This window comes from Crocuta crocuta, unplaced genomic scaffold (assembly GCF_008692635.1).
Source record: "Crocuta crocuta isolate KB4526 unplaced genomic scaffold, BGI_CrCroc_1.0 scaffold184, whole genome shotgun sequence".
Lineage (NCBI taxonomy): Eukaryota > Metazoa > Chordata > Mammalia > Carnivora > Hyaenidae > Crocuta > Crocuta crocuta.
In genome coordinates, this window is record NW_027530006.1 from 1,493,298 (window position 1) to 1,565,386 (window position 72,089).

Sequence of the window (72,089 nt, forward strand, 5' to 3'; positions counted from 1 at the left end):
AAGTTAGGCTGGTAATGAATATGGTTGGTGCTGACCAGGTCAAAGGAAACACATCATTTTCTTTTTCTTTAAAACATTTTTTAAGGCATTTATTTATTTTTGAGAGAAAGAGACAAGAATGTGAATGTGGGAGGGGTGCAGAGAGAGAGGGACAGAGTATCTGAAGCAGGCTCCAGGTTCTGAATTGTCAGCACAGAGCTGGATGCAGGGCTCAAACTTGTGAACCACAAGATCATTACCTGAGCCTAAGTTGGTCACTTAATAGACTGAGCCACCCAGGTGCCCCAAAAATGTCATTTTCCATTCAATTCTCTTATAATGAAAAGTACTGCCAGTCAATAATAAATGGCAACAGACAATTAATTGACCTCAGGATTTGGGGACAATAGGGAATGGTAGAGTTTGTGGCCAATAAAAATTGGATGCCAAATCTGGAAGAGGTATTTACAATGACGCTTCAACAAATTGTTCCAAGAAGAGAAGCCTGATGTTAGATCTTCATGTGCTTCAATAGCTAGAAATCTAGATTTGGGGGTGAGGTTTTCTCATTTTAATTACTGTTGAGTAATTACCGCTATTTACAATGTTTTTATTTATAAGTATCATGACTCCTCTGAATACTCTGGTGCCATGAAATCTTGCTCTTTCCCCATGTCATTCATACCTAATGAAATGTTGTGCACAGAACCTCTACTAGTGCACTCTAAACTTAAGTTCTGGTAAAAGGATAACTAGCAAGTAAAGTACATGTTTCCTTGAGCAAAGACAGTGTGGACCACTGTTCATGAGTGACTCCAGCCCAGTTCACTCTATGTACCCCTCACTATCATTCCCTAGCACTCCAAAAGTCTATAAGTCATTGAGATCACTGTCTTAGTAGGCACTTCATTCTGCCAACTTGAGGCTGGCTTTCCTGAAATGTGGTGACCACTTGATGTTGAACCATAGCTTGAATGCCTACTAGACCCCCTCCAGTTCCTTAGGAATCTTCAACACCAGTGTTCTGAACAAGGGCCCTGGTGTGGTGCTGTTTTATTAAAAAAAAAAAAAAATTTTTTTTTTAATGTTTTATTTATTTCTAGGAGATAGCGAGAGAGACAGCGTGAGCAGGGGAGGGTCAGAGAGAGAGGGAGTCACAGACTGAAACAGGCTCCAGGCTCTGAGCTGGCAGTCAGCACAGAGCCCGACGCGGGGCTCGAACCCACGAACCGCGAGATCATGACCTAAGCGAAAGTCGGACGCTTAACTGACTAAGCCACCCAGGCGCCCCAATATCTCTAATTTACTATTGTCTCTTCTTCCATCTTGTTTGTCCTTGTAGATTCGTATCTTTTTTGAGAATCCGTTTTTTCTCATTTTAGAGAAATTTCAGGGAATTGCAGAGATTTACACATGTGTTTATTCTTCCTCTATTCTTGTTTCAGTTAGTGGAAATTTTAGATAAATCTGTTGCTTGACATGATGAGACACAAGCTCTGGCTCTGTTTCCATCCATTCTTACCAGATGTTTTGGCAGCATGGTGGAATGGACTGTGAACCAAGAGCCCTTGGGCTTAGGCAGGCTCCAGCCTCACTCCACCATTGCCAAGCCTCTTACCAGAAAACACGTGTTGGCCACAGTTTCCACAGCCCACAAAATAATTTATTCCCAGTGCTCTGCTGCGATGCTATATCTATTCCATGCAGAACAGAACTTTTGAGATATAAACCACTCATTTCAAAGGACAGGAGGTCAGACAATAAGCCCCTATGCCAAGTGAAACAGTGGGAATGGCAGGAGCCGTTTATTTTGCTTCATTATTTTTAAACTTTTAAAAAAAGTGTTTATTTATTAATTTTGAAAGAGAGAGAGTGAGAGAGCAGGGGAAAGGCAGAGAGATAGAGAGAGGATCCCAAGCAGGATTTGTTCTGTCATTGCAGGGCTTGAACCCAGAAACTGTGAGATCATGACCTGAACCAAAACCTAGAGTCAGATGGTTAACCAACTAAGCCACCCAGATGCCCTTATCTTGCCTTATTCTTTATGTGCAATTTTCAAAATCTTTCCGGACTTCATTTTCTTTCTTTAATTCATTCAGCTGTGTGCCAGGGACATTTTTGTGCACAGTAGTGACCCAAACTTACAACAGTCACCACTCTCATTGACCTTGTTTTGGAAGAGTTGTGGGAGACAGAATAAAAGGGTAAAATTAGTGATATTTTAGAAAGTGATCAGTGCCATGGTGAAAGGAACAGGCAATGAGAGTGACCAGGTAGAAGGGCCCGGATGCAGGGTTGTTGCCATTTTTAAAAAGTGTGGTCTGGGAAATTCTTACCCAGTAGGGGATCTCAAAGGAAAGGCCTGAAGGGAGTGAGCCAGACCATTATCTTGGGGTTGGGGGTGGAGGGAGTGTTCCAGGCAGAGGGAACAGCAAATACAACTGCATGGAGGCAGGAGTGTGCTGGAAGTTTCAAGAAAAGCTACGGGACTGCTGTGGCTGAATGGAGTAAGCAAGTGGAGAGTGACAGGAGATGAGGGAGACACCATCTCAATCAGATGAGCTTTGTCATCATTGTAATGTCTTCCAGGCTTCTACTTGATGTGGCATGAGAAGCCTTATTCCCTTAGCCCTACATTCCTTGCCTCCCAAATGAAGAGCCCTGAGCAGATAAAGGATATGATCTATCCTATATTTTCTCAGGATCTTATTGAGGCCAATGCACTTTCTCTCACTTTCTAAAATTCTTCCTCATTTCTAGTTTCCTATGTAAAACCCAGGCTGAAGTCATACCTCCTTTTGTCTGAGATCTTTCCTTTCAAGCCTAATTCACTTCTTTCTTATCCATAACTCCAATTTTGGGATCTAAATGTGTATCCCTCAATTACCTCAAGGATTAAGACTGATAAAAAGTTCATATAGTGTTCTCATAGTTTAATATTTAGCTCAGGGATTTAATCTAAATTACTCTTTATCTCATTTGTGGTGACTGAGATTCACCAGCTTTCTCTTGAACTAAAAGGGAAGGTAAAATACTTCTTTGGGGAGGAGTGAGACATTTTATTCATTCCTGGCTACAGATTATTAACAGCAAATGTAATGTAGTCATCCAACAAGTTTCAAGTATAACCCTTCCACTCAGAGATGTTTATCAATACATGCAGCCTATGTCCACTACCAGCATTATTGCTATAATGAGAAAATATCTTCAGGTTCTCTCAAGATTGAAAGAAAACTCAAAGAATTCCTCTTGATCACATTTATTCAAGGCTAGAGTCATAAAACAAAACACTAATACAAAACAAAATGCCTAGCTATCATTTGTTCTTAAGAAGTGTCAAAGGGTCTAATTTAATTATTTAGTGTTATTAAGTAGAAATCAGGTTTCCATGGAGGCACTGGCTTTAGATTTGGCAGGGTTCTGATCCTCATTCGCTAGCCTTTATCCTCTATAGAAACAGACTGATAATAATAATACTACCTTCCTCATTTCCAAAGATGCAGAGCCCTGGAGTTTTCATTCCTAATAGGCAAATTGAGTGATGATCTCTCAGGTCCAGGTGTCTTCCGATTATGGAGACACAAGAGAGAATGAAATGAATGCACTGTTCAGATTTATTATTGGTATTTCATGAGCCTGGAATTAGGATTCAGAAGCTTTGAGGGTTTTGATTGCCTCACCTGTTCCATGACAGTGGACACATTCTTTCCCTTCCTTAGTCTGAGCTGTTTTTTCAACTTTTATTATTATTATTATTTTAATGTTTTATTTATTTCTAAGAGAGAGAGAGACAGCGTGAGCAGAGGAGGCTCAGAGAGAGAGGGAGACACAGAATCCGAAACAGGCTCCAGGCTCTGAGCTAGCTGTCAGCACAGAGCCTGACGGGGACCCACGAACCCATGAAATCATGACCTGAGCCGAAGTCAGAAGCTTAACAGACTGAACCACCCAGGCGCCCCGTTTTTTTCATCTTTTGAGTTGGGATATCTCTCCCACAAGGAGTAAATGAGAAGATTTATTCATTTTTCCAGCAGAAGCAGCAAGCACAGGAGGCATTCAATAAATACCAGTGCCCTTCTGTTCTGTTTCTATATTTAAAAAAAAATACCTGCCTAGACTTCCTTGTATGCAAGATCAAGTGAGCTATGTATCGAAATGTGTTTCCAACATCATTGACTGCTTTATATTTGCTAACCTACCTAATACATAGACATGACCCATTATATGCTAGGTGGGAAGAAGAATGGGAGTTTTATTTCCCCATTTAGTCTCTACCTACTTTTCCAAAACCAGAGTTAATTGACACTGGTAACATACCAGAACACCTTATATGCTAATCCTAGCATCCCAGATCTGAGCCTCAAGCTGTTTCCTCTCCATAACTGCAATGATTTCTAGAGGATTCTGCTGTTGCTACAGAGAAGATGATCATTTTCACTCTGGTGCCCACTTCATCCTGGGGCAGAAGGAGGGATGCTGCCAAGCTAAGGATAGGGTGCACTAGAGCTGTGACCAACCAAGCGTTGTCTCACATCTGCCTCCACAAATTCTGCTTCAGGGGCTGGAATGTAGTGAATGAACTTAATCATGGGGTAGTAGGACTATCCAGTTCAGACAACAGATTAGGTGAGCCCTCTGAGATAGAAAAGCAGGGAAGCTAGTGCTTCAAGTAGGAGTAAGAACATATAAATTATTATATATTTTCCTTTACAATATTGTATAGATTCAATTTTTATTTATTCTTTGTAACTTCCAATTGTTTCCTTCCTTCCTTCCTTCCTTCCTTCCTTCCTTCCTTCCTTCCTTCCTTCCTTCCTTCCGTTTCTTCCTTCCTTTCCTTTATTCCATTTATTTTTTTAAAAATTAATATTTATTCATTTTAAGAGAGACAGACAGACATACAGACAGCGTGTGAGTGGGGGAGGGACAGAGATAGAGGGAGACACAGAATCTCCAACAGGCTCCAGGCTCTGAGTTGTCAGCACAAAGCCTGATGTAGAGCTCAAACCCACAAACCGCTAGACCATGACCTGAGCCAAAGTCGGATGCTCAACTGACTGAGCCACCAAGGTGCCCCTATTCCATTTCTTAAACAAACAATGAGAACCCACAGTGCACCAACATTGTACTGGGTACTGGAGAATGGCATAAATATTGCAGAAAACTTCTTTACCTGAAATACTTTCTAATAGTTGAGTATTTCTGAAAATGCAGTAGCTTTTTCAGAAGGGAGGAAGTCAGGTTCTGTACTAAGTGCCCAAAGTCCATCCTCAGTGGACATAGGGATATAGTTATGGAATCTCAGGGCTAGAAGGAGTCTTGCCCATCTCCTCATTCAATCCTTTTCTGTTATGTCAAATGCCAGTCTTCACTTGCATGCTTCTGTGGATGACATGCTCTTATAATAGCTGCTGCACTTTTAGAAATTTTCATTTCCAGAAAGTATCCCTTTGCTTGAATTGTATCCAAGTCCATCTTATTGTACTATTCATTTCTTCCTTCTGGGACAATATGGGAAAAATTTGCTATAATTTATGATTTTCATCTGCCTTTCTATTTGAAGCCAGGTTTCTCTTCCTTAGTGAATCTTCCCTTTTGATGTTGAACTTCTTTCTCATTGGTTCTTTAATCCCTAGTCCTTTGACTTGACTGAAATTCTCCCAACTTTCTGGTCATTCTCTGAGGTCAGCCTTTTTCTTTGCTGACTATTAGGTAGAGAAAGCTGTTAGAATTTAAATCAACCATTCATCCTCCTTGTTAATGTTTTTGGAGAGTTCTAGAGAACATTGCTACACTATGGCAAGGAAGAATATTTGGGGGATTTCATGAGAATGCATTTATTTGTACCTTCCCAAATATCATGGGATTTTGGAGCTGTAGGGAACCTCTGAGGTAATATGCCCCTAACACATTCGTTTTACAAGATGGAAACATGCCTCGAGAGAGGAAGTGCCTTGCCTGGAAAAGACAACAGAGATAATGGTAGCAAAATTGAGACTCAAATCCCAAACCCATGTCCCCTGATTGCCAGCTTTTTATTCCTTCCAAGGAGACACGCTGCTCCACTTAGAACCAGGTTCTAGCAGGGACTGCACCTTCCCTGGCAAATTTGACCAAATAGTTGTTCTCTCATGGGATTTTATCTCCATAAGTACACAACTTCTGGAAGGTTGCACTTAGAGCATTAGGAAGAGGGTGGCTTCTTAGATCAGCCTTACCAGCCCCAGGGTTCTACAGAGAGATGTGGCAGCTGAATTCCTTCTGCATCCCTCACTTCCATAGAATGTAACTTGGCAAACTATAGCCCTCAGGGAAAAACAACATATAACCTGTTTTTATAAATAAAGTTTTATTGGAACATAGCCATACTTACTCATTGACATAATATCTAGAGCTTCTTTTGCTTTATAATAGGCAAGTTGGGTGGTTGCCATGGAGACCATACAGCCTGCAAAGCAGAAAGTTTCTACTATGTGGTCCTTAACAGGAATAGTTTCTTGATCACTGCTGCAGAGAGTTTAGAATTCCAACAGTGGCTCTAACCAGAGTCCTCTCATTTTTGTTAATCCACCTGTGCAGTCTCTTTGTTTGACTCTGTCAAGACAGACCGGGGTAAGCCTGATTTAATTGCATTATTTTAATCAATATATGGGATAAAACAGACCACAGAGTCCAGTTCAGGTAAAAAGGATATATTCACTATCATTAGTGTATCATGTATACACTATATATCATTAATTTTCAAATTAATTTTTAATATCACATATAGAACACAAAGGGAATACCATTAGTAAAGTCAGTCCCTTGACCAGGTCTTGACACACACCCATACTGGAGCTTGACTAAAATTAACTCTTTCTGTACTGCAACTAGGAGAATTAAATAAAAGCCCAGAAAAAGAATACCATGAATAAAGACAATTATTCCATTGATGAATAATTATGATTAGCCCTAGATCTTCAACTGGTAGCAGGATCTGGGAGCAAAGGTTTGATTCATGGATAGGAGCAAGAGAGGCAGCTGTCAGATGGCCCATACCTGCAGAGACCCCCTCCAAGCTGAGAAGCGTGCTTGGCTTAAGCATCAGGCCTGGAGCTCCGCTCAGCCAGGTGAGTGAAGGGTGCTCAAAGATAGTTTTTTTAGGGGCGCCTGGGTGGCTTAGTTGGTTAAGCGTCCGACTTTCGCTTAGGTCATGATCTCCTGGTTCGTGGGTTCGAGCCCCGCATCGGGCTCTGTGCTGACTGCCAGCTCAGAGCCTGGCGCCTGTTTCGGTCTTTGACTCCCTCTCTCTCTGACCCTCCCCTGCTCACGCTGTCTCTCTCTCTCTCTCTCTCCTAGAAATAAATAAAATATTAAAAAAAATAAAAAAAAACAAAGATAGTTTTTTTAAGCAGTTATAAAAATCAAGTTTTTATTCTTGTCTAATTATTTTTAGTACTTTTAAATAAATTAATTGATGGGGCACCTGGGTGGCTCAGTCGGTTAAGCATCCAACTTCAGCTCAGGTCCTGATCTCACGGTTCATGAGTTCAAGGCCCTCATTGGGCTCTGTGCTGACGACTTGGAGCCTGGAGCCTGCTTCCAATTCTGTGTCTCTCTCTCCATCTGCCCCTCCCCTGCTTGCACTCTATCTCTCTCAAATATAAATAAACATCAAAAATATTTTTAAATAAAGATTTAAAAAATAAAATAAAATAAATTCGTGAGAATATAATCCCAGACATACACATCAAAAACTGAAAGATTTGTGCTCTATACATGAATATTAGGATCTGCAGCCAATGTATGTAATATTTTTTTTCTGAAATGCTCAGAGATTCTTTCTGTGACTATTACTCTGAGGCCACTGGCCACTCCTTTGACTCCAGTGCTAGCTTTAGGGATCAGTACCGCCTGAGATATAAAAAAAAATGATCTCTTCTTTCTTCTCTCAATGATGGGTGCCTGAATAAACTGGGTCAGTTTTGCCGGGTCTGTGGTATTGGCCCAGGAGCTGGCATCATCTGCCAAGGCCAGAGAAAGAGCACTTCTGGAGCCACTGGACTGTGGTAGAAGCACTTCATAGTCTTCCTCCCACAGGTACTTTAGACTAACTTCCTGGGCCAACATCACTGGGCACATCTTGTTTCCATAGACGTCTTTCAGCATTTGGACCAGTTTTTCATGGTGGTATTTTTGCATCCCATTTTTTATTCTTTTAATGTACATAATAAGAACCAAAAATTAACAGTATATGTATGTTTAACAAAAGAACAAAAACTTGCACAGGAATGATAATTGCCAACTTTAGGGCAGCAGTTACCTATCAGTGTGTATGTGCAGATAGAGAAGGACAGAGTTAGCTTTGTTTATAATTTTTAATTATTTTTTTCATATTCTCAATTTCAAGCATTTATTTATTTATTTTTCTTAAATAGTTTATTGTCAAGTTGGTTTCCATATAACACGCAGTGCTCAACCCCACAAGTGCCCTCCCACATGCCCATCACCCCCTTTCCCCTCTCCCCCAACCCCATCAGCCCTCAGTTTGTTCTCAGCGTTCAAGAGTCTCTCATGGTTTGCCTCCCNGGTATTTCCCTCATAATTAGTCTCATACTATTTTCTATACTTTGTTTTTATATATTTTTACAATTTAAATTAAAACAAAAGGCAGGCAGGCAGGCAATCACTTTGCTAAGTCATTTAGGTTCTTTGAGTTTTAGGGAAAACCTTTAGTGCAGAAGTTTTCCAAAGTCTTTGGTAAAGTCTTTATTCCTCTCTTTAAGCCATGTGGGGAAATAGGCATTATACCATACAGGAAGAAATTTTAAGAAACATTCTTTGTGTGTGTGTGTGTGTGTGTGTGTGTGTAATCCTCATGTTTCAAATACACACTCAAATACAGACTTTCGTGATTCAACACAGAATGGAATTTCACTACTATTCCTCGATCTTAATAGTAAAATAATCAGTAAATACTGAAGACTGCTTGGTGTATATGCTTGTGTATCCTTTTATACATTTAGAAACCAATGAACATTTCTTTCTTTTTATTCCTAATAACAGTCTCATACTGCATGAACTGTTTTAAGAACTGTGGGTTTTTTTTTGAGATGTTTCTAATTCGGAACAAAGAAGTCTGCTGTTTCCATATGATGATTCAATAGAATTTTACAATATGCTTACATTATATTTCATTTAATCACTTCCCTGTCTGAATTATTCTATTATATTATTTTCATCCTTCTGTGTGTACCAACATTTTGCCTTTTAGTCAAATAGTAGTCAGATAGAGTTACCCAGTTTGGGAACCTATCTATAAAGAGTGCAGAAATTTTTTAAATCAAACTTAATGAAAACTTGTCCATAGCACCAGACCTATATTCTATACTGTGTGCTCTTTAAACATCTATGTATGTACAGTAAGCTGTATATGGTGAACTAGTGAGCTAGAATAGTGATCATTCCTTTATTAAGTATCAATTTGTGTTAACTAATGTGATTAATTTTATAAATTACACTTTATACATTTACTTAATAAATTCTGGTTTTCCATGCTTTGACAGTGGTAGGTATATGATTTTGTCTTATCATATCTCATTTTTTTACTGGGATTTTCAAAAACTCCTTTCATGGAAATTGGTATCCTGCTGGGAGTCAGGAAAGAAAAAGAATGCTTCTTCACTGTGCAGGACTTGAATACATTTGTATCATCATTAAAATTCTCAGGGATGAAGTCTCTGAAATGTATTGCTATTTTATCATTCGCAACTGACATGTAAGTTACATAGCCAGAGGCTGTTGGAGTTGGATATATATAATTACAAAACACCTTTCTCTATATTTGCAAGATCTCCTTGTTTTTAGAAGACACTCGAAATCCATCTTAATCACCTTTCTTTTTCCCAAGAGAGTTCAAAAAGTTTAATGGCTTCTAGCAAATGTATCTGGAAAAAAAGCTGTTTGAAAATAATGACACCAGTGCTTTCTCACAGTTATAGGTGTGGCTTTTTTGAATCTTCATTGTGGTTGAGGTATGATTGAGGAGAAGTCAGGAAATTCAGTTAAATCAGATAGACAGGCCAGAAGCTATTCCCTTTTCTTTGTAAAATGAAGATCCAAGGGTATGAATTTATAAAACAAACTATCTTCCCCAAATTAATTGAGAATGAGGTTGGATTTAGCCCAGTTGTGGTTGCCTAGCAACCAAACTACATATTGAAAAGAAGATGAGGGTACTTTAGCCCCTGGGTACCACCTAAGGCACTGAGTTTCCTTGAAGGATGTGAAAAAACTTTGCTCTTTTTGGAAGTCTCTATTTAAAGATGCCTATGATCCATACCATATGCCTTTCACCTTTCCAATCAGATTTAACATTATAAGCCAGCTTGTCACCTCTTCCATCAAACTTTCCCTGACTATCTCCAAGAAACCCCTGAATCTGGGCCATATCTACTTCCTCTGTGCTCCCCTCACCCTATGCATTTCATTACCTCTGCACTCATCATCCTAGAATCACTAATTTGTTCATTTATCTTTTTTGTGTGTCTGATCAACCTGATTGTAATTAGTCACTATCTCTTGTTTTACTTTGTATCTCCCATGCTTAAACACGTTTCATATTTTGTAACTGCTCTGGCATCATGTGTTGGATGGATGGATGCATGGATGAATGGATGGGTGAATGGATAAAGAAATGAATGCACAGATAAATTAAAGTGTTAATCAGGCTTCAGTGAAGATACTCCTTATGTAAACCGATATGTCATGGACCCTATATGTAAATGTAGCAGAATAACTCTAATATACACTTAGGACAGACTTTGTGATAAGCCTGTTTCAAGCCATTGTTGTAAACAGATTTTTATTTTTTAGTTTTTGAATTAAGTTACCTTCCCTCTTTTTCCTGTTCTCTGCCCTATAGGCTACCTAAGAAGTTGTAACTGGTTTTAAAAGTGAGTTCAAATTATCAGGCAATTGGCCCCATCCCTATGTCTGCCTGATTCTCCTTGCTTGTTGGACTTTGCCTGTGGCTTATTGCTCTGTTTATTATTACTCAAATGCCACTTCTTTCATTTTAATGTGAAGTATTTTTCATCTCAGGTTGGCACAGGGAATTTTTCTTGGGGAAATTCTGGATTCCCTTTGGCTGTTAACATGTTTAGTTATGACTGTAATAACCCTAGAACTCCCCTGAATAATCCTTAAAAAGAACATTATACATTGGGCTGTTTCCTTAGGTAGGGAGCTATAAAGGGAACACATTTCTCATAAACAGGTCTTCAAACCCAAGGCACTAGAAGGACTTTGTTTCCATCAGGTATTGCAGGAATCAGGTGGCATACAAATTGTATAGTTTGAAAACACTTTTAGAAAGGGACTATTCAGGAGGGCACTTGTGGGGATGAACACTGGGTGTTATATGGAAACCAACTTGACAATAAACTATTTGTAAAAAAAAAAAAAAAAGAAAAGAAAAAAAGAAAGGGACTATTTATAAAGGCCTAGTCAGGGCATAGAGAAATCAAGAGAGCTTAGGCATTACTCTAGGGCTAGAAATAGGCTCATCTGAAGGAGAAACGGGAAAGAATTGTTCTGAAAACCTAGAGGAAAAAATCGGAGAAATCAGAGAGGGGAGGTGAGAGCTGTGTGGAGAAGACTGCCTGAGAAGAGCATCATCCTTTGTTCAAATTCATGAAGACTCTGCAGAGAAGCATCCCAGGCAATAAATGCCCTGTACTTTCTTCTCTTCCTCTAGTCTCTCACTGATGGGATCCAATGGCCAAGTCTACCTGAAAACCAGAGGGCAGAGATGGCCCATGCCAGCCAGCCTCTTGGAACACAGAGCAGGGTGCAAATTGGTGAGAAGATCTGGTAGGACAAGTGGAAGATACTTAACATAATCACCCAGAAGGAATGCAACCACTCCCTGTGAATGGAGGCTATGTTGTATATAGCTTCACTCCAAAATAATTTGGGGGAAAATATTTTGACATTTTCTTACAGATCTTCAACTGCTTCTGTAAACATTTCCTTATCTTATGCCTTATTGGTATTAGCCCTTTACTAATTTGCTCATTTAAGGGCTATAACACTTTCTAAAAACAAACACACACTTTCTTTGGCTTGATCTTACCTCTAGGATAAAGTCCATCATTAGTATGGCATTTGTGAATCTTCAAACTGTGGTTCCAACTTTGAATGTCTGGGTAGCTCTTATACATATTTGGGTATTTACTAACATAAAAGTTAATTGAATGCAAGTGGGATAAGTATATATTACACTAATTGAGACAAGGAATGGAGTTTATTGGACAGATTACTACCCAGGAAGGGCAGGTCTCTGAGTAGCTTTTGGGATTTCAACACCACAGAATGGGGGCAGTTACTTTCTAGAACACCACAATTGATGTGACTCAGCTTCCAAACCCTATGCTTTGTGTGTTTCAGTTCAGGTTCTCCAGAGAGATAATCTGATTGGTCCAGCTCTGGTTAGATGCACACTACTGGTCTAATTAGGTATGGTCAGTAGAGATACAAAGTAACCATGTTGTCAATAGGAATTTATTGGTGGATACTGGTGATGACATAGTTATTAGAGAAGAGAGAACAGATTATAATTTGGAGAGACAATTTTAAAGGCTATGTAGATTAAGACCTAATTTAATTGTGATCTTTTTAAATGAAGTCTTTTCAAATTTCTCTAGAGGCTTCTATATCCTTTAGTGTAATGTACTTACCTTGTTAAAATCTAATTATTTTTCTAAATATTTGTCAGTTGCTCCCCTAAGATGTTGAGTTCAAAGAAAGGGACCATATCTTATTCATCTTTGTATGCTCAGTACCTAACACAATGAACAAAGAGGTACTCAATACTTTTGGTTAAGCAAATGAGCGAATATCATTGTAGAAAAGTATGGGCATTCAAATCACAAGGGTGATGCTGAGTTACTTCATTCATTTCCTTGATCTTTTGAATTAAGCCAATCTTTAAATTATTTTAGTTCTAGTTTATTTCTCTCCTGTATTAGCTGCATCTTAGAGTAATGAGGAGCAAATGGGATACTTGTGAAGCAATAATGAAGACTTTAATTGGCTGGGAGCTTGAATACAGCTGGAGTCAGACAGACCTGTTTTTGAATCATTCTTTTGCCTCTTGCATGACACCGAGCAAGTCACTTATTCTTTCAGAGCCTCTGTGAGATTAAAGATAATCATACCTACTTCATAAAGTTATGATGAAAACTAACCTTTGATCATCTATATATTATGTTTTGTGCCTAGTGATTGCTCATTTATGTTACCTAATACTATCAGGGCCAAATCCTAGGCAGTACAGGAAAGGAGATAAATCTGATTACATGTTCTTTTTAGTTGCCACCTGCCCCATATCCACACTTACTGCCTGGCTACCACGTTGTCTTTTATCTAATCATCTGAAATAACCTTTCCATTAAGCAATTTGACTGGGGGATTTTCTGGCTCTCCACTCCACTTTATCAACTCCAAGAACTAATCCCTAATAATAACAAATCCCTGATAATATTATAAAGGATGCTAATGAATTCTAATCATCTCTAAAACAACTGTTATGTCCCTTTTTTCTGGGCACATTTTAGAGATTCACAGTGAACTCAACGGAATAGCTTCCATGGAGAGATGTACTAGCATAGTGCTTGGGTGAGAGGTCTGGAGGCATGTGTGCCTTTCAGTATTTCACACATTATAACAGGGGGAGGCCCTTGCTGTAGCTTGAGGAGGAATGACCTCCTGGAGGTAATCTTTCAAACATTGTCTTCCTTCTCTAAAGTAAAGAAGAATCTGGCATAGTTGAATAGGTAGAGAATAAAAAGGGTGTCTTCTTTTAAGTGGCAACACTATCTACCATCACTATTTGGATCACTCCCACTCTCATTGACTTTCTTTCTGTGAAATGTGGCTAACATCTATCCCATTTTAATTACAGGACAATTTTGGAAACCAAAGAAACAGCATATGTGAAAATTTTTATGAAGATCCATTAAAATCAAGGATATGTTTCTAAAAATCTTCATTTCATGTAGCTCAAAGCTTAGAAACGAATTTTCAGGCTCTAAAAAATTAGCCCATATATAATTACTCTGCTTTAAATTGAGGCTCCAGGGGCGCCTGGGTGGCTCAGTCAGTTAAGCCTCCGACTTCAGCTTAGGTCATGATCTCACAGTTCTTGGGTTGGAGACCCGCATCGGGCTCTGTGCTGACAGCCAGCTCAGAGCCTGGCGCCTGTTTCAGATTCTGTGTCTCCCTCTTTCTCTGACCCTCTCCTGCTCATGCTCTCTCTCTCAAAAATAAATAAAACATTTTAAAAAATTAAATTGAGGCTCCAGACTATCATATTCTATTGTGTAGAAGAAACAAACTTTGTAACATGGTTTAGGTTTAAACTATCAGTGACATGTTTTTACAATTTGATCCAGTTTTATTGGGACTGGCAACAGGGAGAGATTAATACTAAATATGAAAGCCACCTCAAAAACTGTTCTGGACTTTTAATGATATTGAAGAAAAAGGGGACTTCTTTCTAGATGTTAAAGAAGTAATGTGATTTTTACATGTGTATTTATTATAAGTTCATTTACATCTGAAGTACTTAGCACAAGATATAACTTATAAACTGTTATTCTCTCCTAAACTAGCTTTTTTATACAACTGACCACAATTTTCTAAGATGTATTTTATAGACTCTGATACATAAGCAATATGGAGGTTTTTATTTCAGATGCATTTATACAAATACTATAGTAAAATTACTTGAGAGTGATTTCTTACTTCTTTGGATTAAAGGGCCAAAAATAACACTGAAGAACTCTTTTATTTATGATTAAAATTTTTGTTTAGCTTTCTGCCTTCGCTGGTTTGTCAGCCAACTAAAACTTTTTATGCTTGCCAGTTTACAATTGTTGGATCCCATGGCTCTTCTATCTGCACAGGGAAGGAATTTAAAACCAGAAGAAACAACTGCTTTAACATTCTAGAGATTTACTTCATGACTTCCTTTAATTAAAGTCAATTCCTTATTAAAGTGGGACTCATATTTCCGATCCTGTATCTCCTCTTTCTCTCAAAGAGAGCACTCATACTACGGTTTCCACGACTACAAACATTAGATGAGTTTCAAATTGTTGCTTTATCAGTATTTTTGAAGTCATTCTTTCATGTGAATACCTAATTCAGAATCTCCCTGCATTTTAATTTCCTGATTTGTAGGAGAGATCAGTGATGATAGGGTTGTTTTGAGATTTCAGTGACTTAAGTAGAAGTAAAGCAGTTCAAGTTCTCCCTGGCCCAGACTAAGAATTCAATATGTATCCTCCACACTGTGGTTGTTGCTGGGAGTGTGTCTGCCGCTGTTGCCTTTGGTCCTTTTGGGCCTTCTTGAATCATATTCTTGCAAGAACATGAAGATAAATGGACTACTTTTGTTTCTTGTGCTCCGCTAGAATCCGGAAAGATTAGTCAAACTAGTAGGATGATCTCTGAGGAGATAAATATGAGATTTTATTTCAGAAGCTTCAATCTTTGAGAGTCTTCCCCTTGGGAGCAGAGTATGAGCATTTGGAGTCCTCCAAAGCAGAATAATGAATATTTGCTTTTCCTTTCATTTCTTACAATTTTCCTGACCCAGAAGTAGTAGTGGATTCTTCTGTCATTCTGACATTCCCTAGCTATTCTTGTGGGCACCTTCCCTGATTCAGTTATGCTTTATAAATTTTAAAATACAATTGGAGTCTCCATTCTACTTTATCTCAGAGTCTGAGAAATATATAAATGAAAAATATAGTGGAAGCCTGTATTACTTAGGGTTAAATTCAGCTACATACGAAATAAACTCAAATAGCAGTGGCTTAACTAAGAAAGGAGATAATTTTTTTCCTCTCACATAAAATATGACCAGTGGTTGACAGTCTAAGGCTAGTATGGTAACTCTGCATTAATCAATGACCTTGGTGTATTCTCCCTTTCTGCTTCTCCATTCTTAATATGATTTCTCTCCTCAAGGTTGTTGTGAGATGGCCATTTGAGTTGCAGCCATCATGTTTATGTTTCCAGCAGCAGAATGGAGGAAAGGAGAGGATCAAAAGTAGTTATCCCCGCTTAATGAGCTCCCTTTAAAAAGCTTTGTGCAAAGACCCGCACTGCAATTTTTGTCTACTATGTTGAGGGAAGATGGGAAATACAGGTTTTATCTAGAACTTGCATTTACAGTTTAGGGGTATATCTTTACCATCTCCATAAGCTGACAGGTCAGAGGTATCCTTGCTATTATATTCCATACTGGTGGGCATAGGCTACAGAATCAGATGGATCTGGGTTTGAATCTTGGCCTGCCCCTTGGACTCTTTGAATGTCCTTGAGCCTTAATTGTATCATCTATCAGATGGAGATAAGCTTACTTTATAAAACTTGAAAGAGATGATCTATGTATATAAGTTTTTATCCAAGTAATACTTTTTAAATGAGTACCAATAATTTTATTTCATTGTTATCTTATGGGTCAAACATTATACCAACTTAGACAAATATCATATCTTATCCTCAACAATAAATGTGCAGTGTTTTACAAATGAATAAATCAGAACCTCAAAAAGGCTAAATAACTTAACCAAGGTTTTACAAAATGAAATATAAACCTTCCCTCACAATTAAAAAAAATAAGCCCACATCTTTCTGACTCTAAAAATAGTGATTTTTCTCCCAGATTATATTGTTTCTTTTAGATCCAGGTATACACAGAACATGTAGGTTTATATAATAACAAGCTGGGTTCTAATAGAATTTTAATTTACAGATTATATTCACCCAGCAAATGTCAGGAGTTGCCAGAGATTGTAAATTGGAGTTTAAAGCCCAAACTTCAGACTTGCTGTATTCTGAGAAAAAAATGGGACCCTGCTATAGAAGAAAAATAGGAAAGATTTTCTGCCTAAGATATTGTTTCAAAATCTCATGTTTCTAGTTTTTTGTCATCAAGTTAAATATGTAGACTTTGAGTAAAATAATCAGGTTGGAGGGCCAGATCATATTGTTCTCTGTCTTTGGAAGTCAGTTCAATTTGTAAAATTGAAATGAGGCATCTGCTATGCTAGTTATAAGGTTGAGCTGGACTAATGTGATACATCTCTGGAGGGTGTATACAATACCCATATGACTTTCATATGGCAAAGTTTGCCATGATAGGGAAAATAGAAGATGCTGTCAGTGCAACAGAAAGTGCAACTGAATTCACACATGGGGTTCAGATCAGGAAGGACATTTTCTAAGCTGGGACCTGAGGAATAAATACAGATTTACCAAAGGAAGAGAAACTGAAAGAGTATTCCAAGCAGGAGATACAGCATGCGACTTTGACCCTGGGAGCTTACTTTGGACATTTGTTCTTTGATTATTCCTACTCTTACCTTGTAACTTTTGTCTTGACTCTGCTAGGTCTGGCTTTCAGCCTTGCCTTCTGAAAGCTTCTCATGAAACATGGATGCCACCACTTTAAACAACATGCCACTGGGACTATGTCCTCATAAAGCCAATGTTAACAAACCATCCTGTAGAATTGTTTTACAATGAGATGGCAACTAGTCTTCATTTCTTGTGCCAGTGCTAAATGTTTATGGTAGTAGCCTGGACAGATCAAAAGGATACTGAGGATTAGTGGAAAGAGCCCCATGATTAATTAGTGATGCTTCCCTAGGTTCAGAAAGAGAGTTCTGATGAACAAGAATTGGCATTCTTTGGTCCAAAACTTTCTTTCCCCCTTTCCATTATGTTTGAATGGAAATAAGAAAAATGCCAAAGAATTAGTAGGGTAGAGGCCAGAAAAGACAGATGATAACACCTCCTGTCTCTTGCCCGTATCATTTCCAACCTCAGCATAGAAAATCTGGCTTTTGATAATAATGAAAAGCTGGCTCCAAGTTCCCTGGGTCATCTTGCTCGTAGTCCCTACATTTGCAAGTCTTTTTAGACACCCAGCTGCTGCCCCTAACATACCTGCCTTCAATAAAATGCCTAATGTAGGGGTTTCCCCAAATAGGAATGGCTGGGGTGAGGCCAGAATATTGTCTATGGTCACAGACTGGAGGTTGCTACTGGCCTGCATGGACTTGAGCCTATGGTCTCATCCTCATAAAAGTTTCTTGCCAATCTATGAGTAACAAGCTATAGACAACAGTCTCCTTTGCAATTTTTTAAAATTATTACTCTATTTCCTGCTTAAAACTTTTCAGTCCTGTTGACTGCTTGCTGATCATTCTAGACCATTTTGTATACTACATTTCAGATGCATAAAAACTCGACATTGCTTCTCTTTGTGCCACCCTGTTTTAATGTCTGTGCCTTTGTCTCTTCAGACCTTTGTACTTGAAGTCTTCTTTAGTTCCACTTTGTTTATTTGGCTACTCTTATCCAGATTCCAGACTTGGCTGGAATACAACCATCTCTGTAACACTTACCTGTCCATTTAACTTTGTTCATCTCTCTCAGCAATGTCACCTCTGTTTGTTTTATATACTTTTATTATTACACACCTCATACTTGTTGTAAATAAATCATATACCCTAGTAGACTGTGAGCTTCCTGAGGGCAGGAGCTGGATCTCCCTCATTTTCAAATAGACATTTAAGCCAGAGTCTGGTTACCTCAGATATTGAATTTAACTTAATCATTGTGGAGGGAAAACACTAAAATGCTCCTTACAGCCATACTTTGCATATATGTGGAAGATAGAAAACTGCTGTATAATCAAAGATAGCTATATATATAGTTTATATATATATTTTTGTTTATATATTTTTGTTTATATATATATTTGTGTATATATATATATTTTTGTATATATATATATATATATATTTTTATCCTTAAATTCTCCTATTTCATGGATTATAGTCAGGACAGGAAAGATCAGGATTAAAAATTAGATATTTTTAATTACTCCACTGCAATTTGGAGGGATGGAAGGCCATGTATTCTTCCTTGGAATTTTTAACCAAAGAAATTTTATTTTTATTTATTCCAACAGGGTTCCAGGCAACATCTTGCCTAGTCATATTAATTCACTTATTCAGATGCTCCTGAGTTAATATTGTCTTATCTCATGTTTCCAGCTCATTAACTAATATCAAAAAACACAAGTAATTAAGGCATTTAGAAAATGTCATTAACTGCCATTGAATTTTGTCTCCCTTCTGTGTTTGTCCAGTAGCTGGGTAGAAAACGCTTAACCTTTGGCTCACACTACCTTCCTAGGAAATGACCACCATCCTCTTGGCGTCTTCCCAAATGCACTGGACCAATTTTCTTTTTTTTGTTAAATTTTCTTTAATGTTTTATTTATTTCTGAGGAGGAGAGAGACAGTGTGAGCAGGGGAAGGGTCAGAGAGAGAGGGAGACACAGAATCTGAAGCAGTCTCCAGGCTCTGAGCTAGCTGTCAGCACAGAGCCTGATGTGGGGCTCAAACCCACAACTTGAGATCATGACCTGAGCCAAAGTCAGATGCTTAACCGACTGATCCACCCAGGTGCCCCACTGGACCAATTTTCAACACTGTGGATTCTTGAAGGCTTTATTCCCACTGACTACTGTGCTGCTTGGAAAAATGTTGTCTAATCAAAGGAGAAGAAGGAGAAAGATTGTGAGCTCCCAATTGTCCAAACATGTTTCTTGATTTGCTTGCTTTCTCAAAGTTTGATAAAGACAAACAGTGTATTCCAAGTGCCCCCAAGACCCCATCAGCCATTGTTAGAAAATAAAGTTAAACTCCTTTCTTCATTAAATACCAAAATTAAGAAGTGAGCCTCCATTATGTTTGCAGAAAGCTCTGTCTTTAGAACACTTTATTTCCTCAGGTGTCTCCGCACATCCAGAGAATGCTTAAATATTCCACACATTTATCCATTGGCTACCCTTGCCAACTATTTGGCTCTAGATCCCTGTCCTCTTTTGCTGGTTGCATCTTACTGTCTCAGGTGGGCCCATTCAGGCTTGGGATTCTTTCTGGAACTGTGCCTGGGTCTGGGAACACTTTTTTCTTTAATTTGCCACAGAGACAGATAATACAGAGTGATGAAACCTTTGAAATAGTGGGGGACAATTGCAGCACAAAAACTAGAAATGGATACCAGAGATCTCAGAGTTCATAGGTCAAAGCCCCTTCTGGAAGATCTATGGGAAGTATGATCTGTCATGAGCTGAATTATGTTCCCCCAAAGATATATCAATGTCTTAACCCCCATACCTCAGAATGTGACCTTACTTGGAAATAGGGTCTTGTAGATGTGATCAGTTCAGATGAGGTGATACAGGACTGACATGGGCTCCTAATCCAATATGATTGATGTCTTTATAAGACAAAGACCCAGAGAGACATCAGCAGAAGCTAGGAAGAGGCAAGGAAGGCTTCTCTCCTACAGGCTTTTATTTTTTTTATTTCTTTAAATGTTTTTATTTATTTTTTAGAGAGAGAGAGAGAGCAGGGGAAGGTCAGAGAGAGGGGAGACACAGAATCTGAAACAGGCTCCAGGCTCTGAGCTAGCTGTCTGCACAGATCCTGACACGGAGCTCGAACCCACGAACTGTGAGATCATGACCTGAGCCGAAGCTGGATGCTTAGCCGACTGAGCCACCCAGGAGCCCTTCCTACAGGCTTTTAGAGAGAGCATGTCCTTGGTGACCACTTGATTTTGCACTCTTGCATTCTGGAACTGTGAGACAATAAATTTCTGTTTTTTAAGGCACTCAGTTTATGGTACATTGTTACAGCATCTCTAGGAAACTAATACCAGGTCCTTCCTGATAGCTCCCAGCCTGTCATCATAATTGCAGAACCTAGCTCATCTCTCCATACCAGCAGCTGCCCCTGCCCATCTGAAGTCCCAGATCAAATTCTGAGGTTCTTCCAGTCTAGACTCACATCTGCTCTGTCCTAAGGTGACTGCTGATTGTGACATCCATTTTTTTTTTCAGGAAAATAAATTAACAAATCTCTGGTTGATTCTCTTCCAGGAACACCTTTGTGATGACCACCACCAGGTGTACAATATAAGACAACAAGGCACTAGTATAGCAGTTTAGATAGATTTTGACATTATCAATTTCCTTTTAGAGTCCCTCTTGCTAATTTGCTGACCCAATTTCTCTATCATGCTTCCTATTTTATGATATTTGCATAAATATATATATTTTTTTAATGTTTATTTATTTTTAAGAGAGAGAAGAGAGAGATCATTAGCAGAAGAGGGGCAGAGAGAAAGAGAGAATCTCAAGCAGGCACAACTAAGCATGGAGCCTGAGCCTAACTCAGGGCTCCATCTCACAACCATGAGATCATGACCTCAGATAAAATTAAAAGCCAGACACTCAACCAACTGAGCCACCTATTTGCCCTGGAATATATACATTTTCTAAGAATAGACACTCATTTTTAGGAGCAGTACATGAATTAAGAAATGAATGTGTCCTTAGAGAAAGCATAATGTGTAAAATGTTAACACAATGAAATAAAAATTTTTACAATCTATTTCAGAGAAGTTTATACTGTCTTTGCATTCTCTTTGTTCATTCTAAAATTCTTTATCTTTGCATACCTAAAAGCCACATCAGAGTGATTTTCCTAAAATATAGTTTTTACTTCAAGGTAAATTTAAATTTTTACCTATAAGGTAATATTAAAAATATTAAAATGCCCATCCTATTTATATGCTCTACTCTTCTGCTTCTATCTATGAAGGTTTTCAAGAAAAAGAAATAGAAATGTATAGAGTAGTAGAGATAGAGGTAGAAGTAGAAGGAGGAGAGAGAGAGACAGAGACAGAATTCTCAATCTTTTAGTGTCCAGCCTTGGCTAGGCACCCCCCACCCCCAGCACATTGCCAATCTTTGGTGCACTCCCATGATTGATTTGTGATGCCCACCATGGGTGTGAGAGGAAGTAGAGATGAACCTGTAGCATGAATTTTCTGCTCTGCATAGTCCACTTATTCTGACACTTGTGCTATAGCTGTCTTTTTTCTTTTCTTTTCTTTCTTTTCTTTCTTTCTTTCTTTCTTTCTTTCTTTCTAGATTAAACTTTCTATGTCAGAAATCAACAAATTAGTCTCACCACTGTTTTTATAAATAAAATTTTATTGAATGCAGTGACACCTATTTATTTACCTACTAACTGTGGCTGCTTTTATACTACAAAGGCAGAGCTGAGTAGTTGTCATAGGGACTATGTAGCCCACAAAGCCAAAAATATTTAGTATCTAACCCTTCAAAGAAAAATTTTTATAATTACTCTATATGGTGCTAGTCCTGGGCAAATGCCCTTCTTGTATCTACTAAGTGGACTTGTTCCGTCCTTCAAGACAGAGTATTTCATGTTCTAGTCAGAACTTTAGTAATAGATAATTGAAATCAAAATCAAACAATCTAGGGTGAAACAGTGGAACAGCTTATAGCTGCAAGGTCCAAGGATAGCTGGCTTTAGGTACAGATGGATCTCAAGAGGCAAATGTGTCATCAGAAATGTTCTCCCTATCTGCATCTGTCAGTCTTGCTTTTCTCTTGGGCATTCAGGAGTCCCAGATTTATAGTTGACCAGTTATCCCAATAGGGCATCTCCTTAACAACTAGTCCAGCAAAACCACCAGCACTGAGTGTAAAAGAATCATAATGGATTATTTAATGTTCTCCAACCAGTACCATGGCTAGGAAATGAAATTTTATAACTAGCCTGCCTGGGTTCATGGATATCTCCTTATAGCTGGATCTGGAGTCAGTTCCATCCAAATTATATGACTGGTTCTGAAGGAGAGAAAGTTCTCCAGAGGAAAATCAATCTTTCCCCCACCCCAGACTAAGGGTGACTGAATGTATAGTGAAGAAACATTTACTATTCCTGACTAATGGGATTTCTATAAGAAGGGAGAGAAACAAGAGTCAGAGAATCCATCCTTTTAGATTCTGGTCTGTATAGACCTTCTGTATCCCCTTTGATAGCTTCTGATATGATCTGACTACCAATCATTGTATATCAGTCTGAGGGAGCATTCAGGACTGCCCTAGGTGGTACCTAGGAAGGAAAGGTTGGTGGTCTCTCCATGTCTATATACTCTCCCAACTATGAATATTTGCATAGGCAACATTCCCAGCTCAGAGCATTGTACATGTGACCTTACCCCAGGAGATTTTTCTGACAGAGCTGCACCCATATCCAGCTGTAATTACTAGGGATGATGCATCATAGCAATAGACCAAATCTTGGCTAACACTTGCCAGGTAGATATGATTGGTACCTTTTTTCTCCCTCAAATCAGCTGAAAACAATAAAAAGTCATTGTTAATAGCTTTGGTTGAGAAATGATCACTGTTGGGCATGAATATGCAAGTGACATACTGTGCCGTTTTCAAAAGTTTATTTTATTTTCCACCCTAAACTTTAGCTGTCTGTGCTTTCATCTGTAAATACTTTCAGTGAAAACAAAAATCACAATTTCCTGTACCTTTCCCTTTTATTTATTTTTAATATTAATGTTTCCAGATAGTGCAGCCCATTCACTGTATAAAATCTGTTCCTCTACAAGTGAACCTGGGGAACATCTCTCCACCTATCCAAACACTTTATATGAGTGGCTTCAAGGCTTCAGTATTTTTTAGAGCTCTCTGGTGATTCTAGATACTACTGATTTATATAGTCTCCTTGTTTGGCACCTCTGAATCTCTTAAGCTCTACACAGATCACAGAGTTAGCTATTATCTTCTCTCTGTTTTCATTGTACTTTGTTATAATCCTGAGATATTTTTCAATAGATTTACTTATTTACTTCTTTCACTAAACTTTGCTCCCTATAAGCATAGACATTTTCTTTTTTCTTTTTGTATCTTTAGCACTTAGCAGAGCACCTAGAACAGGATAGCTATTTGATAAATCATAGCTGAAAGGAATAATCTCACACCATCTTCTCAAAAATGCCATGAAATAGGTATTCTTGTAATCATTCTTGTCTCATCAGGTCAGAAACTGAGGCTCACAGACATAAAGCTCTCTGTGTAGAGTTTGACTTGAACCCAGATGTGAGAAGGACATCAAGACCATATCCTTTTCTAGAACATCATTCTTAATGGAAAGTACTGATACACTCGCTGCTATTTATGGCTGAATGATATGAAATAGCAGGTTAAAAACAGTCAAGATATGGCAATTTTATAGAATTCAAACTAATACTTTTGTTGTGGCCTTTATTTAGGGTTTGACTTTTTGTTAAAATAGATCACAATCAATAGTGAAAGCAAATTGGCTGGAACTCTCAGTGGCCTTGGCTGGTCAGAACATATGTACCTAGAAGGTTGGTGAGCAGAAACTCAGGCCCACTGGCCCCTCATAGTGTAGACTTCAATAAAGAATTTCATGTGATGAGTTCAGTCTAATGACTGTATGGATATTAACCATGAGATTGGGTCTTTTCTTTAACAATTCATGGAGTGGTGATTTGGAAGTCAATCCATCAACTCATGGAGCTGTAGAATCCTGAAGAGTCTGATTTCTCATGGAGTTAGACCATTGCACAAAGAATTAAAAGACCTGAACTTAAATCTGTTAAGCTACCACCTTGCTATATGACTTATGAAAGCCTTTCATCTCTGTGAATTTTACTTTCTTTATCTGCAAAATGGAGAGAATAAGTCCTATCATACCAGACTAATCAAAGGTAGTACCCATTAAAGACCAACAAACTATAGTGTAAGGTGTAGTAATATGATAATGTTATTGTGGCTCTTCCCCACCTAGAAGGAAAGCCCATCTGGTTCAATAAGCACAGCATTAAAATATAAATACTTGAATGAACATCCTAGATGTCTTTAATGATAATACATGAGCATCCTGTCTCTAATGTAAAGTCCCTTCTGGCATGAATAGATTGTTATAGCCAGTTCATTTTCCATCATTCCAGCAGATTAACTGCTAATCTGAACTCTTGAAATAGGAATGATGAACCTCTGTGGAGTTGAAGGGGCTTTCTGATTAACTTACCTGTTTTTGTCTCTTATAATGAGAAGTCACCTCTGTGCCCAGAGTGTTCTGCTTCCTCTGAAGGCTTGCAGTTCTCACTTTATACATAGTGGCAAGTGGTCACGCAGGCCACCAGTTTGACTGGGGAATTCACTACCTACGACCTAGAGAAAGAAATGACATTGGAAGTTAAACCATCTTAAAAATAATACATGAATAGTGCCATCTCCTTGTTTGTCTATTTTGGATGCTTCTGAATGCAATTTTGATAATGTATCTATATGGTTCTCAAAGTAAGGATTCCAGAACATCATCATCATCATCATCTGAGAATTTACTAGAAATATAAATTCTTGAGCACTACTCTAGACTTACTAAATGAGAAATGTTGGAGATGGGCCCTAGCAATCTGTGTTTAAGCACTTTCTAGGTGATAGTGATGCATTAGTTAAAGTTTGAAAAGCCTGACATATCTTTACTGGACAAATTCATGCCCCTTGAAGTAAGATAGGGACAAGAAGAGTGACATGAGTATTTATAGTTAATCTCTCTTTCCCCGGGTACCTACTGAAATTTTTTTGTCAATTATACTCAGTTCTGTTTGTGGGACTTTGTCAAGTTAATAGGTGTTTGGGTGGAGAAAGTTGGGTGAATATGAATGTGAATATGAAAATTGGGTGATCATGAGAATACGAAGTCATATGAATTTTGAAGAGACATTTTGCCACATTTAATTGAAAAATTCTGGGAAGTATAGGTGGGGCAAAAAAGGAGGTATGACCAAGACATCTAAATGAAGTTGTCCTTCTTTTAGGAAAAGAGAGAAAAAAGGTAAAACTTGCATGCCCCCAGTTGTTCAAGACAACAGTCTAGCATCAGACTTTTAACTCATTTTCTTTTCTTCAATGGCCACATCCAGTACCTTAGCAAATCCTCTCAACTCCATATCCAAAATGTATCATCAGCTCATTTATGTCTCCAAATCTATGCTGCACTGCCACATCAAAGGCATTATCATCTTTCTCCTGGATCATGTCTTGCCTCCTAACTGGTCCCCTAGCTTCCCTCTTGTCAATCTACTTTGAATACATTTAGAATCACGCTAAAATATAATTCAGATCAGTCACTCCCCTGCCTGTTCAGAACACTCTAATGGTTGTTCTTTGCATTTATAATAAAACCACACTTTGAATCATGACCCACAAGGCTCAGCCTGATATGGACATTAACCATCTAATCTTGTTTTAATTCCCTCCCCTAACAGTCTGCTCCAGTAGCAGTTATTTTTGTTATTGTTATAGTTTAGAAAGAGAAAGAGAGTGCATGGGAGAAGGGCAGAGGAAGAGATAGACAATCTGAAGCAGCCTCCATACTCAGCACAGAGTCAGACATGGGGCTCAGTCCTACCAGGACTATGGGATCATGACTTGAGCCAATATCAAGAGTCAGGTGCTCAACCGACTGAGCCACCCAGGCACCCCATCCAGTAGTAGTTTTTTTTTTTTTTTACTGTCAATTCCTCAAACATCTCAAGCTCTTTCCTGTCTCCAGACATTTGTACATGCTGTCAGCTCTGCTTGGGATGCTTTGCTCTCTGCTCTTTCAAAGCTGGCTCTTTCTTCTGCTTTAAGTTTCCACGAAATGGGCAGGTCTTCAGAAGGACTGTTTTTGGAGAATCTGTCTCAAGTGAGTTTCTCCAAACTCATTCAGTACTTACTCTATCTTGACTCTTCTTTTGTTTCATGGATAGAATTTTTACAGTTAGAAACTATTAATTTATTTTCTGGTTTCTGTCTCTAGAATGTAAAGTTCTCATAGACTGAAATCATGTATGTCTTATTTGGTTTTATTTCTGCCAATACCACAGTGATGGGCACATAGTGATTGCTCAGTAAATGTTTGCTGAATAAGTGAATTGGTGCATCTTTTGTGCCGTGTGATTCTTTGGACAGATAGATAGATATTTAGAAAGTTTTGCTTAGTGCTCTGTAATATTCTGCTATGGTTGCTCTTCAAGAAACCTTGGGGAAAGAATTATTGGTTTTAAATGAGGTGGACTGTGAATATATGCAGTGCTTTGCTAGAACCAGTTCATACTGGCTTGTGAGAACAGATTGTGAGCATCTCTTTTTAATTCTATGACCTTGTATTTATAGTTTGAAATCTGTAATGGTGGGAGTATTTACACCATGGCAACTGATAAAAACTAAAAACCAGAGATTTCTTTTTATACAGAGAACTACTTCTTAAAAAGTTCTGAGCATATTATTGATAGATACGTGTTTTAGGTTGTAATCCCCAGAAACAGACCCTTAAATGTGAGTTTGTGAGAAAGTGATTTATTTGGAATTATTCCAGGGAAAAAGGGATACCAGGGGAATAAGATCAGTAAGGGGAGAACACCAAAGAGGCATATGATATCAAGCAAAGTTCTGTGGAGTTTTACTCTGGCTCAATCCCACAGAACGGTTCTGAAAACAAAGTTGTCCATTCAGGGGCTATGGATCTGGATTATTTGTACTCTCACCTATCAGTCATTGGTTAAGGACTGACCCATGGGGAGTATGCATTCCTAGGCACTGCCTATTTGCAAAAGGAAAGCAAGTTCTGGCAGCCTCAGGGCAGAGCTGTAACAGAGTCACAGTTGTGGCTGTTGGGAGTGTGCACATCCAAACATGGCAAACCCTGGGCCAAGGCTCTGCCTGCTGACAGCCCTTTGGAAGAGTGCCTCCCTACATTTAACATACATTTAATTAACCAGAGGTATGGGGGTCTGGAGGGCCAGTAGGTCTGGGGCTGGGCCTAACTAAGATTGTAAGTATCTGAGAAGCTCCCAGGTGATATCATTGCTGCTTCTCATGAATCACACTTTGAGGGGCAAAGTGCAACAAGATGCTCTGAATTATTTTGTACAGGCAGATCCAGTTTTATTTGGCTTAGTCAAGTTAGTTTTCATGGAAACATGGTTTACAGAAGAGTTGGAAATAGAACCACCCGATAGATACCTGATCCCACCATTGAATTTCTCCACTTTATCAATGAGATCAAATACTTAGTTACAGTACTTTAAATTTGCAAGGGAGGTTTCAGATCCACAATACTTCAAAGAAGATAAGTAAATTCCAGGTAAGTGTCTAAACACTTTTTGACCATATCAAAGTGCTAGTAGCTAAATCTATTGCCCAGACACCAGTGATTTTTGTTCTCCATTTTTGGACTCAAGTTAATTCATCTATCCAATAAGCATTTAATGATGGCTATTTATTTGTAAGTCACTATGAGTGTTTTGTTGATATAAAAATGAATCAGGTAAAAAAAATAGACATGTCTCTTGCTCTTTGTGACATCACAGTCTAGAGTGTTGACTTAAAGAAATTATTAGAAATGGGTTTCAAATTGATAATACATCTGCAGTGCTTACTTTGTGGGTGTTTAATGGGTGACAGAACTTGAATTACCCCTGCACCAAATTTTTCTTACACAACCAACTTAACGATGTGAGGGGGCTGCCTATGGCACAAACTCAACGAAGAAATAAAGTGGAAAATTATTTTTAAGCCTCATCACTGGAGATGTGAAGGCATAAATGCTTTTTACTTGCCAACTCTACTCTTTATTTTTATATTCCCCAATGAATGCTAATAAGACATACCAGTGCAGACTGCCTTAGGCAGAAATAAATATTATGCACTTGCAGTAATTAATTTATGGCAAAGTGCAGTCAGTAGGGTAAAGTGAATTTGTGAAATTCTCAGAGTACTTGACAGCTTCTTATTGGAGTAGAAATAAAATGTAGTCAATAAATGGTAAAATGCTAAAGAAAGTATTTAGTTATCACCACAAGGGTTATATTAAGTAATTTGGGGTACTTTGCTTTCCTACTCAATGCAAGTTATGCATTCATATTATTGCAACATCAGTGCAAGTATTCTTTGAAAATACCTTTTTGTTTTCTAACAGTATGCAAATAGGGTTCTAGATCTGTAAACCTTTACATGGGTCTGAGTGGAGCCCCCATATATTTTGGAAGTATTTTGTTTCAAATAATTTTGAGGCAGCAGCAGTTAATAAAATGTTACTTCATAGACATGAAAATGTTTTGGCAGGTAGACATGTTAGTGGGATGATGTTGAGTATTTTCAGAATCCCCTGCCCTTAGGTTTGCAATTTTATTGGTGGTAATCTCTTTGTTTAAGTTCAGATTCCTGAAAAGCAGAGCCTGAGATAATCTTACATAAGTAGTTTATTGAGGTAGTACACTTAAAAAAGATTTTTTAAATGTTTTTTATTTATTTCTGAGAGAGAAAAAGAGAGAGAGTGAGTGAGCGGATGAGCAGGGGAGGGTCATAGAGAGAGGGAGATACAGAATCTGAAACAGGTTCCAGGCTCTGAGCTAGCTGTCAGTACACAGCCTGACATGGGGCTTGAACCACAAACCGTGAGATCATCACCTGAGCTGAAGTCAGACACTTAACTGACTGAGCCACCCAGGCATCCCAAGTAGGATAAGTCTAAACTCAGCTGGATCCTGCAAGGAGCTCTAGAATGTGAATCATGTTATAAAGTGGCCCACCATGAGGCCAGAGACCTGGCCTTTTGTACCTCCATGTCAGTTAATCAGGGAGTGACTCTGTTTGGGAAGAAATAGACTATCTTCCTGGTCAAGTGGCTCCTTTAGGCCAGGAACAATTCTTGTATTGGAGATTTGGAAAAGAAGGCAGCTGAGATCCAGGAAACACAGCATCTGGGGGATGGTGCATCAGCCCAATGAAGGCAATTTGGGTAGGGCACAAACTTGACCTATTACACTCATCTGGGAAATGAGGAAAGGTGAAAAAATGACAAGTTGGTTTATGAACTATGTGCTATGATAAAATAGCAAAAATAATGCCCTTGCACTGATTAGCATGTCTTGGCCACAATAACATTTTGGTTCCTGGTATTATTACTAAACTTTTCCTTCTGAAGTGACTTAAAAGTTAATCCAGTAATTATCCCACCCTTCTTCGGTCAGTTCTTAACATAAAATATATTCATAGGAAGTAAGTTGGTTGTTACAGCGTTGGGAAATTGACCAGGGGAAAATGGGCTCATGCCTTGGATGACAGAATCTGGGGGAAATGTTGTAGGAAGTAGACTAATCCTTGGTCATGATGCAGTAATTTTGTGGTAAATGCATCACTTCCTTTCTCTATGGAAGTCTTCTGCAGACCCAAATTAACTACTCCTGTGTTCCTCATCATACCATGGAATGATCCTTTCCTTCTTCTTTCTCCTTATATTCTGTCTCTCATTTTCTTTTCTCTTCTCCTCACTTGTTTCCTCCTTCCCTTCTTCATTCTTTTTAAAAAATTACTTTATCTTCCTCCTTTATGCTTGCAATCTAGCTGCCTTCCTTCTTTCTTCTCTCTTCTTTCTTTTCTAATTTCCACCCTCACCCCTCTCCCATCTCTATTTCTTGTATTAAATACCCCTACCTATGTCCTCCTCCCCTCTTCCCTACTCCCTTCTTGTGTCTCCTTCTTCATCTCTTTCCTTCTGTTCACTATTTCACTCTTTTGCTTCACATCCATTTTCCCTTTTTTCTCTCTATTCCTCTTTCTCTTTTCCTCTCTTCTTTAATTTTCACAGCACATCGATTGGTTTCTAGGTAGCCAGGATGCATGCTATATTCAGATTGCCTTCTCAAGCTCTAGACAGGGACAGGATTTGTTACAGTTAACTTGGTGAAAGTGATTCAACCAAATGATCTAAGTATTTGTGTGTAATAATTCTGGGAAGGCATGGAGAATGTGAGTGTATGTGTAATTCAGCACTGTGTGTAATTCAGCAGGGCTTTGGCCTTCCAAACTACTTAACACAGGCTTAGCTTTATTGGGCTCTAGCCTGCCAGGGCACCAGTGCTTTGGATCTACCATGATTAAGGATTCTTTTCCAGATCCCCCAACTCTCAGCTCATGGCATTCTTTGCAGAGCTCAAAAAATGCTGATGTAAGTTCACTATCCCCACCAGCCAGCTTTGAGCAAGATCTGTCTCAACTGCCTCACTCTCATTATACATCCCATCTGTCTCTGATGCTCCTTTGGCAGTCAAAGAGCTTGATGCATTATGCATCTCAGAATATTAGAAAGATTATATAACCATCAGGCTATCAAAATCAGGAGACCAGAAATAATGGGAGCATCTCTTTCAAGGACTTTCCCCTTAGTTCTAGTGTTAAGGAGAACCATGGTATTGGCTAGAGAATTTTAAATGGGAAGGAAAATACACAATCACAAGCACATACACCTGCAACTTCATACAGTTCTAAGGATTGACTTTGTCAGCTTAGTTAAGAAGAATGGAGGTATTAAAGGCCTTTTGGCAAGAGCCTCCCAGAATCATTAACTGATTTTGTGATTCAACAAAGACCTATAAATTGCTAAAGGTATTGCCAGAGAGATGCAGTTTATGTATAAATAGATGAAAGTAGAAGATACTATATCTTTTATGGGTGGCTTAATGATATCCATAGGATGATATGCTAGCCATAAAGGTGAGTAGGTGGAAGGAATCAATAAAATTCATATTTTCACGTTGTCAGTTTGCTAATCTGACTAGATAATGAGTGAATTCTATACCAGAATGTTAGTTGGTTATTCTAGGAAAGTATCAATCCATGTTGCACCTTGCTGATTAGATTCTAGTTATTAGAAAGATTCAAGCTAAGTAATGCACAGATGGCTCACCCATAGGCAGGAAAAAGTTAACCCTATGGAACATTTTCAGATAATAGTGAAGACTAGGAATTCAGAGAATCTAACAGGGAGTGTTGCTAAAATCAAGGAGGGATACTTATTAAGACTTGATTACTACCAAACCCTAAAAATACAGCATAATTATCTTGTATGGTTGCAAAACCTCTTTTAATTTGGAAAGTTCACTCCCTGGACCTTACTTTCAGAGGCTGGCAATGGTTCAGGTATTTGTCATAGAATTCAAGTACAGAAAGTGTGTGTACTTTGGTTGCAGTAGAAGAGTGTCACTGGGAGCCAGAGCAGTTTCATCCTTCATCTTCCTCTGGAGCCACAAGGTCTCTGTCTCTATTTTCCATATTTACTTACAGAAGAGAAAAAGCTGCTTCTGCTTCTTTGGTACATTAGCCATCACAACTGTCCCCAAGATGGTGACTTTGGCCATGAGTCCACCTCTTATTTCCAGTAAATATTGACCCAAGTGCCCAATATCAGGAGAAAACACCTGATTGGCTACACATGGGTCATATGACTGCCTCTGGTTCAGTCAGCTATGACAAAGAGGGTGAGTCACATGGTACTCATTGGCTATGTTCATTCTCTCGTTATGGAAGGGAGAGTTGTTAACAGAGCATGGATGTGGATGGGAATATCAAAAGATGTCTGCCACATTATTCCAATATTTCAAAAGTCGAGACGAGGAACAACACCGGAATGATGATCATGAAATGGAACTGTAAAAATGAATGGGTCTTTACTCATAGCTTAGTTTAAAAGTAATGCTCTCAGAGGCCTTAAGCTCTATATAAAAATATGAAGATTATATACAAATTTTAATTTATAGAAATTTAACATGATATTCAAGATAATATTCCCAAAGGCAAAAACATTTATACTTGACAATAAAACATCCAGTTTAAAATAAACAAATCTAGGGGCATCTGGGTGGTTCAGTCTGTTGAGCATCCAGTTTTGGCTGAGGTCATGATCTCACAATTTGTGGGTTCAAGCCCCAAGTTGAGCTTTGCACTGATAACTTAGAGCCTGGAGCCTGCTTCAGATTCTGTGTCTCCCTCTCTCTGCCATTCCCCCATTGTTCTCCCACCCTCTCTCCATCCCTCCCCCCTCAAATGAACATTAAGAATTTAAAATAAATCTATATGATGTCTTTAAATGGAGTATGTTGTTGCTTCATTGATTTCAGTGTATTTTTAAAAAATCATATTGAAATATGAACCCTATTGCCAATTATTTGATACTTTTAATTAAAAAAAGTTATTTTCTCTCAGTATATAAGTTAAATTATCTTCTCATTTACTAGGTCTCCACTTTCAAAGGATATGTGTCTAATTGTCTGCCTTTTAGGTTAACGTCTTGATGTTGCGATAGCTTTTTAAATAACAGAAGTGACCTGTAATAAGCCCTGAGATATGAGATATGAGCTTTATAAATAAGATCTTTACCTCTGTAATTGTTGCTATTCATTCAAGTGCACAAACCCATAACTCTTCCTTCTCCAACCCAAATCATTCAGTCACCAAGTCCTGCCAATTTCTTTCTCAATATCTGTCAAATCCATCTCTTTCAACATTTCTTTCCTTTGATCTTATGTGTACACTGCTACTCTAGGAATACTTCAAAGGCACTGCTTTGCTTTTGCCTATCCTTTCTGCTAACAAACTGACTCACCATTGTTTGTAGAACCAAGCCCACTTTCCCCATCTTCCCAATGCAGAATCTTCCTTCCTACCTCTTGACCCAAAGATAACAGAAAGTTGAGAAAGGATGTTGAAAAATAAGATGCAGAGCCCAGGGTGCAGTTTTGTGGCTAGTTTATTTTTCTTTATCAACATAGTGGTCCCTGAAATGATGTCAGAGCCTCCCAGTAGCTACTGAGTGAGTCTTCATTCTGTTTTGTCCCCTTATCCATAATATATCACATTGCTCTGTTAGGAGATGAACAAGAGGCAAGATTGCCAGATTTGGTTTAAAAGCTTTTCTGCCTCTTCTATCTGGTTACTAAAATAAATGTTAGTTAGCATTTGCTCATAAAGGTATCTTATGGATAGGGTGACTTGCAGTCATTTAATTATTTTTCCAACTGTAGAAAAGGTAAATTTTGACCTTTGCTGTTATATAGTCTTATGTGTACATTTAAAATTTTTTAAAGAAAGAAAATGTAAATATACAGAGATAAATTACTATATTATAGAAAAGATTTAGAGTCATAAATTGCCCCTGGTATCTGGCTTATGGTAAGGAATATATCTGTTTGCTCTGGAGTTATAGCCCCTAACCAGTTCCCAATCCTTCCCTCTTAGTTGGAGGTGTGCACAATCACTTTCAAAACAACCTATTTCTGGGAGTCCCAGTTCTTTTTTTTTTTTAATGTTTATTTATTTTTGAGACAGAGAGAGACAGAGCACGACCTGGGGAGGGGCAGAGAGAGAGGAAGACACAGAATCTGAAACAGGCTCCAGGCTCTGAGCTGTCAGCACAGAGCCCAATGCGGGGCTTGAACCCATGGACCGCAAGATCATGACCTGAGCCGAAGTCGGTTGCTTAGCCAACTGAACCACCCAGGTGCCCCATGAAGTCACAGTTCTGCTTTCTTGACTCCCTAGTTTACAACTCTTATAGAGGTGATAGTAACTGTTAAAGATCCATTCAACAAATATCTATTTTGAGCATCTACTATGTGAAGATATTCTTCTAGGTACCAAAAACAAAAGTGAAGGTGGTCATGAGAGAGTTCTTAACAGGCTGCTTAAACATTCTCAGTGTTTTATGAAAATGAGAGTAGGAATAATATACTATCCAGACATTAAAGAGCCTGAAACATAATGTCTAATCAATACATGACCAAGGTCTTCAGCTCTGGAATGGAATTTGTTTACTAGTGCCAGTGCTAGGTAGAGAGGCTGTTACCAGGTGGCACTCTGAAGTACAACAATCATATACTGAGTTCCCACTCTGGATCTAATGTCATGCTAGATGGTAAAGATACAACTAGGAGCAAGAGAAAGAACTTTTACAATGTTCACAGTCTCTTAGATTACTTGGAGGGAGGAAGACTAGGGAACCTATATTAACAAATAAATGTATGGTCCAAGATAGTCGCATCCCCTTTTTGTCTTTCCAGTCCTCTACATCCTTATTCCTAGTGAACATGGAGTATTTTTTTTAAAGTTTTTATTTATTTTTGGGAAAGAAAGAGAGACAGAGTGCAAATAGGGGAGGGACAGAGAGAGAGGAAGACACAGAATCCAAAGCAGGCTCCAGGCTCTGAGCTGCCAGCATAAGAGCCAGACATGGGGCTTGAACTCATGGACTCTGACATCATGATCTGAGCTGAAGTTGGATGCTTAACTGACTGAGCCACCCAGGCTTAGGGAATTTTTTATCATAAGAATCCATGGAAGTTATCATTTGAGAGGTGATTAATATTTGTACCATTTCTAAGATGATTAATATAATTCATCATAATAGTGTTGTCAAAACAAACAATATTAAAATAAATTAATAATTAACATTCATTGAGCAAATTTGTCAGGAACTCTTCTGAATGTTTTTTGTATACCTAACAGCTTTGTGTATTGACCTATTGGCTTTATGTATTGACCTTCTCACAATTATCATTATGAGAAGATATATTAAGGAATGACTCTAGGTTTAAGAACTTCAGGTGTCGTAGCAAATGGTGGGTAAGATATATGGGTGCAGCCTGCCACTCAATGCCTCTGAAATCATACCAAGTGAGTGGCTACCTGTGTTATCTTCATAACTACTTTATAAAGTATGTGCTTTTATTCTATATATGTATTTAAGGAAGCTTTGGCACAGAAATTTTAAATAACTTGCTCAATAATACAAAAGAGAGTTGGTCTTGTAAATGTGAGGCTCAACAATTGCCAACCTCAGATACCTGAGAACAGAGGGAGCTTGCTGCTCTGAAACAGAGAGTGAGGACATCAAACTACCATTTGATGAAATCAGGAACATTGGTGAAGGCAGACGGTGTGGAATCAGGAAAGGAAATGAAGGGAGAAGGGACTTAGGGACACCTATCTAAAATGGGCCCTGCCTGGTCTGAAAAGGATTCCCTTGGGAAGAGCAGAAAAATCATTTGACTGAATGCCAAATACATTTGAATTTGGCTTAAACTAAGGTTTAGTTATGGTAGGGACTATCTGTTATTGTGGGATAATATATATATTATAGATATAGATATAGATAGATATATAGATTATATATATATATATATATCTCCCAAGACAGAGCTTTTTGGGGAGAGGTATAAAAGGAAATGGTCGGTTTTGCTGATGAATGGTCTGGAGATAGGAAAGGCTTCTTGGTCTCCACCAAGATTAAACTGAGTCTTGGAAAGTAAGCAGGTATTTACCAATCCCAATCCCACCAAAAAAATGATGGAGAAGGACATTTATGGCAAAGCAGTTAGCATGAGCAATTTTATATAAGTAGGAAGAGGTCTTCAGAGGGATTGCAACTTGACTAGAGTTACCTTAGAGTTACCTTGCTGCAGTGAATGATGTGGCCAGAAATTTTGGCATGAACAGACAACCTTGTAAGCCATATTTAGAGTAGGATATGGGAAACTGCTGAGGATGTCTTAGTGAAGGAGTAACTTGGTTAGATATGGTTTATAAAGCTCACTCTGTCATGATATAAAGAATGGCTGGATGAAAGATACATGCTTCTGCATTGCTCCCAAACCCACTATCTCTATAGAATTTCTAACTGTGTCTTATATATCCCTTTAAACATATACTGAGTATATCAAAGGAGAAGAAAGATATCTAACACATGTTTTTGTGCCTTTGAACTTCTCAGGAAAATAACAAACTGTATATTGCTTATTGAGCAGATGGAATATCACTTGTAGTTTATATTTACATCTGTGAGACATCTTAAGGATTGAGTGGTTTAACAGCACTTCTGTTGTGTATGCTATAAAAATTCATCGGTCAAATCGAGTCTCAGTACAGATTATGAAAATAAAATGTGCGACTCCATTTTACCATTTTACTATTTAATTAACAAATATAAATTTAATGTTTACTATGTGCTGAATGGTTGTTGTATTATATACTGTGGGAGATGCCAAGAATAATACATATACTAATACTATTACTAATAATATGATAGTAGCCAAAATTTATTGAGTGATAGCTTGAGTCGAGCATTTTTCTAAATGCTTTACATGAGTTACCTAATTTAATCCTCACAAAAGCACTAAAGGTGAGATTACATAGCTAGTTAGATGTACAGCTGGGATTTGAAATTTGTCTGATATAAGAACTTGAGCTTTTAATCTGACACTCAGAGAATTTAGATTCTAACTGGGACAGATACAAAATAAGTATAAATGGGTCCAGAAAAGCACGGTGACCTTGTTTAATTTGGTAAGGTCAGGGAAACCTTTGTGGGGGGAAAAAGTACTGTGTCTTAGGTTAAGTTTCTCTGGAAGAAACTATGAAATAAGGAAACAAGTATAAATAGTTTATTTAGGAGGTGATTCCAGAAATGCACTGGTAGTGTTGTGGGGAAGTGAGAAGAGAAGGAAAGCAATAAAGAACATGTTCAAGCACAAGTTGCCACAGTAGGCAACTTAGGCTAAATTCCACTGGGGACTCCAGGAGATAGTATGATTTAGAGTAGTACCACCCACAAGGTGAGGAAGCTGAGGATTCATGCTCCTATTTCAATCTTTTAAAGACTGAAGATTGCTCCAGGCTTTGTTAACTCACTGGAATTTCCAGCCAGCTCCAGGCACATGCCCTCAAGGCAGCGAGTATCCAGTGGTTGAAGTAAGGTGGGATCGGAATGTACTGGAGTGGTGACTGCTGAGAGTAAATGGATTGGACACCAACAGCATCAGCTACAAAGTTTGAATTGTGGCTGCTCCTTGATGAAAAGGGGGCAGGATATGTAGTCTGTTTTGGTCATCTGTGTGCTCAGCTAAAAATCTGGCATGCTACTTCTGAGGAAGAGGAAGAGAACAGATATAGGGAAATAACTCCCAGTCTCTGCTGCAGTGTTGCCCAGGGAGTGGTTCAAAGGGGTGGTAATCCACACAAGAAAGATCAATGAAGCTGAAGAAGTGTTAGCTAAGCTCAGAAAACTGAAATCAACCAGAGGTGTGTGTGTGTGTGTGTGTGTGTGTGTGTGTGTGTGTGTGTGTGTGGCACATGGTAGTAGAGAGGGCTTGAGACAGAGAAGAATGTGGAAAATTGGAAGACCTGAGGAAGGCTGTATGGCAGAACTGCAGGAGTTAGGGAGAAAACAGGGTATTATGAGATTGGAGAAAAGGGAGGTGGGGCGCTAGGCAGGGCCAAGTTAACATGAACTGGACTGTAAACCTGATGCTCTTAAATACCTCCCTCAAGTAACGTGTTACTTTCACCTGGTTGACAATCACTGTTATCAGAATATCATTAAGGAATGACTCTAGGTTTAAAAACTTCACGTATTGTACCAGATGGTGGGTAAGATACGTAAGTGCAGTCTGCCACTCAGTGCCTCTGAAATCATACCAAGTGAGTGGCACCTGTGTTATCAGGATGCATAGGGCTATAAACTGTGACTCCAATTGCCTAAGTAGAAAGGGAGTTTACCTCCTAGAGAGAGATAGGTGACCAGGCTCCAGAAATGAGAGATTTGGCTGTTCTCTTGATTCCTTCCTCCTCTGTATCAATTTTGTTCTCAGCTTAGCTCCCTTCATGGTCAGAAGATGGGTGCAATCAGCAACTATGGCAAGGTGCTACTTTATTCTAGTGGGAGAGAGATAATCCACATCCCTAACTAAAGGATAAATTTCTTTCTTTTAATCTTATTAGACTTCCTTACATGTTGAGCCTACCTCTGAACCAATGATGATTACCAAGCAAATTTCCACAGAGGATTGGTGCTAGTCTAAAATCTAATCAACATCAAAGAGGAAAGGAATACCACAATTGGCTTAGACTAATCAAGGATTACTTCTGGAGATGTGGATGGAGTTATAGTCATAGTGGCAGAATGGATACCTGAAGAAAATAATGATTTTCAAAGGAAGGAGGGAAGAAAAAGTGATTCTGGGCTTATCACTCAAATTATCTACTCCATCACTAATTCTTTCTGTTCTTCAAAATAGCCACATAAAATAAAGGATCTATAATTGATATATTTCAAAGCATAGCTTTTCTTGAAAATATTCATCTTCATATAAAAATATTTTAAAATTTCATTTAAAAGCCCAGACTCTGGATCTAAATGCTTGAGTTGAGATTCATGGTTCACCATTTACCAGATGTATTATCTTAAGAAACTTAAAGTCTTGGTTACCATTATCCATGTAACAGAGACACAATCATCTCTACCACAAAGAGTTGTGCAGATGTTGAAATTACATGATGTTTTATAAATCTTGGGACAGTGCTGGGCTCATGGTAAGACACCAGTAAATTTAACCTGATAATATTCCTTGTTTGCTTAGTACAAAATGATTTTCTGCCAGTTATGTTAAAATAGAGTGAGAACTTGTGATTTGATAGGGAATTTCTGGCTTGAAAATATCTTTGGGAATTGGTAGAATTGATATGAATTTAAAATGCCTCCTTCTAAATGTCCAGTTTACAAATCTGGGTTTTGAAATGCAATGAAGGCATTAAAAAGAGCTTTCCTGATATGAAAACATAACCAGGATATTAGTATTTCCATGTATAGACATTACTGAGCCCCTTCAAGGAACAGATGGACTTAAATATGAATGAATGAAGTGATAACCTAGGTATAATTAGCAGGAAGGGATAATGACACTGTAATTAGACCAGGGATATGAGGAGTTAGAGAAGGCTCCAAACACCTATCTTTCATTGCCCAGAAATCATTATAGGAGGTTGGGGCTTAGGGAGTGAGGAGAACTTGCTTCATACGGATGTTTCCATTGCTTATGCCAAAACACATTCAGCCATTGTATAGTTTTGCAAATCTCTCTCCTGAGAGAAGGAAAAGATAATTTTCTAAGCAGCTAAGCCCACATAACCACTAAAAAGGAAATGAAATTAATGGAATAGTTTTTATATTCCCTCTCACACTCATCTATAATAAATCACATGAAACTGCAGCATTTCTGCATTTATCACATAAACAGTCCCTTTTCTCCTGATGGTTGTACTTCTGACTTTAAATACTTGAGAAATAGATTAATTGTCTGGAGTTGGGAAAGGTCAGTACTTGATCATAAGTAGCTATCAAAAGATCACACCAGCACTGTCCAACTGGCACTTACCTTTGGGACTCTTGGGCAGTGGAAGAATGTTCAGATAACAGAAATGTAGAAAAAGAGTCATTCTCCCCCTTTATCTTTTTTTGGTCCATCCACTAAATGCAAGCATACTGTTCTATTGTCAACATTGTAAGGAAAGCCACACTGAGAGGACATCCCTCCCTTTGTCTTTTCTTGTGTAACTTATGCTGAAAACTGAAAGCTGATGCATCAGGCAACTCAAGGGATCTTGAGCAAAAGTACATGAATCCTGAAGGAAACAAACTGCAAAACTCTCTAAGAATGTTAAATATTCTTTGGGCTGATGTACTACCTCTTACCTTCAACATAAAGTACTTTGTGTGTAAGAGTGTCAAGGCCATTCCCCAACCAGGGGGCCAAGGTAAAAGCTAGAAACAGGATAAAATAATTGTCTCTTTTCCTTCTTAATCTTTGAAAGTGGTGGTGTTTCCCAAGACTATGCTTTTCTATCTCAGGTGTATCTGTTCCCTGAGATTGTGGCCTGGTGTGCCTGGTAATACATAAAACCTCAGGATAAAGTTAGATCTACTTTATTGAGCATTTTTTTTTCTATTTGAGAGTTTGTATATCAATTAGGAATACATTGAGCTGCAAGTAACAAAAACAGTGGCTTAAACAAATAGTATAATTTGCTTACTTAACGAGATCTCCAGCATTAGATGGTGCTTTTAGACACTCAGATTTTGTCTGTATTTTCACCCTTAGTAGCTATTCTTTTGTCATCTTTTGCATATCAGCTTTTGTCCTTTTTCTTGCACTACTGGTGTTGCAACACAACTGCTGTACTTCAAGGGACCAAGACTCTGTACAAGGTGGTTGGGCAGTGTCATTTGGCTCTGTCTCTTTTCTAAGGGAAGATAAATCTTTCCAGGATCCTCTCCCTAAAGATTCCATTTCACCTTCAGTTGCTGGAATCGGACCATATTTTATCCTTAGATGTGGGGACAATTACACATCAGAATTCAGAATCGCCTCAATCAGCTTAGACTAGTTATGATACCATACTTGGGACTTACCACATTGTCATCTTGAACAAAATTCTGATTCTGTTAACAAGCATGAAATGCCTATTTATCCTATTTATTAGTCCATTAATGAGGTTAGCCACAGTAAATATTGGGAATATCTTTAAATAGTAAAACAAGCAGGAATGTATTGCATTAAAAATGAAAATTTTGCATTAAATTTTAATATAATATTTGAAGATGCAACAGGCTTTCAGACTGCACTGCACGCCTGCCACAGTGCATAACTAACTACCCTCCACCAATGCCTCTCATCCAGTCTACTTTCTACAGAGTAGCAGGGTGATCTTTGGAAGGTACAATCTGAATACGTTGGTCCCTTGCTTACAGGTTGTCAATACCATCTCAACAGTGTTGGGATAAAGACTAAAGTCCTGATGGTGCCATTATAATCTCTCAGAGGCTGGTCCCAGATTCTTCCCTGACCCCATTTTTCTCACTCTTCCCATTTGCTTCTGAAACTCCTGTTATACTTGTTACACTCTTCATTAGATCTAAGCAAACTTGCCTTTGAACCTGGTAGGTGCTTCTTCTCTCTGGATCTCTTTACTCCCACCTTCCATATGTCTTTTCTACTTGCTGACTCTCAGCCATCCTTCCAGTCATTACTTCCTCTGGGAAGCCTTCCTTGTTGGGCCTGACAGGTTCTATGACTCTACTTTTTGTTCCTCCAGCACCATTTCATTGCATTTAGAGTTCTTTATTAAAATTGCTGTAGGTTTTTCAGAATATAGAACTTTTCCATCTTATCTACCTTGTTTACTGTTTGATCCTGTCTGCCTCACATATTGCCTAGCCTCCTGCAGGGATTCCATAAATATCTTGAGTTTATTTTGTTCCTGGTTGCTTGAAGTTTGTTGAAAACCTTCTAACTCACTTATTGCCAGCACACTAATTATACAGGGGAAACTCTATCCCTTCATAATTAGTTTGAACCAACAAACAAAACTCAGACATTAAGGGGAAAAAAAGGATATCAGAAGCAGAGAGGCATTTGGTCAGACACCAAATATGACCCCAGTGCCCATTTCATTAGGAAGACTTAACAAATGAGAATTTTATCTCAGCCACTCTTAAGAGAACTGCCTTTTTCTTCAATAACTAGGGTTTTTATTTTGCTTATGACTTGTTTTGTAAAGATGTCTGTCATTTCATATTTAAGGACTTGTTGTTTGTTTTGTTTTCCTGCAAGTTTACAAATGAGAGTATCGGGCCTAGAATACTCATTAAGCTAATTTTCCTTCCTTAAACTCTCTGATATTTCTTGGTGGGTCTTGTTACTATCTATGTCAGGTAGGCTGGAACCATGCAGCAGAAAAGATAGTATCTGGGAGCCAGGCCTATTACAGATACCTCCAGATTCATGATTGATATTTAAGAAGGAAGACAGGCAAAGAAAGAGGCATCAGAGTTTCCAGATACAGCCATATGTGAAAATAGATGCTACCTTAAGCCCCCAGGTTTGTAAATAAGTAAATGTCCTTTTTGTTTAGGCTTCTTAGAGTTGAGTTGATATTTGGTCTTTCATAAATGAATAATGAATACAAGATTTGGAATTAGAAGTGTAATGGTTGATTGGCTAGAAGTATTACAATCCCTGTGGCCCAACAGTAGGAGAAGTTATTCACACCTAACTGAATATTTTGAATGTCAGAATATTCTATTATCAGAGAAGAGGGAACGGATACCACAAGATAAAATAAAAATCCAAAGATATCTATTTTGTCCATATCATATGCTCCTTCATCACTGAACCTTCAGCTAAGTTTATGAATTGTCTTTATTTCTGAAGTTGGAGCTTCCTTCAGGATGGTAGAAGTGAAGAGCCTCTGAAAATTAATTCCCCACATGTTACTTTATCAAGATTAGTCCACTGAAAGCCAACTTATGAAAAGTTAGTTGCAAATTTTAAATTAAAAATCAATGAAAAAAATTCAAAATTAGTCAAAAATCATCATATAATAAATTTGGAGTAAAGAAAAATTCCCATATCAACACTGAAATTTTAGTCCTAAATGATAAAATGTATGTTTATAAATATTACATTTAATAACCAAAGTTGAACATTTTTGTTAAAACTATTGAATCTTTTGTTAAGCTTTATAAAATTACACTGACTACACTGACAAAACCAAATGTTGTCAAGGATGTGGAGCAATAGGAACACTCATTCATTGTGCATAGGAATATAAAATGGCACAGTCACTTTTGAAGACAGTTTTTGGTGGTTTCTTAGAAGACTAAACATATTTTTACTATGCAATCTAGCAGTCATACTTCTTAATTTTTAGTCAAAGTAGTTGAAAACTTACATCCACACAAAATTCAGCACACAGATGTTTAGGGCACCTTTTTCATAACTGCCAAGACTTGGAAGCAACCAAGATGTCCTTCAGTAGATGAATAAATAGATAAACTGTGGTACATTCGACAATAGGATATTATTCAGCACTGAAATTAAATGAGCTATTAAGCCATAAGAAGACATGAAGGAAACTTAAATGCATATTACTCAGTGAAAGAAACCAATCTGAAAAAGCTACATATTATATCATTCTAACTATATGATGTTCTAGAAAAGACAAAACTATGGAGATAATAGAAAGAAGAGTGGTTGCCCAGGGTTTGGGGTGAAGAAGGGATGGATAGGTAGAGAAGAGAAGATTTTTAGGACAATGAAAATACTCTGAATGATGCTGTATTTATAGGCATATGTCATTATACATTTGTCCATACTAACAGAAGGTACAACACCAAAAGTGAAAGTGAATCCTAATGTAAACTATGGACTTTGGATGGTTATTATGTGTCACTGTAGGTTTATCACTTACAAGAAATGTACCCTCTTGTGGAGGATGTTGGTAATGGGGAAGGCTGTGTACATGTGGCATGGTATGAAGGATATATGGGAAATCTCTGTGCCTTCCCCTCAATTTTGCTATGAGCCTAAAACTGCTCTAAAAATATAAAGTCTTAAAAATTCCAATGGCTCTGCAGGAAATGGGGGACAGTGAATATATTTTGTATATTTGGCCAAATGATCCTTTGATAACTAGGCTTTATCCCTTGATCTAGATCTAGAGTGGGTGCCTAGCGCCATTAATGTTCTTCATAGATTTATTTGACTTACTTGAATTCACACTACTGAGTAGGCTTCCCAGGAATAAGGCAGGGAGTCCAGTGCAGGTGGATAAAGACAGTGCAGATAAAGGAGGATATCTCCCACAGGGGAAGATCTACAGTGTGCAGGCTGTAGCTGTTCAACACTTTGCCTTGCCTTCATCTCCTTCACTAAGTCTCTGATATGATAATAAGCTGCCTCATTGTTGAGATCATTTCTTTCTTTTGTACACATGCTGTGGTGGTTAAAGGGCCTGCTTTCTAGTACTAAGCCATTTACTGAATCTGTGAAACTTGTCTAAGTCAGATTAAGTTAGACTATGCAGCTGTAAGAAATAGCCCCTCAGTCTTAGTGCCTTAATACAATGTGGTCTATGTTCAACATGGGTTGATGAGGTGAAGGGGAGACTCGGGTCATTATTGTCTTTACTGGGCACTCTCATAGGAGCTATATCCATATAGAGCTACCTTACTTGAACACGTGGTCTCTTTGGTTAACTCAGCAAAAGAAAAGCAAACATATATAGTTACACAGAGGCTCTTACATGCCTCTGCTCAGAAGTGATACTTCATCTCCATTCATACTCCATTAGCCAAATCAAATCACATTGTTATACTCTGCTAAGTGGGCAAGAGATTATAATCCTCAAGAACATGATTGGAGGAGAATTAGATATTGGTAAACATTGATACTATCAACCACAGGTAATTAATTGTTCTATGCCTCTGTTAACTCATCTGTAAAATGAGGATGATAATGTCCATGTCATATAGCTATTCATGAAATTGAAAACGAAATAATGAATGTAAAAAGGCTAGTACTGTATTTGGTAGTAAGGAACCAATAAAATTATTATTGTTACTTTTATTAGAATAAATATTTATCCTTAGCATAGACTATGACACTGAGTAGTACCATTCTGAGTCTTTTTAAAAAGTATTATCTTGGGGTGCCTGGGTGGCTCTGTTGTTTCTGCAGCCAACTTGATTTTGGCTCAGGTCATGATCCCAGGGTCATGGGATCGAGCCCCACATCGGAATCCATGGTAAACATGGAGTCTGGTTAAGATTCTCTCTCTCCTTCCCCCTCTACCCCTTCCCCTTCTAAAAAATATTTATTATTTATAAGGTCAGAATAATTAGTTTTTATTGGAATGAATAAGTTACATAATTACAAAATTTCTTTCTTCTGATTTCCTCCATTTTTATAAATGACATCATCATCAATCCCTTTATACAAGCTATACATTTAGGCATCATCCTTGACATTTCCTGTTTCCTCACTTTGCTAATTCTGTCAATTTACTAAGTCCTGTCAGTTCTACTTTATGTATATCTTTTCACCCCACTCCTACCACCTGTTTCAAACCATCATCATGTTTTCCCTGAAACTATAGCATTAGCCTCCCAGTTGGTCTTCTCAGTATCCACTCTTCTTCTCCAGCTCCTATTTCACACAAGAGCCAAAGTGACTCTTTTAAAAATGCAGACCTGAGTAAGCTTCTCTCTAGATTATATCCTTACATGTCTTTCCATTTTATTTTTTACCAAGGCTTACAAAGCTCTTTATTTGTATGGGCAGCTCTTCTACATAGGTCTACAGGGATGAGAGACTCATCCAGTGGTTCTCTGATTTGCTTTCCCTCAGTTCTGATACATTTGGCCAAAGTTGCTGGTGTACATCTTGATTGCTGCCTGAGGTCATTCATTCTCCCCTCTTCCAAATGAAACTGCAATCAAAATAAGGTGAACTCAAAGGCCAATCTTGCCACTTCCCCAAGGTGTTCTGAGAGCTCTCACTTTCCCAGAAAATAGAGATGGGATTATTTGCTTCCACTTGTCAAAAGCCCTAAAACTGCCAGTGTGTCACTGTAACTCAGAGGGTTGTAAACCTCAGTGTGATTGCAGACTATGTGCCCATTTGAAAACTTTTATCGGCTTCTCTCTATTTTTAAAATGGCAGAATCAGACACAAGACAAATTAAAAATGATTGTTGTTACTCTTGGCTCCATCAGTCAACCCTCTGAGTGTGATTCTAGGAGAGACAGGGGTTTCTACTCCCAGATGAGTCCCATTTGTCACAGCATGCAGTTTCATTCTGTGTGGTAGGCCTGCAAACAATTTTGACTGTAGCCTTTTCTTTTAGGTTAGTGTGATTAAAAAAAAAACAACACAAAATTTTTGAGGCATAATCCACACACAAAAAATTGTGCAAATTTTTTGTATATAGTACAATGAATTTTGAAAAGTGTATACACAATGTAGCTATCACCAAATAAAATACGGGACTTTTCCATTACCTCCAAATGTTCCCTGAGCTCCTTTGCAGTCATCCATTCCATTCTTTGCTGTACAATTACTAATCTGGTTTTTGTTACTAGATATTAGTTTTGCTTCTTTTAAAATTTCACATGAATAGAATCATACAGTATCTACTCTTGGTTCAAGCCTCCTCTCAACATCATATTTTTTAATTTATATTTTTTAGATATATACACACACACTAATACACACTATAAATATACTTATGTATAATGTATACACATACACATGCACACATATATATGTATATGTATGTGTATATATGTGTGTGTGTATATATATATATACATACATATATATCTTTGCATAGTATTCTATGTAAACAGCACAATCTGTCTATTCTCTTGTTGATACACATTTGAGTATTTCCAGATTTTGGCTTTTATGAATACAGCATTGGTAAACATTTACGCACAGGCCTTTTCTATGGATATGTTTTTATTTCTCTTCAGTAAACACCTACCCTAGGTTAACATAATTTTTAAATTTTTCTTGATGGTCTTACATTTAAACAAATTCAGTATTTTCATTATGATATTCATGAAGATATTGTTAGCAATATTTCATTTTAAAACTTTATCAATTTAGAACAAAATTTTAAGAAATATTGGAACTTTAACACATTTAGGTCCATCAGATCCATCAAGGCATGGTTAAATAATTTACATAATCATTAACAGTGGCAAGTAATCTTGAGCAGCAAATATTTATCCTACACCTACCAAGTGAAATAAATAGTATGAATAATATCTGTGGGGTACACAGAAGGAAGGGTTGTCTTTACCGTGAAAGACACTACAATTTAGATGGAATTACTGAATCACTGTTAATCAGTTAGAGACTTCGAAATAATGAAGAAATACTGAGTTGAGTGGTACACATTAGCAGTGATTCAGGACATCAGAGAGGTTGCATAATGGAAGCAGTTACCTAGGATGCAGATATAGATTTCAAAATGGGATCATCGCTCCATGCAAAGAGGGTTTACTGATCTGGTAAGTCATAATTAAGCTCAACTGCATGGGCCTTTGGACTTGTGGTTACCATGTAACAAAAAGGGAAGTGCCCATATTTATCTTACTCTGTCTTCATCTATGCAGTTGATTGGATAAATGGACATGAAGGGTCTTATGAAGTGGGCCCATCTCTCATGTGTGCCCTGTAGGAATAATTGAACATTCTTGGATTTGGGGAGATGATGTAGTAGAACATGTTTTTCTATGGAATTAGTTGAATGTTCCAACATGGTCTTTATCAGAGATATTCAATGACAGATGCTGACTTAGGTAATAATATCTAATTTGGGTTTCTGATTTGCCTTCTGTTTTACATTTGTCTACATCTGGCACCTTATTTTTGAGGGGGAAATGTCTGCAAGATAGGGTTTAAGTCCCATAATAGCATTAATATGCCACCAAAAAATTTACTGCTTAAGTCCTAAAATTAACTAAGATAAACATATTTAATGAATAGTTGGAACATACTGTAGATATTTCAAACTATGGAAGGTTTAGTGCCACATTTACTGTTATTGTTTGAGACAGGGTTACAAAATTAACAAATAAGGGAAAAATAAGCAAGGTTTCAAAAATCTTATGGAATATCTTCAGTCCTAGACATTGGAAGCAAATTTCAGACTCCCTGCTTTGAATTTTTACAATTAGCTTTATTATTTCTTAAAGAGAAAACAAGGGGCAGGTAGGAATATGAGGAGTGGGAAGGTTTAAGGCATCTCATCAAACATTCTCTGACCCTTTTGATCTCTTTCTAATTGAGAAGGTCATATTGTACCTTTCTAAGTGAAAAAGTGGTTCAAAACAGAACAACAGACATATTGTGTCTAGTTAGCTATTTCAATCTGAGAGAAAGATAACAAATGTCTTTGACTTCCTACTTCCACCGCAATTAACTATTAATGCCTATCCAGAGGCAAGAGGGGAGAAGGCTAAAAATGGGCTCCCGTGAAACAAAACAAAACAACAACAAAAACATTAAAATTGTTTACTGATGTCTCCCACCAGGCTTAGTATAACAAAGTATTGGGATACATTGCAATAGTGATAAACCATTTTAGATTTATTTCCATGGGAGCAAGATCCATTAGTGACTTCTGCTACTGGTGACAGAATAGCTAATTGTGATGGTGCTGTTAACCTTATCTGAGCCCTCCATCCTGGATGAGACAGCTTTTCTCTGAAGTCCCGGAAATCATCTCCTTTGGGAGAACTTCCTCTCAAGAAGGATTCAAAGCATAGTGATCACTTATTTTCTGAGATTGCCAGGAGGTTTAAATGCTGATGGAATTTGGGGAACCTCTGAGGAAAGTACATCACAATGCTAGGCAGGTATGACATTAGTTTCATGTCTTGTACTCACTTTCACTGCTGGAGATATTTTGATTTCTCTCTTATGTGCCACAAGAGCAGCAACAATACTTGGTTTAAACAAAACCTTTTTATTCAAAGGACTCACACTGTAACGGTCAAAAACTTGGAAAATGCCTGCAGGAAATTAGTGGCACAAGTTGCTTGCTCACTTTCAGCCCATTAAAATCACTCTGAACTTTGTAAACTGGAGGATGTTTTCCTCCCGAGGGCCTGCATCTCTGTTGCTTCAGCTTTTAGAAATAATCCAAGAAAAGTAAACACCGAGTCAGGGGAAATACCAGAAAAGTTTCAACCAGGATGCAAAATTTAGTTACCTTTTCTTATTATTTCATTTCCTTCCGAAGCCCATGGATCATACCACATGGTTCCTTCTGCAAAACAGTTGAGAATTACCAGTAATTGGAACTATTTACATTCAATGCCATCATGACAGAAGCAGCTTTATTATATTACAGAGGGATGATTAATATATGACAGAGATTAAAGATTGCATCGCAGCAGGTAGGCTTCTTGTCTGATCTGTCATTTCACTGATTACAAAGGCATGCAAATTATATAAACAGAAAAGTGATTTTCTTTTATGCTAATTTTAGCTCAGCCCACCTGTGCATTAACTCATTTTCAATTAACTGGTGAAAGGTGGATTGTAATATGTTCACTAAGGTAGATTTCTACCCTGTTGGCCTACCTGTTCTGACATAAAATGCTATTGTCTTATAACCTTATTTCAACCTTAACTTTAGTCTCATATTTGTAGTTTTTAACCTATTATTCTAAATTCCTGAAAAGATGAAATTCAAGCAAGCAACTTGCATGGAACGTTAGCCATTTGGGAGGTGTTATGTACCCATGATTTAGGTAAAGTAGGTTTATCTTTCCTGACAGACTGAGCAAATGAAAGTAATATTGTTGCCTACCTGAATATTGTAATATTTATGTTTCCTAGGTTTGTGCCTGTTTGCCAAGAATCTTTAATATCTGCTATGGTTAGCTGCCCATACTATCAATACCCTCATTTGCCTCTTTTATAGGTCAAATGTACTTGCAATAGTGATAAACCATTTTAGATTTATTTCCTTGGGAGCAAGAATGGGAAAAAAAGTACCATCTCAAATTCTAACATCAGGTTATACTAGTGGCTTTCTGGAGTCCTATGTAACCAAAGTCTAGACTCAGTGGAAAAATAATTAGGATCACTTAGATATATCTCTTATAGACAAAAGAAAAAAATGCTGGTGACTTGTGAGATGGATTACCAGCTTTAATTAGAAATTGGTCTTCTGTTAGGCCAGAAGCTTCTGAGGGCAAAAACTATGTAATCCCTTTTCATGGTCTCAGTTACAAGCACACAGAAGCTACTCCACTTAATAGCTAATGACATTGAGTTTGGAATCAGACTGTCTAGGTTTAATGGCTGTCCCTGTACTTAAGCTGAATGACCTTGGCAAGGTTTGTTTGTTTTGTTTTTGTTTTTACCTAACTGTGGTTCAGTTTTCTCCTCTACAGAAAGTTTATAAAATGAATTTTCTTTAAGTTTATTTATTTAATTTGAGAAAGAGCATGAGCAGGGGAAGGGCAGAGGAGGGAGAGAGAAAGACCCTTAAGCAGTACAGAGCCTGATGCAGGGCTCAAGTCCATGAACCCTGCAATCATGATCTGAGCCAAAACCAAGAGTCAAACACTTAATCGACTGAGCCATCCAGGTGCTCCTATAAAATGAGTTCTTAGTTGCAGCCCCTCTGGAAAACAGTGTGGAGGTTCCTCAAAAAATNAAAAAGATGAGTTCTTAGTTTATAATGAGGATAGATTAAATAATGAAACAAGTATATAGAGTTTAACATAGTACCTGGGACATAGTAAGTGCTTGATCAATGCATGGTTGACTAATATAGGAAGAAAAAGTATTAATATATCTCTAGCTCAGTGTTCATTTTCTTTTTATTTAAGTTTATTAATTTATTTTGTGAGAGACTAAGACAGTGCAAGTGGAGGAGAAGCAGAGAGAGAGAGAGAGAGAGAGAGAGAGAGAGAATTCCAAGCAGACCTGATGTGGGTCTCAAATTCAGGAATCGTGAGATCATGACCTGAGCTGAAACCAAGAGTCTGATGCCCATAATGACTGAGCTATCCAGGCACCCCTCATTTTCTATTAAGATCAAGGAAACTGAGGACAAGATAATAGTCCTGTTGATTATAGGTGTTTATGATCGAAAAATCCTCAACCGTTAAGATTTGGGTCAGAGCTTTATTAGTAAATGTGAGGCCATTTTAGAGTTTGGAGTAAGAATAGTAAAAGTAGAGGCCAGTGGGGCTGCAAATAAAAAGTGGCTTCTCTGGGAACAGTGTTTTCTATAATTGTGCCTGTTTTTACCCTCACATACATATTTCCAGATGTGATACCAATGTGATACAAGTATTTTTCCCCTTCTTAGGCAACAGTAGACAGGGCAAACATATCAGTGAGGGTTAAAAGTAAAATTTTAGCTTGCTCTCCCATAGCTTACTGACTCCCTTTCATCAATAAGACCCCAACTCATGCCATGCACTGAGCTTCCATTTTATATACATCACCTTTGCCCTCTCACCTGAAGTAGGCATTAGTATCCTCCTCTTACAAATAGGGAAGCTAAGGCCTAAGATGAAAGGCCATTTCCCCTCTTAAAGGACCTTTTCCTGCCAAGTTCCAAATGGTTGGTGTTTCCTGATGTGGACATCCTAAACTAGATGGTAGTCAGAGCTCCTGGGCTGTCAAACTGGGATCTCAGAACAGGTCTCATGTCATCTGGCCATGTCAGCCTAGACTTCAAAGACAGACAGTTCTTTGCCTGTTAAAGTTTCCTATGCATTTTTTTTCCCATCTAGAAATAGGGATTAAGTGGGTCAGGTGATATTTTAAATGATAAACATCTGAGTACAGAAAAGGTTTTAGAAGCTTGGTTTTGTGGTTCTGTGTTGGACTTAAGCCAGTGCTTCACAAACTGTTAGGTACAGAAGAATCATCTGGGGTTCTTACTAATGTCCACATAATTAAGATGTGGAGGGGCCTAGGAGTTTGTGCAGATCTAAAAAGTGTCCACGTGATGCCGATCCTGGTGAACAAAGACCACACTATGAGTATCCAGGCTTCAGATGAGGCTTTCTCAAAGTGATTTCTGCAGACCTGAAAAGAGTCAGTGTAACAAGGTTTGGAAAGAGATATTTAACAAGCATCCAGGTGATTCAATTACATGCTAAAGGTAGTGGCGTTAAGAACAAACACTGTTTTTCAAACTAGCCCCATCATTAGAATAACTTGTTGGTTAAAAGCCACAGACTCCTGAGCTGCTTCTTCTGGAGACTCAGATTTTAAAAATCTGTTTTCCTGGTCTTGATCCTTACAAAGTCAAAATCTATGGCTCAATGAGATTAAGTATTTTGCCCAGAATCAAAAGCAGTGGAGAAGGGAGTCTTGAGCATACATGTTGGCCACTAAAGAAAATATGAGAGAAGAAAAAGAGTCAATGAGAGGGTGGGAAGGGAACTGGAAAGGCTGCATCAGGAGGCACCTGAGGGCAGCCCTGGTCTTCTCCTTCCACTGGGTCTGCATTGGAAACTTGCTCACCCTGCGAAGGACAGCTTGACTTCCCCATAGTGTGTCCCAGCTTCCGCAACACAAGAGGCAAGTTTCAGACAGGTAAGGTGTTCACATCAGAGGAGACAGCCATATAGATTCATAACTAGCTGGAGAACCTTCCTAAGGGATCACATAATTCTAGAGGTTCTAGTGTTTGTCATACCAGTAACCCCTATTTTGTGTTCTTATTGATCCAAAACAAACAAATGAAAAATCTTCACAAGTGCCATAACTGGAAATCGTATGATGAAAATAGAAATTTCACAATAATACCCTACAATTTGTATCACTGTTTTTTGTCACTTATAATGCTCCTTTTCAGCTTTTACATGCACACATGGACACTTTCCTAAAATTGGTAAAACTGTTATTTCAAAGAAGAGTTCACCTTATTAAGGGCCAACGAGCCCCAGTACACACAAGTTAGTGGAAGTCAGATTCTTGTGGACAGATTAAAGGATAATAGTTTAAAAAACCAACGTGGGAATTAATTAGACCAGAGATAGTGAAAATCCTTCATCTTTTATACTAATCCCAAGCAATTATTGGCTGCCTAGACAACTGTGTGGAGAGAAGACAGCAGGACTTAGAGGTAAGAGTGCTCTGGTTGTTTGTTTCATGATGTCTGTCCTGGGCTCCCAAGAGGTGACTTGTGACGTGTTTGCAGTTTAGGCTCTAACTCAATTCCATATAGCACCAATATTACATTCACAAATACCATATACCACCTACTTTTTCATCTTGAGGGTAGCTTATGGCAATCGTGCTGAGCAATGTCTAGTCCTTTGCTGTTAAATTCTCTCCTATATCATTTTCATAGCCCAGTTGTGTAAGCCAGGGGTGAAAAAAACTTCTATAAACGTCCATATAGTAAATATTTTAGGCATTTGGGGCCATATGGTGTCTGTCGCAACTACTTAACTCACTTCATAGAAGGAAAGCAGCTGTAGGCAATACGATACAGACAAATGATGGTCCTGGCTGTGCTTCAATAAACATTTATGCACAAAAACTAGTGGTGGGCAGGATAAGGCCCATATACCACAGTGTGCTGACCCCTGGCATAGGGGATTCTTAGGAAATTGCTACTTTATGAACAGTTTAGTCGGTGGGACTAGGAAATGATACAGAGTTGATTAAGGAGTAATTAAATGCTATGGGAGTGTTCTTCAGAGAGCCCCCTCAAGCTCTCATATCTGGCCTACAGTGCATGCATGCATATGTCACCCCGGATTTATATTGCATTATGAGAATTGCTGTGTGGTTTTCTAGATCGGGTATATTGTAAAAAGGCAGTAGTAAGTAGTCAAGAGGGTTCTGGCCTTTGGCTCTGCGGATGGAGTGTTTGCAGCAGACAACATCAGTGGCATCTGGTGGGCACAGAGTGAAAATACCAAATGGCTTAGCACACTATCACATTCACTATTAAAATATTCAGCTTGTCAATTAACATAGTTTTTGAACTTGCCTTATTAAGGATTTCTCTCTGCATACCATTCTTGTTTGAATCTGAATATTTGGAAATATTTAAAACAGAATGGAATTCCTATTGTTTACATACTCTTTTTTGCAGCTTTGGTAGCTTTATTCCCTGAGGCAGTTAAGGACTATTGCGCTTAGAGTATTTGGTTGGGGGGGAAGGTAAAGGCTGGGGGTTTGATGACTGTGGTGGCTACCTTATTGCTTGCTAAGTTCTTAAAACTGGCTTTAAATGAAAAAATTTTAATCAACCTGTACATTTTATTTACTGTTTATTTATTTCTGAGAGCATCAGACAGAGACAGAGCACAAGCCAGGGAGAGGCATGGAGACACAGAATTCGAAGCAGGCTCCAGGTTTGGAGCTGTCAGCACGGAGCTGGACACAGGGCTTGAACTCACCAGTTATGAGATCATGACCTGAGCCAACTCAGATGCTTAACCAACTGAGCCATGCAGTTGCCCATAATCAACCCCTTGAAAAAAGACTTTGGTGGCTGAGTCTTTTCTGTGTTAGGTATATTATGAATTGTTTCCAATTTTTTTCAGAATTGTTTTTTAATGAATCTCTGGATATTGAGAGAAAAATTCTGTAAAGTCCTGATAAACAAGGAAAGCCATTTCAGATTTCTAAGACAACATGACTGTTGGTAAACTTTGTTCAATCCAAAGTCCTGATTTATGGCCTGCCATGCACGCATACATTGTACATCTGCTTTGTGAATGAGCAGCCTAAAGGAAAACCATCTTGTCCTTGAGATATCGATCAATGCTCCTACTCACTGCATTCCTTTACAGTACAACTTGTGATTCCTTCCTATATACTAATCTGTAATATTTTGAGCTTTTGCAAATGGAAAATGTATATGACCCTTTAAAACTGTTCATTCTCTTTAATGCCTTCTTCCTTGTGAAGAATGTGTTTCCTGGGCAGCTATCTTAACTGGCTCAAATAAAACTATCTTTCTTATTTTTAGAGATTCTAAAAGGTTTTTTTCATGTTGCATTGACATGAGTGAATATGGACTAGATTAATATGTATATTAATATACCTGAGGATTTGATGAGGGAGGATTAGTCTTTCTTGGTTTCTTATTAATATTATATATAAAACTTGGTTTGTCCTGCTTTAAGTCCTGGCTCTGGTGATGTGATGTTTATGGAGTTTAAGAACTACAATAGAACAAACAGAAAGGAGTTCTACCACAGTCTTTCAGAGGTGGAAGGGATGAGTGAGGTCATGCTTCTTAAAACTGGTTGTTGGTTTACAGCCTTTTCAGTAGCTTCCTGGGTATAATCTGAAACTAACCCTCTGTATGTGGAGGGCAGGCAGATACCCAAGAAAGAAACCAATCACTCTAGGTTGGTAGGTGGCAGTTTTAATAAACAAAGGGAACTTAATCTGAGATTGGTCTTGGGAGGATGAAGGGATGAAGGGATCCCTGTACCCACATGCCAAATCTTAAAAGTTTACAAAGAGGCCCTAACTGTGTTCAGTTTCATATACATGCAGGTGTTTTCATTACCACATCACTATCTCAAGGCTCTGAACTTGGAGAAGCCTCTGGGAATGGAAAAGACAAGTGGAACCCACATTCCTAGGACAGAAGAATGAGGAGCCACTGAGTGACTGAAGGCGTAGATCCAGCTCACCAGTTAATCAGCGGTCATGTCTTTTCAGTGACCGTCCCCCAACACTGGTCTTATCCTGAATTCTCCACAGACTCCGAGGTACCTCCCAGAGAATCCAAGTGAGGTTGAAGTCTCCCATGTGTTACCTTCTTGAATCCACAGCATCCAGAAGAAAGTCCAGTTTGTCAGTGAATAACCATGTCCTTCATTCCTTTCACCCTGGCTCTTCCACTTACCCCTCCAACCTCCTCTTTCTATACCCATACAGGTCCACTTGCTGTGATCATCCTATTACATTTGTCCAGTTAACTTACTTACCCCTAAGGATGATTCAAATCTTCACATAAATCAAACCCCCTAATTCTCATTTCTTTCATTCTTCCTCATCCAGAATCCTCATGAGATTCTGGAACTCAGTGATCTTTCCAAAGTTCTAAGTCTCCTTTCTTGCTGACCCACGCAAAATTCAGATTCAACATCAGTTTTTTTTTTTTTAAATCTATTTATTTTGGAAGGGAAAGAACAAGCCGGGAAGGGGCAGAGATCAAGGGAGAGAGAGAATCCCTAGCAGGGCCCATGCCTTGTGTGGAGCCTGATGTGTGACTCAGTCCAACAACCATGAGATCATGACCTGAACTTATATCAAGAGCTGGATGCTAAACCTACTGAGACACCCAGGTACCCAACATTCAACATCAGTTTTAGAGCTATGTGTATTTTAGAGATATTTAGAAATTTAGTTAAAACTATTTGTATTTTAAAACTTGACATTTTCCTACATATTCTTAATTTTATGAAGTCTACAATTAATGAAAAAGCTTTATTCTCCTTTTGGATAACACAGGGAACTTAAGATGTTTAAATTCTAATTGCCTTTGCAAGTCTTATGTACTATTACTGTTCCCTATTAAAATCTTACCTGTTTTAAAATTTCAAGTCATTATTATAGATCCTGGGTGGCTCAGTCAGTTAAGAGTCTGACCCTTGGTTTCAGTCATGCTCTCACCTCCATGAGGTGAGCCCCGCATCGAGCTCCCCACTGGGCAGAAGAGCCTGCTTGGGATTCTCTCTCCCTTCCCTGTGCACACATATGCACACCCTCTCTTTTTCTCTGTTTATATTAAAATAAATAAACATTAAGAAATGTTCAAGTCACTATTATTCATTTACACAGTCAATGCTTGTTTAGATTCACCCGCATAATCAGTTTACCTTGCTCACCACTCATTACTTGCATCTCTGACCTTTCTGGTATAATATTTCTTTTTCCAAAAGTATGTATTTTAGAAATTCCTTTAAGGAAGGTTTGTTGTGGTGAACTCTATATTTTGGTTTATCTGAAAATAACATTTATATCTGGAGAGCGATTTTTGCTGGAGACATAATTCCATTTGATAGCTATTTTCTTTCAGACCTTTGAACATGTTATTCTACTGTAGTCTGGCTTCCATTCTTGCCATACAGAAGTCTTTTGTTAGTGTAATTATTGCTCTTTTTAGGTGATCTTTTTATTTTCTCTCTAGCTGATTTTTTTTCTTTACTGTTCTGTAGTTTCACTATAAAATGTAGATTTGTCATTGATTTTTCTCAAAACTCCTTGTCCTTTCTGAATCAGCAAATCCATGTTTTTCCAATTGTGAAAAATTATTGACCATTATCTATCTATCTTGGTGAATAGTCCATGTGCAGTTGAAAAAATGTAATCTGCAAAGTGTGTGATATTGTATCTTGTTCACTAGGTCAGGTTGGTTGATAGTGTCGTTCCACTCTTCTGAATTACTACTGATTTTTCTGTCTACTTTGTCTACCATTCATTAAAAAAGAAATGTTCATCTTCAATTATAATTGTAGAAGTTATAAATGTAGAAGTCCACTTCTCCTTTTAGTTGTCAATTTTTGCTATATATTGAAATTCTGTTATTGGATGCATACACATTTAGAATTTTTGTGTCCTTTTCATAAACCAATCCTCTTTATCATTATGAAAACTTTGCTTTTTATCTGGCAATATACCTTAGCCCAAAGTCTAATATCTCTCTGTCTCATACAGATAATTCAGTTTTTTCATCATTTGTGTCTGCCTATTCTATCTTTTGCCATCCATTTATTTTAATCTATTTTTATCTTTATATTTAAAGTGCATTTCTGATAGACAGCATGTAGTTGATATTAGTTGAGACAACCTACCCACTGTTGAGAGCCACCCAAAGGGTGTAACCAGTTTACCAGTTTGATATAATCTCCTTATTTTGATGATTAGGAGTTTGACTTGGAGAGAAAAAGGCACTTGGTCAAGATCACATACCTAGTTTTTCTAGACATACACATAGAATTTAGGTACCTAATGCTCTACTCAACCACTGCCTTTTTGCTAAACTGAATTTGTCTCATCATTTGCAATGAAATCAAGGGGATTCCTCAGATATTCTGCTTTTGGTTTGATTTCCAGAGAGGCATTTCAAGTAAAGGTCAGTAGGCTGAGTGCCATTGTTCTGCAGCAGTTGAAAGCTTTTAGCTTTGCCTGTCCCAGTGACTTGCTCATAATATCCAGCCCTTAGTGCCAAGTGACTTCTTATAAACCTTCAAAGATTTTAGACAACTCTGAAACATTTGTAGTGTCCAACTGGGCAGTTCAAAAGCCAAGTGTTCTTTTAAAAGGGCAAGAAAAGTCTAACCATGTGCATATTTGATCTTTAACCTCTTTCCATGTCCCTGAATCTTTGACAATGTAGATCTTTTTGCATTCCAGCCTCTCTATACTGATAGGGCTACTGTAATTTCCCTTGACAACTTCATTCCTCATCACATCCATTTAAGACTACAAAACAGTTTTAAAATTCTTCCTGAATTTGAGGGGCCTACTATTTGGTTTGATTAAAAAAAAAAAAGGATGATAGTGATGGAAATAAAGAATATTATTTCCCTTTTGAAGTTGGAATTGTAGATATTCAGGATTCAAGGAAGCTCATTTTATATTTAATCTGCATTACCATACTGAGCTATAAATGAATATCATCAATTATGTATACACATGGGTTTGAATTGATATACTGTAAAGTTGTGAAAAGAACTCAATCATGGAATGAGAGACACACTTTTGTCTCTGAGTACTAACCAACCATTTGACCTTAGGCAAGTAATTTAACATCTCTGGGTTTCAGTATCCACATCTATTAAATAAAATGTTTGAGATTTCCAGACTCTGAGATTTCCCTCTTCAATTCTGTTTCAATGCCATTTAAATAAAGTCCTTTTTTTCTTTTGCATAATAATTTCTGTAATATATGTCTGTATGTATCTGTAAGTTATGTCCCAAACTGAGATTATGAATTTCTTAGAATCTCCTCTACTATTTTTTTTTCCTTTGTGCTTAGCAAGTTTTCTCCCTTAAATTCAAAGCATTGTTTTCATGATTTAATGCTGCGTTTAACTATCCTTTACTTTGGGAATTGTAGGTGTGCATGCGTGTGCATACATGACATTACATACAGATTAGTGTATTGAGTGTGTGTGTGTGTGTGTGTGTGTGTGTGTGTGTTTATATGTTATTGACCTTTCCCATTGAAGCAGACAATGTTAGCCAATTCTCTGTGCATTGCATGTAGGTTCAGGTCCATCCATAAAGTCTGATGATGGGGTATTAACACCTAAAATGGGATTTGATAAGGGAAAAAAAATCTTTCATATACTTCAGAACAATGGCTTCACTTATCATTTTGAAGGTGAATTGTGGTGGGATCTGAAGGAAACTTTGGTTTGAGAATTGATTCTGTCACAAATTTGCATTCCATCAAAGAATAGAGTCTTGGTAAACATGCTGAGCCATGGCTTCTTGATATGCATATGAAATGACAGAATCTAGTTGTGCATGGTTGCTATAAGGTTAAGTGACTTTGAGTATGGTAAAGCATATCTTATGTTTGGTATATAGCCAGTGCTCCATTCCTTTCCTTCTAACCCTCTAAAAAATCACCCATGACTCTAGTCATTAATTATAATGATCAGCAAAGATTTTTCTTTTTACATGACTTACTCCCTCAGAATGATATGGTTCCTTCTTATGAAGTGGTTTCATAGCATTCATAAGTGTAAGACAGGGATATCCTCTTGGAAAACATTGATTAAAGAGAACTTGGAATAGCATTGGGGCTAGCATGGATCTCAATTGTAATAAATACAACATCATCACAGGAACAGGAAATAAACAGGTGATCTCTTTCTCTGTGTCTTCTTCTGGACCACTTGCTCTGTCATCCTTACTTTTGAGACTGCTTTGTTCTGCTTTTTGTAGATCTGACACAATTAACCTTATCTCATTGACACACATTCTACTCTTGACTCCCATGACACCACAATTTCCTGGTTTTCTCCCACCCTACTGATATCACCTTCTTTGTATTACTACAACAACAACAACAACTACTACTACTACTACTACTACTACTACTACTACTGTTGTTGTTGTTGTTATTTTTGATATTTTATTTTCCCCAGCCAGACTCTTGAATATTGATATGTCCTAAGGGCTTGAGTCTTGTCCCTCTTACTCTCTCAATACAATTTCATTAGAAGTTTTGAATTAGTGCTTCACCCATTGCCTCTCAAATTATTTTCTATACTCCCTAGTCCATGAGCTCCAGACCAATATCTCCAACCTCTTACATGTTATGTGTATATAAAAGTCTATAGGCCTCCCACACTTGACATGGCCAAGATAGAATTCTTGGTCCCCCAAACCTGGCTTCCCCTTGAAGTATTTCCAGCCATGTTTCTAGCTAGTTCCTTGAGCCAAATCTCTAAGAACCATTCTTACCATCCTTACTCCTTCCTTCTCTTTACCATCTACATGTAAGTCATCAGTACTTCCTGTCCTGAGGCAAATGTGTAATCTGAAGCCTTTTACTGCTTTCTGTTTCTCTAGTTATTCATCTGGACAAAATTATCATCTGTCACCTAGACTTACTATGACCTCCAAACTTGTACCCCTACTGCTATTCTTGTCTTTTTAGCTATCCACTCTCCATACTTGCTTTACCAGAGTTACAATGTAAGAAAGAAAACCTTATCCTGTCACTTTAGGGTTAAAATGTTTCTGTTGCCTCCTAATACATTGAGAATAATAACTAAGTTTCTTATTCTCACACACAAGATCCAAACTGATAAAATATCTGCTGACTTCTGTAACCTGAAATAAATGGGTTTTATCCTTTCCTTACTATAATACTTTGGTCACACTATGGGATTTTATTTTGCTCTCTTTTCCTTTTTAATAAGCCATGCTCTTTAAAGCATTAGGGCATTTGTACTTGACAGTGTCTCTGCCTTGAAGGCTGTCTCCATGGGCCTTTGCAGAGTTGTCTCCTTATATCATATGACACCATTCCAGAAAATTCTGAATACTGGAAAGATAAATCAAAAACTGATAAAAATGGTTATCCAGAGGAGTGGACTGAGACCAGAAGGGCATAAATGAAACTAATAGGAGTTTATTTTTAATATTTTTACTTTGAAATAATTATGTCAGTGAAAAATGTAGTTCCTAAAATTAAAAACAAGCAGAGGCTATTAACCATAAATGGTAGGGAAATGATGAGAAAAGCAATTACAGGGACTTCTGTTTCCGGACATGATGTAATAAGGACCAAAGTCGTCATGCCACCTTAAATAACATGAAAACAGACAAAACTTAGGAAATGATGGTTTTCAGTTATTGCACAAGAGACAATGCAAGATGGTGATCTCTGAAGAGAAATTGTTGAGATCAGCCCGCCTACCCACAGGCAGTTTCCAAGCAACGTCATAGGATGATAGAATTTGGGGAGGCCAAAGATGCCGGAATTTGTGAGGATGTAACACAAGAGAAGATGGTGCTATATTGAGAGAGCGCTCTGCTCTGGTGATTTTCAGAGGTATCCCTTCTGGTCTTTGTTTTGTTTTGTTTTGTTTTAATAAAGTATAGTTGCTATACAACATTCAGTTAGTTTCAGGGATGACATAGTTATTCAAAAATTACATACATTATTAAACACCATGATACAGTATTGTGTCATAGTATTGACTCTTTTCTCTGTGCTTTACTTTTCATCCCCATGACTTAATTATCTTATAACTGGAAGTTTGTGCCTCTTAATCCCTTTGACCCATTTTGCCCAGCCCCCAACCTCCCTCCCCCATAGGCAATCACCAGTTTGTTTTCTGCATTTATGAGTCTGTTTCTCTGTTTTGTTGTTGTTGTTATTGCTGTTGTTGGATTTTTTTTTTTTGATTCCACACATGAACATATGAGTGAAGTCATAAGGTATTTGTCTGTTTGTGTTTGAGTGTATGCCAGAAAACTATGGGAGGCCTGGGAGAGAAGCCCTGGGCAGAGGCAGGATATAAGACTCTCACAGCTGTTTCCAACATGGGAATATTTGCTCTCGTAACAACCAGTTTGGAAAGTCTCCCGTACATGGGTCATTGGTTTCAGTCTTCCCGTTACAACCTTAATAAATGGGATAACTTAGTCCAAGATGAAAGGTTGCCTTAGATCTGCCCTAATAAAGTGTAGAGGCAAGCCTTACTAGGTTAAACTCTTTCAAAGTAACTGAGAGCTGGGAAACAGATTAATACTATTTAAAAGACTAAAGCTGAGTGCAATAACTAACAACATAAAATATCCAGTACTCAGCATCCAATCAAAAAGACAAAGCATACAAAATAGCAAGAAAGTATAACCTATAACCATCAGAAAAATCACATTAAAAAAACCAAATGGGGCTCCTGGGGGGCTCAGTCGGTTAAGCGTCCGACTTGGTCTCAGGTCATGATCTCACAGTTTGTGAATTTGAGCCCAGCGTTGGGCTCTGTGCTGACAGCTCAGAGCCTGGAGCCTGCTTCGGTTTCTATGTCTCCTTAACTCTCTGCTCCTCCCCCACTTGTGCTCTGTTTCTCTCTGTCTCTCAAAAATAAATAAATGTTAAAAATGTTTAAAAACAACAATAACAAACAAACAACTCAGACATAACAGATGATACTGGAGGTGATTATAAAATCCCACATGGAAAAAATGATTTTTATTAAATGACTTCAGAACAAATTAATTTAACTACACATCATTAGTGGGACTTTTTTTTAGTGGGATATTTTTAAAGATCTCTAAAGAAATAAATAAAACACAAACTAAAACATATAAGCAAAAGAATTTAAGTAAATATAAAATTGATAATATGTCCACAAAGAGACTCTTTTAAGTGATTTCTGATACAATAGGGACAGAGTGACTATATCCTTCATGAGACATAGTCTAAAGACAAATTAATTTTATCATAAATTTAAAGAGCACATAGTAATTTTGTTTTTAGGAATAATGTTGATTTTGCTATCTTGAAGCCATTATATTTAACTTATAGGGTAAATTAAATTATTATGTTATGATTATTAGAAACCATGATTTTCAGTTCAAGAGAAAAGAGGGACAGTTACAAAATTAAGATGTTGAATAAGCCTTTTAGGGCTTAATTTGACTTGAAAGTTTCACTATTTACTCATAATTTTTAAAAGGTTGTTTTCTTATGTCTGCATTGAAAGAGCCTGGAAACAATACTTTCCAGGATCAGTGATCATCCCAGGCATTTAGATTTTATTCCTTAAATACCATTTCTCACTTAAATACCTAAGGCCTTTTTAGAGAAATGGCTGATTTCTGATGCTGAGAATGTCCACAGTGTCCCCGGGATCTCATAGATATACTAGAAAGGAAAAAACATTTTACAGAATACTGTAGTCATTGAGAAATACAGGGAACCAATCTGAGGAGATCTTAGTATGCACCGTTATAATTCAAATAACAGTAATAAAAGTATAATTTATTATAATATAATTAATATATACAATTACTTGAATTCATTGTAGTCATTCTCAAAAAAGAGAAATACAAATTAGCACCAAATAATAACAACAATAAGAAATTCATTAGAAATTTAAAGACAAAGAGGTACTTAATCTGCCCTTCCTCTGCAAGCTACATGTCAGGGTGACCAAATCACTCCATTTGATAAGAGAATGCTTAGAAGACTACTTGGCTAATAAATCTAGAAAAACTAAAGGAATTAAAAAAGTGACCTTTTAAAATTACCTAATGAGATTATTGAGTCAGTCAAGGATCATTAATTAAACCATTTCATTAATGAAATATTAGTAAGGAATTGGATATGTGTGTTGTGCCATACTATCTCTGGACACAATGCCTACATGCAGACTCCTCAGGTGACTTGGGCTTCCCCACAGCATGGTAACATTTGGGTAGTTGGGCTTCAGTAAGCTCAGGACTCCAAGACTCAGTGTTCCAGTGTCCAAAGTCGAAGCTTTGTAAAGTTGTATTGTAAGTCACATGGTGTACTTCCCTACTGTATTTAATTAAGTTAAGTAGCCTCAAGTCTGCCCAGATTCAAGGGGAAAGAGACTCCACCTCTCAATGGGAGGAATGTCAAAATTTGCAGTCATGTTTTAAAATTTCCATGACTAGAAATAGTATCCAGTCAGAAATACTTCACTGGAGGGACTATTTAAAATAAGCATGCTTGTTTTCAATCTTATGCACATGTGCTGTGAGGCAGAGCAAACTCTTCAGGGCTGTCTTGAGCATGTCTTGACCATTTTACTTCTTGTTCTGCTGGTTCCTTCTCACACAGTGAATGATAGTATATAAATGTGTTATTTTCATATCCCAGCTAACAAGTTTTTAAATTGTGCTTTATACCTCCAATGTATATACCCCCAATTCTGTAAACTCAAAGAGTTAAAAGATTAGTGGACCAGTCATAAAATGAGCAAAGGATAATGACTCCTCCCAGCTCTAAATGTCCATGACTCTGAACTCACTTTCTTCAGGACACATTTAGAGTTTGAGTTTATCAGATCACATAATCTGGTACTTTTGCTGTTCATGGACCAGTCATGATGATTCTGGGCTGTTAGCCTCAAGAAGCGTGAACTGCACACAGAGACTTTTCAAACTGTTCCAACAGTCAGCCTAGTAAATTAATTATTGAACAGTCACTACCAAACGCTGTTGACATGTCTGCGGTTTGACAAGTCTGCTATAACATCCAGCCCTTTCAGGAAAGTAATTCTGTAAGGAAATTGCCTGCAATAGAAGTTATGGGACTCAGCTGGGTGACAGCCATGTCATGGCAATCAATACAGGAACAAAAAAATCAAATATTAATGAAAGATAGATTTATTCGTGCACAGGATTAGTATTTTTTTGTAAATGCCATTTTACTTCCACTGTCTACTTTTCTGCAAGGCTGAGTGTTAGCTCACTGACACTAAACTCAAGGTGACATATCTCATTTCAATTATTTCTTAGAGTGTCTTCCTCCTCTTCTGTCTCCTACCTCTTGTCAAGAACTGCAGACGACATAATAAAATACCTCATCGACTATGGAGCCTAGGGTCTGGAAGTGCAGGAGAGAGTTTTACTGAGATTGCTGAATGTAGAATACATCCTAATTTGAAAGCCAGCATGAAGTGATGAGGAGGATCTTGGCCTCAGAAAAAAAATATAGTATCAAGGTAATTTAAACTTGAAGGAGGTCTGAATTTCTATTTCTAAATTAGCCATTAGCTAGCTATAAGTTGGAAACTTTTAAGATAAGACTCCTAGGGATGCTTATCCTACTAGGTAATACTTGTTGAGTACTTAGACTGGATAATGTTAAAGAATCTCTTGTTTTCTGAAGAATTGGTACCCATTTTTAATCAGTTATATTTATGGGATCTCTTAAAAATTTGCTTTTGATTCCTTCTTTTATAGAATGTATAAGCAGTCAGAAAAATTCATGAAGTAGGGAAAAGCAATAAGCTTAATAATTATGAATAATTAATAATTATTAATTTGTTATTGGACAATAGTAATATTGTCAGACATTTTCTGGTGAATTCATTGATCACTTCAGTATAGAATCCCAGAGATTCTAACATTACAACTTTTATCTTAGTTTGAAATGGAATATAATTGCTCATTTTGCTATTGAGTACACCAAAAAAATTCATTCTTTATGTCTTCAATAACTAAAGATGGTATATTTAATTAATAAAGAATGAATAAAAATTTGAACTAGTGAAGGCATTGTGTTAACTTCAGTCTGAACTCACAAAAACTCAGTTGAAGACGAGAGTGATCAGAGCATATAGGAGTAGACAGTGTTTTAATGGAGTTTCTTTTTCAGGTAATCAGGTTTTAGGTAGTGACCTAGGATCAAAGGAGTGAGGGATTAGGAGGAAAGAATCATTCTTTTCCTCCCCTCTCTTTCCTTCTCCTTTCCCTTTCCCCCTTTGTGGTAGACAGAATAACGAACCTTCAAAAGTGTTCATATTCTAATCCTCCGACCTTATGATCTTACATGGCAAAAGGGACTTTGCACATAAGTTTAACTGCAGATCTTGAAATGCCGTGGAGGGTGTCATGGATTATCAAAGTGTGCCCAATGTAATCACAAGAGTCTTTATAAGAGGGAGACAAGAGGGTCAGATTGAGGGATGAGGAGATTGAAGTTTTACCCTGCTGGAAGGAGGCAAGGAGCCAAGAAATGAAGACAGTCTTTAGAAGCTAGAAATGACAAGGAACAGAGTCTACCCTTAGGCTTCCAGAAGAAATGCAACCATGCTGGTACCTTGATGTTGGTAATATAAGACCTGTTTTTGGACTTCTGATTTACAAAACTCTAAGATAATCTGTGTTGTTTTAAGCCCCTGAGTTTGTACTAACCTGGTACTTCAGAAGTAGGCCATTAATACAACCTCCCCTTTCATCTCTCAGCCACAACTACTGCTTCCCTTATTTTCCTCTCTTCCTCTCCACTTATTCTTGTCCACTTCCCTCCACCAATATTTCTCAAAATACACACTAGTGGAAAAGCAGGGCTTATGTCTATGTGAGATACATGGGAATGGAGGGAAGGATATTTAAAAAGGCAGAAAACATTGAACACCTTACACAATTGCTTTGAAAGGAATAAGCAGGGATCAGAGGAAATGAGGATGTGTTTATATGGTAATTGGGGATGGTCGTGTTAAGACGGTGACGTTTATATAGAGATACGAACATTGAAAAGGAGCTACATGCAGCAGAGCTGCGTGTTGTTGGAGTATCTTCTGTCCAGATAGAAGGGCCAGTAGGAGGCAGGGAAGACTAGTCAAGGCAGTTCAGGATGCATTTTACGAATAAGACTTGTCAAATCATAATCATTCTTTTTAACCTCTCTAAGTAAAAAATCAATACCTTTCATATGCAGGATTTAAGCTCTCATCTAATATTTAGTTTAAGCTGCCAAAATTCTTGCTCTTAAGGACGTGGAGAGGTTTGATTAATTGGTTTGGCTCCAAGTATCATCCTACATGGAGTAATAATGTCTAGTAGTGTAACACTCTAAAAGCAGCAGACTGTTGGCTTAGCTGGTGTGGCATTCGAGCCAGTTATTAAGGGGAATGTAGCTGCTATGCATGGCCTTTCCTCTTATGTACTCTGCACAATTAGGGACTCAATGGATGGTGCAGTTGATTATCTATCTTCTTTTCATCTTTAAATTTTAGTTTTCATTTATGTTTCAAGTCTTTCATCGCACAGTCTCCAGAAATCTCCCCTTCTCTTGATAAAAGCCCTTGTCCCATTTATAGCACCAGCTGAGGATACTGATGCTACTTCCTCTTTACTCCCAAGCTGCTCTTAACTCCAACCCTGGAATATTGAGAGGATATCATGGATAATTCAAGTCACTGAATGGTTTCCTTTCTATTATTCAGGTAGGTAACCAACAAGTACCTTTTGGCTTTAATTGCCTGGATAATTGCCTTTAAAAAAATAATGCATTTGAAGTTTTGACTTATTGTTACAACAGATAGTAAGGTATAGCATTTACAAATGATAAAAGGAAGAACTGGGCTAACAATTGAAAGTCAGTCAGGTTATTGGCTATGTGACTTTGTTATTACTGAGTACTTGCTTTGTTTCTCTTATCATCACAGTCTTGAATGATGTTCTCTTTCATTTTTATTTTTGTTTTTGTTAAGTTCCTTTATTTATTTTGAGAGAGAAAGAGACAGCATGAATGAGGGAGAGGCAGAGAGGGGGAAAGAGAGAGAGAGAGAGAGAGAGAGAGAGAGAGAGAATCCCAAGCAGGTTCCAGCTGCCAGCTATAGAGCCTGACTCAGGTCTCAAACTCCTGAACTGTGAGATCATGAATGGAGCCAAAACCAGAGCCACCCCAGGCATTCTCATCTCATTTTCAAATTGTCAGTCTTACCACCTACCTTACTCTTTGACTACCTGTTTCCTCAACTATTTTCTGAAAGGTCCCTGATACCCTCCTAATAACTAAATTCAATAACTTACCACTCTTCACTGTTTTTTATTTCTCTTGTGGGTGACGTTGTAGACATCCCTATCTTCTTAAAATATTTTCCACAATTACTTCTCTGATACTTTACTCTCATTATTTGGTTATATTTTGTGGGTTTCTTCTTCCTGTCTAAATGTTACTTCTATTAGTATTCCATGCTTACATACAAAGATGCCACTGGGATCTGCCCTTGGTCATGTTTTCTTGATTTTATACTTTTGACTTGGCAATCTCATTATGTGTCATTTCTCTATGTGTACATTCTCTCCAAGACTGGATTCTTTACTGAGCTGCATTTCTAGCTCTATAATAGACATCTGTATCCAAGTGCCCTTCTGGTACCGATTAGGGGCTTGCAAAGTCTCCCTGCTGAGACTGAGTTCGCTGGGAGAGCTTGCCATCTGACCATACTAGTCAATGGGCTCAGACTTTTAAATCCCCACCTTTAGATTAGGAACATGATGTGGCTTAAGTTCTAGGACTCTGAGTATCATGGCTTGGTAGCTCTGCCACTGGAATTTTCTACAACAGTCCTTCTAGGTTGATTTCTGGCAAACTCACTGGAAGCAATTCCAGGAGTTATTCAACAGAGTCATATATTTATTATAACACTGTGTCCACTCACACTGGATACATCGTTGTATTTGCAAAGGAGGGCTCAGTCTTACCCAGTCCATCCTTAATGGAATGTGTTTTCTCTTTCCTTTATTCTTCTATATCTTTCTATGCTTCTCTGGGCTATAGGCTATCTGAGAAGGCATGGAAGAAGTCATGAAATGTTCCTTTATTTGCTCTTTTCCTGTATCATCACCAATGAATGAGGGAAATTGGTGTTTGCAGAAAATGGGACATGATAACTTAGACTTTGTGGATATCTCATGGGAGTCGGTGAGTCAGTCATCTAATGGGCCTTCAGCTGTTCACTGCTTCACCTCTGTGTTCCCCCAAAACAGACCAGTCCTCTTCTTTCCCAACTGGCTCTCTAAGTGTGTTTTCTTTATTTTTTTTTTCCAGTTATTTTGGAATGACTTGGCATCCAAACACCCAAGCTCTGTGTTCTGGAGCTGCTTTTGCTTCTGATTAGAATGTTATGGAAATAGTCTAGCTATGTGATAATAAGGGTCTTTTGACACAGAACTGAAATCCTGGCTGTGGGAATGAGAAGGGAGGGACAAGTACAGAAAATAAATGATGAATTTAATGAGATTTGATAGTTCTTTATGAAGAAAGGGTGAGAGGGTGGAGTTGAATAGCAATAATAGGTAACATTCACCAGACCCTTACTTATGTGCTGGGCATTATTCCAAGTTCTACACATATTATCTCCATTAAGGAGTTGTAAATAAGTTAATGTTGAAGTTTGACCAGAAGTAGCTGGTGATATATGTTAGTACCACTCAAAGGAAAATCCACAGATGGGTGTAATCCCACAAACTGTATAGATGTATGTTACAGTGGGCATAGAAACTAAAAATAAGGAATAAGAATTAGAAGTTTTTATGGAAAATTGACAGAATGACTTTATATAAAATAAAATTTGGCCTTCTATGTTTTATGCCTTTGCTTTTGTATTTCACAAAATTCATTGGGGGATGGGAGGGAGCATTTAGAGGATGTTTCAAGCTTTCTTCTCCCACTAAATTCAGTTTGTTTAGTCTTTGTAGAAGTAATAGTAGAAGTGATAGTACTTCTTGGATCTCATTTAAATAGTTTTTGCTTTAAGCTCTTCTTCTTAGGTACCAAATTGTTTCACATTTTTTAGAGAGAAATATTCCAAAGAGTTCTTATGGATGCTTATAGCTGAGTTGTATAAATGGGAAGGGCATATTGAAACTTAGGTCATGTTTGCCTATGAAGAAAGATCTCAATCTAATCTACTGAGAATTGGCAAAGGGGGGTGCTTTTCTGTAAAGATTCTGTAGGGAGTATTGTTACCACATATGAATCTTATTGGGTTCAGAACAATTGAGTCCCTACTTGATGCTCCAGGTCCTGTTCCCCAAACAATTATGGGCCCAATCCTTCTGGAATTTGTCCTGGGTCAGCTAGAAGGGGCCAGGATGGCCGTTATGAGAAATTAGAGAGCCTGGGAGTTCAAATGCACAGCCTGTCTGATGATAGTAACAACCCATTTCTTTTAAACACTTAGTATATGTGGGCAGTATTCTAAGTTCTCCACCAGTGCCAACTTCTTGAATCTTCACAACAAACTTGTGAGGTTGTGACATCATGGTCTCTGATGGATGACAAAATAGAGCCACAGAGTTTATGTTGCTAATGAATATACCAATGGTAAGTGGCAAAACCAGTGGTCATTCCTGACCTGTCTGGCTCCACATTATGGACCATTGAATTTCTGAGATGTTCTTGCGTGCTTTTTTTTTTTTTTCCAGTTGAGCTATAGTTAACATATAATATGTTGGTTTTTGTGTACATTATAATTATTTCATATTTGCATATATTGTAAATTGATCACCAGAGTAAGCCCAGTTAATTTCTATCACCACACATAGAAAAGCTTTTTTTCTTGGGATGAAAACTTTTAAGACCCACTGTTTTAGCATGTGGTTCTTTTTATTCCCCATTTCATACAGGTATCTGTTACGTTTGTATACATGTGGTATTCTTAGAGGGAAAAAAAGCAGGTCTCTGAATCAGAATAGATTGTTTATTGCTCAGAGAATCTTAGCCCCCATTCCCTGAATGCCAGTCCTCTTGGAGTGATACAATGAAGGCAAAAGAGGACCCCAGAAATTATGAATGGGGTTTATTTAGGGTGGCAAGCATATTTGCCCATCTTCTCCTCCTGAGAAAGAGAAACCTTTATCCTAGATCATATGTAAATATTCTCTAGGAAGCAAGGGGAATGAGATCTATAGCTTTCCTAGCTTGGAATGAAAGCCAATGGTTCCAGGAGAGATAAAATCCTAAATCTCTCTGGGGCACCTGGGTGGCTCAGTCAGTTAAGCTTCTGACTTCGGTTCAGGTCATGGTCTCATGGTTCATGGATTCAAGCCCTGCGTCAGGCTTTGTGCTGACAGCTCAGAGCCTGGAGCCTGCTTCAGATTCTGTGTTTTCCTCTCTCTCTGACCCTCTCCTGCTCACTCACTCTCTCTCTCAAAAATAAACATTAAAAAAAATTTTAAATCCTAAATATCTCTGAAATAATATACTATTTCCAGCTTCCAAGGCCTTTTTGCCATTAAACCATATTTTACCAAGGTTTTCCAGTTATGCTTATGCCAAGCAGAAATGTAAAAATGTTTATGGAGAATTAGCTTCTGACAGTATCAACTTGAGACAGAAAGGAGAATTAAAAACAAACAAACAAACAAAAAGCCCCNCTAGTATAAGTGTTGTAAATAAGGAAATCAAGATGTGAAGCCAGATTTAGTAAGGGCCAGAGTGAAGAATTTGGTTGAGATGACCTTTCCATAGAGGGAGAGTTGAAGACAAAGTTTTGCAAGTCATAATTAGAATGATAATCAAGTCCAGAGGAGTGGAAGGAATCTTCACTGGGCACAGAAGAGGGAAGAAAAGAGAGGGAAGAACATTAAGAAGGAAATCTTGGCTAACCATTGGGATTCACAAGGATGGTCTTAGGGGGAATGTCTGGAGGAGGTTAAATTGGGCATCTAGATAGAGCCAAAGAGGATTCTGAGGAAATACTGTGGATCTGCCATTGCCAAGTGCCTCAGAGCAGTCCATTGCTCCTAGCTGAAGGGACCCTCAGGAGATACTTTAGGACACCAATTGCAATCCCTTAGGCCCATTCCTATAAAACCACTTCTCTTTCAAATGCTAATTTTTTCTGAAGGTGAGATGATTACCAAAATTAACATTTGAAAAGCTAGAGCTTTCTCATAAAAGTTCACACTACTGGCTTCTCTCTTTGCTCTCTGCTCCAAAAATATCAGTCGTATTAGATTTGTGCTTGTCCTTGTTCTTAGATGCCTGTCATTCTTAATATACTAACATACTCTTCCCTAGCTTTGAACCTGACAGCAGTTGCCCTTAACCAATGGGACCATCATTTTTTTTTCTTTCCTCTAACTGGTTTTGCTTATTTATTTGATGTTCCAGACATTTGTAATGCACAATA

General features: G+C 37.9%; 1 long non-coding RNA gene across 1 annotated transcript; it reads right to left on the minus strand.

Annotated features, from left to right (window-relative positions):
- Window positions 1-25,012: 25,012 nt before the first annotated feature.
- On the minus strand, window positions 25,013-55,977 carry LOC144231290 (uncharacterized). Its single transcript, XR_013335030.1, has 3 exons — window positions 55,923-55,977; window positions 49,196-49,252; window positions 25,013-25,147 (listed from the first exon to the last, which is right to left on the minus strand). It is a non-coding gene; the product is annotated as an uncharacterized LOC144231290 (long non-coding RNA).
- Between the last annotated feature and the right edge of the window lie 16,112 nt (window positions 55,978-72,089).